Genomic DNA, 72,089 nt, shown 5'->3' on the forward strand with positions numbered 1-72,089 from the left:
AGGCCGTCAAAGGTTAAACATATATAGCCCAACAACAATAAAAATAAATTATGACTTGAAAAGTTTTCCCCATTGCTGCTTCTTTTACCATTATGCAATTATCTAACAAAAAATTATAAGTTTTGATCTCTCGTAAAATGTATATGTTGAATTTGCTGAATTTCCGTTGCAGATTTAATTCATTCGCCTTCAAAATATTTCTCAGTACACAATTACTCAATACACCCTTATACTCTTGAGTGGAAGCAGAAATATATGCATTTAGCAATTAATTTAAAACGCATTTTGAATAGAATAGAACATATTATGGAGCTGCCTTGGTGTGCAAAATTTAATTTGAGTCCATTCCAAGCCACTACCACCCCATATTGTAAAGTACTAGTATGCCTCATAACACTAACTCACCTGAATAAATTGTTGCTTGTCCAAGCACTTAGCGGCCCAGCAAGCAAGCACAATGAACAGTCGTGGAAGAATCACGAATCTCTTCTGAATCAAGTCGAGCCCACCATGGCGCACTTAGGTTCGGGATAACTAGAGGATGCCATAAAATGGTCATTATCAATCCCAGATGGTTCAAAAATAAGATAGTTACCGCGCCCGAGGAATCCTAAAATTAGTAAATATCTACATTAATTTAATTTAAATCATTTGTGCTGACACTGGTTCCCCTCTTTCTTCGTATGGGTGTACAGCGATTGTCTCCTGGTGTGGGTTTTTTATTGTCATTTTGCCAATGTACATGTTTATTCTAACATATGTAAAATATTGAGAGTACTACCTAAAACACTAACACAAATGATATCGGATGTCCATAACGCGTTTGTCACTCCATGAGAAATTTTGCATCATGCGAGTGTAAAAGTGATCAAAGAAGTGCAATCTAATGCCAGTAGCAAGTTCCTGCACTGCCTCACTACCCGCTCCAGCGACACCACCACAAACATTTTCAAAGGAGAATCTATATTTGAACAATATGTTTTCATCTTGATATGTATCTGAAGATATCTAGTACAAATGGTGTTGAGTTACGTTACAAACTCACAAACACATTGTACATTTTCAAACCAGTCGTTTTTTTTTTTCTTTTCATTATAGCTGATCAATTAAATTTTGATGAATATCAGGGAACTGTGTGCAGGAAAAGACTGTTGTGTTATTTATACACAAACAAGCAAACCTAACAACTTGCTTACTTACTACAGCAGAACAACTCGATAACTGTCTGCGTTCTTTGCTCGACAAACATGCCCCAGCTACCAAGTGCAGTGTATCAATTAAAAAGTGTTCTCCATGGTATAGCAGTGTTAGGGACCAGCTTAGCACTGCTAAATGAGACCACCGTAAAGCTGAAAGGCGTTGGCTTTCGATCAGACTCACGATTCATAAGCAAATCTATGAAGCCGCTAAGAAGAACGTCATAAACATAGTCCATGCAGCAAAATCAGCCCACTACACTACTAAGATCATGGAAAGTTCAAGCTGCAAAAAGCTCTTCGAGATTACTAACAAGCTAATGTCAAGGAACAAATCAACACCACTTCCAACTACCTTCTCTCCAGTCGACCTTCCGGACATGTTTGCAAATTTTTTCCGTGACAAAGTACAAACCATTAGAGATAAGCTTGACACCGAAATTTCAATTGATTCGTCACCATACAGTTGGGATACAGAATTTGAGCGGCAACCATTAGCAGCATTTGAACCTGTCTCTATGGATTTCGTGCGTACAATAGTGATGAAGAGTGCACCAAAGTCATGTGAATTTGATCCAATTCCAACATCACTGCTGCTTGAGTGCTTAGATCCAGTATTGCCTTCACGAAGGAATGAAGAGAACAGGTTCAAGAACAGACCCCTGTGGAACACCACAACATAGATCAACTGGGCTGGAGTGTATTCCATTTGCAGATACAATTTGTGTCCTGTTGACCAAGTAGGACTTGAACCACAGTAAGGCTCTATCATGAATGCCAAATACACGCTGGAGACGGTGAAGTAATATATCATGGTCTATTGTGTCAAATGCTGCAGACAAATCAAGGAGGGTGAGGACTGTAATCTTCCCACTATCCAAAGCAGAGAGAATGACGTTAACTACATTTAGAAGAGTAGTTTCAGTACTGTGGCAAGGGCGATATGCGGATTGTACATTGCTAAAAGACTGTTTGAATTCAGATGGGATAGAACAACCTTTTCTAAGATATTTTATATCAATGAGAGATTAGAAACTGGGCGGTAGTTCTTTACATCGTTATGGTCTAGTGTTGGTTTCTTCAGCAGAGGCTTTACAATGGTAGTTTTGAAAAATGATGGGAATTCCCCGGATGAGAGTGATGTATTAATAACAAGTTACAGGATCTAGGCACTCAAGCATCAAGTCAACGAGCTGAGAGAACTGTAGCCAAATCCATTTCTATGTAACCTCGATCGATTTAAGAAATACCTCAACTGTATCATTGCCATGATACAATATTGGTGTCCCAGTTTGTTCGTCACACGTAATTACTGTTTAACAAAATACGCATGGTTGTTGTACGCGTTCGTGTATATCACTGAAACGTTGAGACATTCAAAGTCCGTATACATGAAATAAGAGACTTTCATTTTTCGTCCCTCAAAGTGTATTTGAGAATGTCTACACAGAGGTGCTTCTCCAACGTCTTTAGAATCGTATTCAATGCCTTTGTTAATTTTCTCATTAGTTGCCGTGGTGTCGCTGCTGTTCAAGATTGTACGAGCACGTTGAGTCCACGATGCAATATAATCATCCTTGTTATTTTTTAACCGGCATAACCGAGTTGCTAAAGTTTTGTAACTACGATGTGATTCCATGAATTATATTTGTTAATAGTTTTCAAGCGCCTTTACCTGGTTTTGTATGTGCGTGACACAATTGCTACGTGATGTTCTAACTCACTCGTATGCGTATGAAGTATAAATTCAGGCACATGTGATACCGTGTTCGGTCACGATTACACTGAGTAGATGCAGGACATTTTTCTTTCCTAATACGACGACGGTTTTTTTCATCCTCATTACGGCGACGGTTCTCTCTCTCTCTCTCTCTCTCTCTCTCTCTCTCTCTCTCTCTCTCTATATATATATATATATATATATATATATATATATATATATATATATATATATATATATATATATGACTTTTATAGAACTTATCACGATTATTTTGGATTCATTTCAAATACTGTAATTTCTTCTCATATTTTCATTTATAACATTGATAGTTAAATTATTTCTTAGTTTCACAAAACTTGTTGGTGTTGCTTCTTTCTGTTACTTAGTTTATGACCATAGAGTCGTAACAATGCAAAGAATAATTTCTAATGATACATGCCTAAATTGACCCTCACATGTACACGATTAGTTTCATAGGTACATATTATAATGAGGGGCCCCGAGTGGCCGAGTGGTCTAAAGCGCTCTCCGTTACGGATCACTGCCATCTCACCTCTGTCTGCGTGGGTTCGAGTCTAGGATTCGACCAATGTGGGTGTGTGAGAAAGCTTGCCAGTAGCTTCTCGTGGGTCGGTGGTTCTTCCCGGGTTCTTCCTCCACCATTAATACTGGCCGCCATACATAGCCTATCGTTTGCTGAAAAATGGCGTTAAACCCCACAACAACATATTATAATAGCTAAATGAAAAATGATGACAAGAAATAAACAAAATGTAGAGAAGAAAAGAAGCATGTCCTATATCATCGATACAGGGAAAGAAGCATAGTACTGGTTACAATGAACTGATTTTGTAGCTTTTATTTTTCAACTGACAAACCTAAAGTTTGATTTTCCTCCTTCATTGCTTTGCGACCTCCTCTTAATAATAATTTTATATCACCATGTCAAACGTATTAGAAACTATTAGTTTTCGGAACCAGTGATCGTTTTTTAACTCCCTAAGTGACGTAATCTGACGTATGTCATCCGAAAGATTATTCCAGAAATGAAAGTGGTTGGCATAAATGATTTCCTGTAAGGAACAGAAGCCTCGGGAGGCCGAGTGGTCGAAACCGCTAGCTTTTACAGATTTATATCTCACCTCTGTCCGCATGATTTCGAGTCTGGGCTCGACCAACGTGGAGACGTGAGAAAGCGTACCAGTAGCTTCCCGTGGGTATGTGGTTTTTCCCGATTTCTTCCTGTCATCTTCTTGCACGAGACTGACTATTCGACATGTATGGCCTATCACTTGCTGAAAAATGGCGTTAAACCCCACAATGCCAAAACCAATAAACAGCATACTTGCATGAGACTAAAACAATGTCAGATTTATTAGGGAATGAATATTGGCTTATCTTTGTCACAAAAGGGAGCATCAGCATTAGTAATCCTATAGAAGTTGCAAGTTTTAGACTGGCTATAATATTACTCAAAGGAATAAACTTGTTTCTAATATCAAGGTAATCCAGTGATAATGCGGGAATCGAAATTTCCAAATTGCAACTGTCCCAAACTACACTAACATATTCCAATAATGACCATATATAAATCTGATACAATCTGGAAAGAGGTGATTGGGAAAGCATAAACTTTAATGCTCTCATCCATGCTATTTTGATGTCATATTTTGACTATGTCTTTATTATTTTTGTTCCAATCAAATTCTTATTGAATCGTCAAACCAATGTGTGGGTGAGAATTAACAAACTGTAGCCTTTGCCATCTACGAGCAGCTCAGGTACGTTTATATTAGACCTTTTCCAGAACAAAAATAGTTTTGTTTTTCGTAATATTTTATGTCAAAGGCAACTCATTCGCAATTTTGGCTAATCTCGTTCTATATCAGCAATGCCAGGAGATGAATAACGCAATGATGAATCATTTACAAAAAATAAAAAAAAATAAAAACGTGTAAGAGAATTGATCGATTCAGCAATACTGTTTATGTAAACCAGTAGTAATCAGATACTGGTACTGCACCCTGGGGTACTCATGCATTTATTTATTTATTTTCCTGCCTCCAGATAATGAATCTTTAATAATAACTCTCTGTTCACGATTGAAGATACAGCTATCGATCAACAACGTAGATCATTATTTATTCCACGCTCCATAAGTCTGAATACAAGTCCTGTCCAATGCGTTCGATTGGACACAGAGTATCGCATACTAGTTTCATTTATTTCTCTATCTTGGTATAGAGTATGGTAATTCTCAGTCAACTGAAACGCTTTAAAGTTGGACAGTAAGAAGCCAGATTTGTCCTCACAGAAACGATTATTTGCATGTAAGAAATTACAAATAAATGTATACATAATCCTTTCTAAAAGGTTTACCACGGCAGTTTATGGGTGGACACCTGACTTTAATCACCATTTTTAAAGACTGATACAACCTTGGCTAATTTTCATGAACTAGAAAAGGTTGTTCATTTGGAGAATTATTGAACAGGAAACATGGGATTCAAGAAAAGAGTTTCTTCATCTAAAACTTAACGTCGTCGGGACAGCTTGCTTATAATTAATGACTTCTCCTTATGTATGGCATCTAAGACGTACTGTTCAGTAATCTTGATAATTGATAATTCATGTAACTCCCAAGGGTAAGCTATTCCCAACGGTAAGCTATAAAAAGGTTTAGCTTTAATCGACGATATTAATACAACATAAGGATTTCAGAGTTCAACTTTTTCTGTGTCTTCATATGCAAATAAAATCGGACTGACGACCAATTGAGGAAGTCAGAAATAATATTAGTTCCTACGTTTCCATTCTGTCATGAACTGTTAAGTGATTCCCAAACTTTCTGGGATTATCTATACTAGGTAATTTTAGGTTTGCATTCAAGTTAAACTTAGACGTTCATAATCATACTTTTTTTAGTATTATTATTATTTCATGCATTTCTTTTTTACTTTTTCCAATCGGTTAAGTTGCTGCAACGATTAGCGTTCTATGCCCTTTTCTACTTATCGTCCTGATAGCTGAATCACACCATATTGTATCACTTGGTTTTATCAAAGCCATTTTATTTGGAATGCACTCTTTGATGACAATTAATACGGTGGTGTTTTAACTGTTAATACAGTCAATAACAACCGAGCAGCGAAGAAATAATTTTCTGATCGTTAAGTGTATTAAAGTCCGTATTCTTATAATTCCAAAATCATTTTGTTAGAAACATCGATTTAATTTCACTGTTCAATCAATAGAGCTGTTATATGATCGCTTACACTATGGTCGACGGCGAGTCCAACAAAGTTGAGGAGCTGTCTGTCACTCAGTGATGACACTGAAAAAAAAAAATTTTTTAGGTTCCCGCTCTCTGATTTTCAGGAAGAAAGTTTTCACTAAAATCTTACAATAATATTAGCTCTAATGCTGACTTCATAGCAGTATAGATCGCACTATCAAACATTGACCCAAAAGGCTGTTACTAAGAGATTATTTGGATATATGGAGGGAAGGCTGACAAGCAAACTAATTTTTCTCGAAATTAGTTAAATTCGAAAACTTTGTTCTGTTGCACATAGAGGCATCTAACTGACAGGAACATTTCCGTTACACATATAATTACTACTCCGTCCATATTTGTTCTCTCAAACCGGAGGGTGAAAGCCAGCCAGCTGAAGACCATGACTTGCAGCCGTATCTTCAAACTTCCTCTCAGTTTAACATAATACATTGATTTTGTCCGCAACTGCTTTAAGAAATGACATTTCGTTTCTCAAACTTCCAACATTTAAGATTAAACAATTAAATTACTTTCTTCTCGGTGAAGTTTTTTGGTCCCGTATTTTGTTTTCAATAGTCCTCACCTGCGTGTATAGATGGCACGGTATCAACATAATTACAATGTTGTTTCTGGGATTTAGAGAGTGTAGGCATACTAGACACAGAAGTACATTTTTACAGGACAATACCCAAATTACTCGCATCGAATGAAGGTTTGACAGTCTCAACTATTTTTGAACATGTGTAAACAAACCAAGCAGACCTACAGCCGCTTGATCCATTTGCTTTACCAATCGATGTATAGATGACTTTTTGGACCATACGTGCATGTCGGAGTAGTGGCTAATATGTTTTTCATGGGATATTCCTCAAAGATAACACACAGGGTTTATATTTAAGGATTTAAAAACAACACACAAATATAAGTTCTTTATTACCAAAATATAAATTAATTGGCAGTTTAGTGAGGCTCGTAATTTAGTTGAAAATTAACAAAAATTGATGGAAGACTTTCAAAAACAAACAATTTATGGGACAAAAAGAAATACTACTAAAAACCAAGCGACAGTGGGCTTGGGAGCAACTCTCTAATATTTATAATGCAAAGAAACGACGAGTTCATGGACACTAAGTGCAGATTGTTATATCGTGGTCTTGAGTTCCAAACATCGCAAAGAAAGCATGCCTTTTGTCAAAACATTTATCTGCAAATTTAGGATTCTGTCGCACCGTAAAAGAAATCGCGGGATGGAAAAAGCACACTGCCGAAATATAGCATGTTCGGTGTTTTTAAAGTATAATTAATGATTTTAAATGACTTTAAATCACAAGGAAGAAAATTTTTCTAGGCTTATAGGTAAATATTGAAATTATGATTAAAAAACTTCCGTGAAGATTTTCTTACATAACAATACTGACAATAATGTTAGTACATTTTAGAGGTATAGCAATGCGATTCGGTTTATCAACGTAATGGTGATTTTTAAGAAAATATGAATGATTACATATTCCTTTTTTCTGAGCTAATTATGTTTCCTTCTCAATCAATATTGTAATTAAATTCGTTTATACCAAATGTCACTATTCAGAAAATGTAGGTCTTTATGAGATTAAATAGGTCAATATATACAGATAGGAGATTGTTGACTGGTTGATTTAATTAATCATTCATTTTCCAGTAATAGCAATGCGTGTACTACCATAATAAAGGGCAGACGTTAAGCGAGTTTAGGATTGTTTGTCAGCTTAGAGTATTCACTTAAAACCCTGAAAATACTGTAGAGCAGGGGTGGGCAAACTACGGCTCGCCAAGGGCTTTCATGCAGCCTAGGAACAAGTCATCATTCGCACTGACTCTATGTTCTCTGTTTATCAAATAAATGTGCTTCTTTTTAAGTTTAAGTTTTCAAATATTAACAACATATTAACAACTGAAAATTAATTAGATGTTATTTAGAAAAACCTTTTGTTTTTGCTATTTCAAATATTATTTATTTTACTTAATGAACTATACGGCCCGCGACAAGGTGTAAATTGTGTATGCGGCACTTGCACTGGAAAGTTTGCCAGTCTCTGCTGTGGAGAGAACTTAATTATTTACGGATGCACTGTAAACTCACGTTTCAATTAATATCAAAACTGGTTAGATTGGAAAAACATATTAACTATTTAAAAGTTTTGAAAGTTTTCGACTCCATACCAGATAATAAATTATCTATTTCGTTTGCTATTACACCGGGAAAGTGATCTTCCCAGAAATGTTCAACAGACAATATTTGTAAACGTTACAATCAAGATGATCAATATTCTGTCTGGTGCGTCTGGCCATAGCAGGTACCCGCTCATACTCTCGTGACTTTTCACTTAAGCAATTTTATTAAATTCTCTGAATACTTTGTATCTTTCTATCATAAGATCATAAGGCTGAAATTAATCGAAGATATATATATATATATATATATATATATATATATATATATATATATATATATATATATATATATATATATATATATATATATATATACTGATGAACAAAAAAGAGTATTTTTCAATGACGTACAATGCTATTCAATAAAGCAGATAAACATGTAGGAATCTGAGTTGTTTTTTTAAAGAGGGTTATTCGTTCTCTAAAATTACACCGAAGTCTAAACATAGAGTATTATTGTACTATGGAAATCATGTTGATTACTTATTTTTTTTATTCCGATTCAATAAGGAATAAGTAACCACGCCAGTTATCAAATCAATAAAGAATGTATATATATATATATATATATATATATATATATATATATATATATATATATATATATATATATATATATATATATATATGTGTGTGTGTGTGTGTGTGTGTGTGTGTGTTTAGCTTTAATCATATCGCTACGATGTATGCATTGTGGCAGCATATAGGGATGTCCAGCACTAGGGAATCATGCCACAGACATGTTGCATCATGTCCCACTGTCACATTATCCTGACACCAGGCCGACCAGTCCTAAAACTAACCTCTTAATGCTGAGAGACAAACGAGGCAGCTGCAAGTACCTTTTTCTATAAGTCTTTGGTATGACTCGGCAGGGGTTCGAAACCGCGACCTCTCGCATCCGATGCGGACGCTCAAACCACTTATGCCACCGTTGCGGTAATAAGGAATAAGTAATAAGTTACTTATTCCGGATTCAAACATTTTGTCGTCGAAATAATAAATAAAAAATCTTCAAGCCGATTCGAGAAATTGGTTCTAAATAAATTGGGGATACAACATATGCCGTAACAGCATTAACGTTTACGTATACATATGGGCCCTAACATCCCATCTTTAATGCGTTTTTGACATGGAGAATTCTTAGAGATTTTATCTCTAAAGAATAGTTTCAATCCACGAAAACGTTTTGACGAATTTCGTCGAGAGGAAGCAGCGAAATAAGCATAAGCTTTTGAATACCGGGTATGAATAATACCTACAATGTGGATCGATTCAATCAAGTACATTGTACTAACTGAAAACCCTACTTAGAAGATTTTGGAGAGTTTCTAGAGAGGGGTCTGTTTCAAAGATTAGGAAACAGTTAAAGAAAATTCGTTTTAGCCGCTTTCGATAAATAGGAAGCTAAATATATGGTAGTTGTAACAAACCCCACAGACAAATTGCTCATAATTTTTATATGGACCCTATGGTCCACCCCTTAAAAAGATTTTTACATGGATCATTCCTTCATATTTTGCATGTCTTTTACCCCCAAAGATGTATTGAGGAAGTTTGTTAAGAACAATCAGAGAAATACGAGAGACTTTATGGATATCGCCAATAACAAATTGGTATGTTGTGTGAACCCAGACTTTGCAGTGCGTGAACACGACTTCGAGGATTCTGATTTGAACACGCGTTTCACGGTTCCTAATCAGGGATTTTTTATGACATTAGCAAATGTTGTAAAATAATTCATCGAGCCAATTTCGAGAAATAGGGAGCTAAACGTACTGGTGGTATAACACAGACTGTAAGGAAATTAAATGTTACGTGGTGGTATAACACAGACTGTAAGGAAATTAAATGTTACGTGGTGGTATAACACAGACTGTAAGGAAATTAAATGTTAGTGGTGGTATAACACAGACTGTAAGGAAATTAAATGTTACGTGGTGGTATAACACAGACTGTAAGGAAATTAAATGTTACGTGGTGGTATAACACAGACTGTAAGGAAACTAAATGTTAGTGGTGGTATAACACAGACTGTAAGGAAATTAAATGTTACGTGGTGGTATAACACAGACTGTAAGGAAATTAAATGTTACGCAGACATATGGGCTCTCGCATCCCCTACTTAGAGAACTCAGACACGGACCCTACTTTGAGATTTTATATCTAGCGGCATTTTTGACCCCCTAAAAAGCGTCTTAACGAGATTCGTCCACAGGAATCAGCGAAATAAGTGAGATTGTACGCGTACCGGGTGTATACCGTAGGTACGAAGTGGATCGCCTCTAAACAATTTGTGCTCACCCTAGTTAGAGGGCTTAGATTTCAATTCTTCTTTGCGAGTTGTTGGATAGTGATATGCTGCAGGAGTAGGAAAGTTAGATGAATATTTGTCGAGCCGATTTCGAGAAATCAGGCCTAAATGCTGGGTGTATGATGGGGGTGGGGATGGATATAACACAGGCCTTAAATGGATTAAAGCTTACATATGTACATGAGCCATAGTGTTCCCTCTTTAAAGAATTTTTACACTGAACTTTCACCGAGATTTTACCTCTAGGGATATTTCGTCCCACAAAACAGATCTGGACGAATTTCGTCGAGAGCAATGAGCAAAAATAAAGGGCAACTTGCGGATACCAAATATGAATTACAAGTATAAGACGGGTCAATTATATCAACATTTTGTACTATCTTAACCCCTACTTAGATGATCTTTATTTATTAAACTTTTTTGGCAATTACTAACAGGGATCTAGTCTAAAATTGGAAAAGTTTAAAGAAAGTTCGTGGAGTCCATTTCGAGAAAAAGGAGCTTCATATATGGTTACCTATAACAAAGCACACCAGAAGATTATCCCTTAATTCCATATATGGACCCTACAGTGCACCCCTAAAATGAGTTTGAGATGGATCGTACTTTGATATGTTGTACCTCAATTTATGTTTTCCCCTTTCAAAAGTATTGAGAAATTTCGCTTAAATCAATCAGAGAAATAGGAAAGACCCGAAGGATACAAGCAATATTTAGCTGGAGTCGTGTTCACCGATTCTATCCAAATTTACAATGCGCGAACCCCTACTTAGAGAATCTTGATTACAAATTGAACCCGTGCTTGACGTACCCTAGTCAATGGTCTTTTTTAAGACAAGCAAAAGTTAGATGTTAAAAAAACTCGTCTAGCCGATTTTAACAAACAGGGGCCTTGATATATGGGTGGCATAACACAAGATGTAAAGTAATTTAATCTTAGGCATACATATGCGCGTTAACATCCCCTCCTTAGATAACTTTGACATAGAGCCTTCTTTGAGATTTATCTCTTGGGATATGCTTGACCCACAAAAGAAGTCTTGACAAATTTCATGAGATGAATCACCGAAATATGGGGTAACATGTTTCAAAAATGCGTACAATGTGGATCGAGTCTATCAACAATCTGTAGCATCTGAACCCCTATTGTATTTTTATTTCAACGGGCATTTGGCAATCCCTAATTAGGGATGTGTTCCAACAGTCTGACAAGTTCAAGAAGATTCGTCGAGCCGATTTTGGAGGAACAGGAAACCAAACATATGGTTATGTATGAAAAAGCCCACCAGACGATTATCCAAGTCCATATAGACCCTACCCGGCGCCCGTAAACATGATTTTGACACAAGTCACTCTTTGAGAGTTTGCACCTGGAGATATGTTTGATTCCCTAAAGAAGAATTGAGGAAGTTCGTTGAGGGCAGTCAGAGAAAAAGGAGCGTCCTTATGGATACAAGCAGCTTCATACTGGTAATTTGTTGACCACTTATATCCAAATTTTGTTATCGTGAACCCCTTCTGAGAGTTTGTATTTGAACCATTGCTTGACAATTGCTAGTCAATGATCTTTTCAAACAGAAGCCAAAGTTGGAAAATAAAAAATTTCCTGCCGATTCGAAAGCTTGGGTCAAAATATAATGGAGGTATCTCCACATGTCCTAAGGAGAGGATATGTTACGTGTATATGAACATCCCCTCCTTAAAATATTTTTATCATGGATCCTTGTTTGAGAGTTTCCATATTGGGACATTTTCGAGCCCCCCAAAAATGGAGCTCCTTAAACTAGTGAATATCTCCATCTTTGGTAGAATGATGGTGAACCTTAGGAAGCTGATCCTTTCGGACTTAGTTTGTCTCGAGGACTAGGAGGACATGCTCTGGCGCCCAGAGCTCCTAACCAGAAAATTCTTTGATGATATCCCCAACAAGCTAAACTGCCCTATCTACACCAGAAGTCGGTTCTCGACTTATCAAATCTGCTGATGTACGACTTTTACTACAACCATGTAATGGCGTTCTACTAGAAAAACGTCGGACTCCTGTACACCAAACACCAACAGACTGTTGATATTCTTTGAAACGGAGGACCTGTACCAGAATATGGCAAATGATGCCACTCTGTAGTACACAAGCGATTACCCAGCTAGACACACGGTCCGCAGCGACGACAACAAGGTCTTAGCAAAGTTAAAAGGCACCCGAATAGGCGAGTTCGAGGGGCTGCGCACTAATAGGTACTCGATCCTTTGGATAGACAGCACTAATACCAAGAAAGCCAAAGTTGTAGCTGGGGCCACGCTTGAGGTGGACCACCAAAACGGCATATACCTCGAGTGTATGTAGAAGAAATGACCCCAGGCATATCATGGCACTCATACGTAGCGACCACCACAGGATAGGAGTGTTCTGTCTCAGCAAGGGAAGCATCTTCCCTTTGGACACGACACACGCGTCCGACCACTTCTGGAGCTGTACGGTCTACTTGATAAGTACCCCAATGAGCTTAGAACAACCACAGTATCAGGCCGTATAACTTACAGCTCCTCAAGAACGATGTTTTCAAAGATGGTATACAGAGGGCTGACCGGATATGTCGATCTGGTCGGCCAGGCTGTGTCTCAGCGACCACACGGGGTTGTTCACATCCTCCATCTCCCCGAGCACGTTAATATATCGTACCAGTTTTAGGTGAGCCCTTGGTGACTACCCAAAGACAGGCTGTAGACGACACGCGTTAGGCACCAATGACGCCATCCGGCATTGTGCCTGCGAGACATATAATCTCAGAATAGCCATCACGACCGGCAGCCAAACCCACTCGACCCTGCGCTAGCAACTCCGTTATTGGCCAGCAGGAAAGCAAAAGCTCCTGTGAGATCTAGTGCCCAAAACAACCCCTTCGTCTTGGAACGATTAAACCTTACCGCAATGCATTGCGTTCGTCGGACTCAGGCCTCGAAACGACACCAGCGAACGTCACACATGACCAGGAGCGCATAAACTCACGACCGAGACCTGCCTCCATCAGCTTAGCCATCAAAGCGGCTCCCAATTATAAATTCTGTCAGCAAGTCGACAAGCCCGAAAAACTCCTTGATAACAAGGGCTCGGCCACTTTGTAACGGCTGTCGGAGTGCACGACAGTAAGGGTGGATTTGTACATGTACCGCCAAACCTTATCTTGTGGCAGAAAAAAAGACATAGGCCTAGTTCGCCTCGTTGGGGACCGAGGCTTTTTTTGTTGTTCTGGGGTTTAACGCCATTTTCAGCACAAGATAGGCCATATATGACGGCCAGAATAACTGGTGGAGGCAGAACCCTGGAAAACCCAGGAAAGAACCAACGACCCACGAGAAGCTACTGGCAGGCTTTCCCACGTACCCACGCTAGCCGAGCCTTGGACTCGAAGATACGCAGACAGAGGTGAGATGGCAGTGATCCGGAACGGTGAGCGCTTTAGACCACTCGGCCACTCGGGGACCGAGGCTCTATAATTCGGAGAGGCGATGCGTCGAGGCGGCGGCAGGTTTATCTGCCACGCAGCCTATTCCTTAACCATTCATTCGCCTATGGGCGACCCCTGGATGGAGTTCACATCATTGAACAGGTCCAAGTCGACTTCGTACGGTCGAGGAGGTCTTAGATGCATGAATATACCAGGTCGTTCGGGTATCATGTGGTGTCAAGGGAGTTGGTATAGGCCTCGTCCGGCTAGTGGCGACCGGATTTGTCTATCCGGATTCGAGCCTGCGACTAGTAGTTGTTGTTAGATAGTTGTTTTCCCCTTGGATATTTGCCCAAATGCATTTCCACCAGCTTCCCAAGTCTATCCGCGATGTCGCTTCGGCACTTCTTCACCAGTGAGCCTCCCAATCCAACCCCGAGCCCAAACATATAATCGTGGGCTTGTTTGCTCCGCAGATCGTGAAGGCTAATGGAGCTAGAACCTGCGCTAGCGAGGAGTACCTTAATGTCAGCGACTGTTTTGGTCTTTCGCTTGCAGATCAGACAAAACGTGTTCATTTCGGAGGTACCCTGATGCGTCAAATAGCATCAACGTTGCCGATTTTGTGGCCATAAGACGGCCAAGAAAGCTTCGTATATGAATACTGCTAATCGTCCCGTCCGGAAGCGGGAACACATAGCTGCTATCAAACCTCTGGACGCATTGGATGAAATGGAACAAGCCTTAAGTAGTTACCTCAGTGCCGGCGACACAAATGATATGACGTCTTATCGGAAATCATCAATATATGCGTTCAAGAAAAGGTTTCTCAGGTGGCTGCAGATGTCGCTGTCAAAACCCCGACGTCTTTTATCTCTATCGTCAATGCAGGCCCGACAACCTGGACTGTGGCAAAGAAAACAAACACCATTGTTCACGACGCCCTGGTGAAGGATGGACAAAAAAACCCACCATCCTCTGCATCTGCAGAAGGAACATAAAATGCTGATGTGCTATATCTATCCCAACTATAAGCCCACAGGTGATTCGCACCAACGCCAACATGGTGGTCCTCTTTTGTAGAACCGAAAACCACGGCCCAAGTAATGTGCAAGCCACATGGTGCGCCTCCGGGAGCGACTGACGCGAGTTCCACCGCTTTTTCGATGAGGCGACGACGACCCACCCACCTGCATACAGATTCGTCAGAATAGATCAGACCAGCACATATCAGGCACAATTTTGAATAGTCTTCCAGCCACGCCGTCTGTGAACATGACAAGCGCTGAGAACAAAATACTTCTGCCAGGGGAGCAAGCTGAACGCGCATAGCTCTATGCTTCATAGACCGCAGTCAGAAGGTTGGCACTATCCTTATAATCTGCCAAAGAGATTTCACTGGCGTTTGCCCGATCTACCACGTCAGCTTAGAACACCTCGACTTGGTCAAGCAGTCGGTAGTGGACATGTTCTTAAAGTCATGTGTCGCGTGCGGTACAATCGCCAACTATAGGGCTGTAGCCGTCATCCTCTCGTTTTAAACGCTGCATCACGTTCTCGACTCATGCATCAGCCATTAAGGCAGCTTAGCTGCTCAAAAGATCATCAGCCCCAGACGTGGCGGCAAGGTCCTGACGATAAAAGGCAAGGGCATCCGCCTGTCGTGGCAGTGAGAGCCATCTCCAACTTTGACCAGGTGCGAAGTGCTTCTCTGTTGTCTACATGCGCGACGATCTAACGGGGCTGCAAACAATTTCTTTTTACATGTCAGCTATTAATGCACCAATTTCGCGTATCAGCTATTGTATGAGAGACAAGTAAACCGTGGCAAAAGAGTAATAATCTCACTTTTGATACTTATCGAAACACTGCTAAGGCGATTTAAACATCCTCAGCCATCTACCGATTTATGAGTCCTACAACGGCCTATACCGCTTTAACCATTTTGAGCTTTCGCAATTCGAGCTTGCATAACCCCAACAAAAACGTAGCAGAGCGACCTTGCAGCTGTGACGACGATGTACAGCCACAGCTAGCAAAAATAGGTGCCGACATTGCCAAAGGGTTTAAACTGCTTATGCAAGGGTAGCTTCTGCTCCACACGGCCAGCGCGTGACAGTTCCGATTGAGAAGGGACGAGGCCACAGTCCCGATAAACATCAAGCACTGGGGTCACCCTGACCACCTGAAGCTTATGTGCGGCCAGTCGAGGATAATCGCGCTTTCGCTGCAACAAACGTCATATTGGAGAAAGTAATTATCACTATCACAGCACGGTGTTTGGCGACGAGCCAGGACCATTTCCCCCGCCATTGTGTTACGAAAATCCTATGCTCACCCATGTTAAAAGTTGGAAAGGGTGCACTGATCTGTGTCATAGTCCATGGCCGTAAACACCCATAATTGCTAAGGCTACAGATGGATGGTTCCATGCCTTTAACCCTGAATTTGCCTGCCAGCATCTTTCATTGATCATGTCACTGTAGGCAGGGTAACCGTCAAGAAAAGCAATAACATCTGCTTTTACCTCATTGCTGCTGCCAGTGATTAGATGGAGGTGAGTGCCTGCATAATCTGCAAAAATCCCCAATCTTGCTGAACAAGTCAAGATCAACCATAACATGCTCACTGAAGAGCTGTAACTGTATGGTTGTGACTCTATGGTCTGAAACTAGCAGAAGAAAAGGAACACAGGCAAGTTTTGTAATATTCAAAAATAATTTATTTTTCTAGAATACAAAGTGAAAGTTTAAAAAGAACAAGTATTGTGAATTAAATCCCAAATAGTCCAAAAAGTTCTATCACAAGTCCGAAAGTGTAGAATATTCAGACTGAATTTCAGCCGTGTTCTGAATGGATTCCAAGCTTGAATGGACTGATGTACCAATAACCTGGAATGTGATGATGTGTTAAAATTCTTGATGTACCACATTGATATAAGCTAAAATGTCCCTGAACAAATTCACAATACTATAATCCAAAAATAGTGATTTAGTCCAAAAAGTAGTGAGCACGTAGTTATTTCAGTGAATAATTTAAATAAACAAATCCTCTCAAATATTAACTGAAACACAACTCAGACTGATTCCTCTAAGATGTATGTTATGATATGGAATGAAATTCATTTTCAGACTATTTTAAGTTGTAAAGAAAGTCTGGTCTTTTACTAAAAAAATTGTAAAGAACATGTAAAACAGCAGGTACACCAGGAATTCCCATGGGGAATACAAGGTCCTAAATTTAAACTCAGGCAAACATGTTTACCTCTGGTAATAATGATACGATTTATTCGGGTGGGTGGGAATAATCAAATTATTTTGGAACAATTTATCACTCACAGCAAGTTTTACTAAAGAAATGTTTCAGCACAAAAATGACATTCCTAGTCTTCAAATCTCACCATTTGTACATCTTACAAAATTTGTCATATTTTTAACTTGACAGAAATATGATATACGGAAGTATTGAAACAAGTTTAATTAAAAGAGATGTGTTTTACTATTTGATTTAAATTTTTTGTAATTCTTGTGTCTTTGGAATATTTTCGAACGTTTAGAATATTTTTTGTTTGGGAAAAGAAAATAAAAAATTGTTTCAGGAAATGTTCACTAGTGAATGTGGGTTTAAATTCTTTCATCCTTGCCACTGTATGATATTTTAGAAATTTAATTATGTTGGTTGGTATTTGTGTCAGTCTGATCAAAATGATTTTCTTAAGTATGGTTATAAAGGTACCAATTCTAACGAGTCAATATTTTGGTAATGTGCAAAAAATGTAGTTATAACCCTTCAAAAAAAAATTCAAATTTGTTCTAAACAAAATCGAAATTATGTTTGTCTTCACTAAAAATGTCTATGTATCAGGGAGAAAAGCGAGTTAAAAATAGGTAAATGATAGAAAAATTAAAAAGAACTTTTAGTCATTATGTTGTTGTAGGGTTTAACGCCATTTTTCAGCACATGATAGGCTATACATGGCGGCCAGTATTAATGGTGGAGGAAGAACCCGGGAAATCCACGGAAAGAACCACCGACCCTCGAGAAGCTACTGGCAAGCTTTCTCACATACCCACATTGGCAGAATCCAAGACTCGAACCTACGCAGACAGAGGTGAGATGGCAGTGATCCGTAACGGGAAGCGCTTTAGACCAATTGGCCACTCGGGGTCCCTTAGCCATTATATAAAATTCGAAATACGATTTATTGACTGTTGTTCCTTTCCCCACTCAGACCCTCTGACTTAAAACTTCCTGAATCCCTATTAGGGAAACTGGGCCTAATTGACCAGTAGTTATGCTTTTTTGGGCTCCATTGTACGAATTAGTAGGTGGGCACCATCATACCAAATGGAGGTAACTCTGTGCGAAGTCTTACACTTTACTGACGCTTTGTGTTTAGGTCAATCCCACCCCCCATGTTGTTAGTCTCAAGGTCCTTTAATTTGGTATATAGAAGTATCATGGTGGGTACAATGCTACTGTACTAAAACCAGGGAACTATCACCTAAATTTTGACACAAGGACTTCAGTTTTGTAGGGTTAGGTCAATTTCTTATTCAGCGCAGTAGAGTACACCAAGTCATGCAATTTGATATGTATATGAATCTCAGAAAGTACATGTAAAATAACATCTTACCAACAAGTGTTTAATAATCCTCTATGTAGACACCTATAGGGTTAAGTCTGGACATTATAGACCAATGCTGTCCTGTATAATCTTTTTTCTTTGAGTCACAATGACACTGACCTTATGGCCTCTTACATACCTTAAATGGACAGAAAGAGTAGCAATAACATTTTCTAGGTCCCTGCTGTGGTGGTCACAATGGATATCACATTGGCCACATTTTTGTTTAGGACCAACCAGACATCATAATAATAACATCTGCATTATTCCAAGATGTTTCTGTATGACATTACTAACTGATACACCACAAACTACTTTTAAGAACTTTGCATTACTCCATGACATTTCTATGCAAATTAAATGAACCAAGTGTTACAACAGTGTGGCAACAATATCTGAAGAGCTCTGCAATGCTCCATAGCATTTATATGCAAAATTACTGTGTTACATCAGTGTGGCAACCAAATTAAAAGAACTTTGCATTACTCCATGACATTTGTGTGATTTTGCCAAGTGTTATACCACAGTGGCAAATGACTATTAAGAAGATGGATCACATTAAATTGGTTTTTATTATTGTTCTTTAATTTACAGGTGTCTGTGTTTTGGAGAACAAGAGTCAATTATTATCTGGTTGTATGTCATTAACTATACAATGTTTGAGTCTGTATGGACAGATGATGAGTCTTGTTTGAATGCAAGTCTCTATAATGATTTCTAATAAAGTAATGCATTGGTGCTCAGTGCTTGTTTCTTGAGTGTGACTCCTAATAACTGTTATAAACAGGAAGGACTATGTTTGAATTGAATAAAAACTCAGACACAAAAAATAATATTGCATACAAAAGTTTTCTAAATATGCCAATGACTACAGATGTCAAGAACAAAAATGAAAAATAGTTTTCATGAACAACTAAACAAACAACTGGCAATAAGTGATGTTTCATATACAAATTTGTGACCTATTTCATTATTTGAACACTTAATTAATTCTAAATTAAAAGTAAATAAATTTATATAATTTTATCATGACCAATATCTAGCATGTGGACACAGTTCAAGGTCACTCAAAGAACTCTAAAATATTTACAACAGATACATGTATATTGGAACAACATTCCTTTAATTCTTGTATTTAATATTTTTATACATAAAAGTCAAGTCCAACTGCAAAAACAAACAGACCTTGATCAGCTATTGCATGATGTACCAACAGAGCAGTCCAATGTAATTTGTTCAACTTATTACTCCTAGCAAACAGCAAAGACCCATTTCTGGCAGCACATTATGCAACAGCAGACGTGTGTAGGTACAGTAACATGACTTATAGTTGCTATGTGTACTGAGAAGCTTTCTCACATTAGTAGAGATGAGACTAGAACTCAGGCGGACAGAGGTGAGATGGCTGTGATAGGTAAAGGCAACTGCTTTAGACCACTCAGACTTTCAAAGCGCTCCAAACATGACTTAAAAGTGAGTTTATGTTGTATTTGTCAATGTAGTATGCACATCTAACTGTAAACAGAGAAGCCCCTGATCCAACATTACATACTGTCACAGTACATGTACATCAAGGTCTGCACCATTAAACTGATATAATCTCATTTTGAATGTTGTTTTTGAGATTTTACTTCAAATACACAGCCCCAATTTTCAGAGATGTTATTTTCTTTCAAGAAGCACTATTTTACATGCACAGTACAATTACCTCAATGACGTACTAAGGCACACTTGAAAGCACTGTGTACACATTAAGTTTCACTGCAGATGAATAGCATTCAAACTACATTTCAGTCATATAATCCCATATGAATCTTCATATGATGAATAGCATCCAAACTACATTTAAGTCATGATCCCATATGAATCTTTATATGTTAAATGGCATGTTGATACGATATTCAGGCAGGGTTCATACTGAACTATGAATGATAAATTCAAAGACTTTTCCCAAACTTTCAAAGACCACAAACAGAGATTTCCAAGACCTATTTTTGCTAACATTGTGTATACAGGTTATATGAGAAAACAACGAATGCCAAATACTACAATATTGTTTACTGATTAAAGTCAAACTATAATTAATTTCCTAAAATAGCATTATAATAATCTGGAAGACAGGTTAACATTTGTTATTTTTTCAGAAATATGTAACATATGTGTCAGATTTAATACAAAATAAATTGTTCTCTTAACAGACACCAGCACTGCTTTAAATGCATTATTATATTTGCTTTTTTTCTCTTCAATCATTTTGGAAAGAGATGCCACCACTGTCATCTTTTCCTCTGATTTTCTAAGAGCATTTGACTCTGTGACAAGCACAATGAGTCCTTTTAACTCTGCCTCTTCTGCTTTCTGTACAGAGGAAGCATGTAGGCTGGCAATGTCAGCTTCAAGACGCAGCTTTTGGCTTTAAGTTCTTCTACTTCATCCGAGGCTAACTCCTGTTTCTTTCCTTTTTGTTTTTTCTTCTCATCCTTCTCCTCTGCTTTCTTCTTATCCAGATAGGCATGATACTTATGTCTTGCAGAGGAGGCATGTCATCATTTCATTGCTAATGACGATTTCCAAAGGTCCACCTGCTTTTCTCATTGTGTCAATGATTAGCCTGTGAGCTCTGAGGCTTTCTCTGCTGAGGTTCTCAACAGATACCTGTTTGTTGACAGAAAATCCTCTCTCCACTGTTGCCTGCCCATGTGACAACAACAACATTTTCTGGAGAACATTCCAAAGTTCAACATATTCCTTTCTTTTAGAAATGACAGAATAAAACACTTCATCAAGGCTGTCATCTGTTCTATTGAAGCATTTCAAGGGATGATTGTCCGATTGGATAACTTTATCCACACTATTTAGACACAAATTACCATTTAAAAAATGGCTTCTGAAAAAGTGAAATAAAATATAGGGGTACAAACAAACGGGGATGTACAGTCAGACTATAGATACACAAATCAATTTCGGCACTGTGATTTAAAAAAATTTTTTTTTTTATACCACTGGGGAAAAAGGTCGAGGGTCGGCAATAGAAACGGGGACATTCCGTCAACTGGAAACACATTTTTTCATTCCTTTTTTTTATTTGCCTAATCAAATGACTTGACTTCCTACAGTTAAAGCTTCACAGCACACGTTATTGCCATTTTTTTTTTTTGTTTTTTACTCGCATTTCAAGAACAACAACTCTTGCTTAACTATAATATAGTGTACGCATGCGCACTTTCAAACTGTTTATCTGTGAATTGAATTTATTACAATGGATGTTTCTATATTAAACCAAGGAACATTATTATGTAGAACAAAATTTTCGAAAATGATTTTTGTCCCTCAAACGTGTTAAATAAACCGACGGTATAAGTAAAATTTAAACGGGCCCTCTTTTGCCATATCTCCCAAATCATCAAACTAAACAATATCTTATTTTATACCCGAAAAGTAATGAGTTACCATGACTTTGCCCAAAACTTCCAATAGCTTATACTTCTGCATCTTTGTTCCACTAAATGAACAGTATGTAGTTACTAATTTGCAACTTACCTTTGGCATGACTTGTAGGACTCCTCCCATTGAAGCCAAGTTGATCGTCTTTTTACACAATGTACAAAACGCCTTTCGTTTACATAATTTATCCTTTTGCAGCCATTCCTTGTATTTCTCTTGTTCAAGCCAGATATCGTTGAAAGAGCAAAGACCTGGCATTTTTAAACACTGAAGATGTAAATTGACTGAACAAATTTTGAATCCTCGAGCGTAATACTTTCGCGCACTTTCTTCGTAGAGTGAATTAGTGTAATGAACATTTTGATTGGCCAAAGCTGATGGACTCGTCCAATCAAATTGAATGATTCGTCAAAAGAACGAAGCCAGGAAAACCAGTTACATCCGAAGCTAAAGACCTTAGGCAATTTTATTTGTGACTTCCTTTGATAAAGTGTGGAGCCGTCTTGCTTTGATGAAGAGTGCATGTGTTATTGAAGTCGCCACCGAGGCCAACTTTGGATGGCCAAACAAAGCCTCTTTTGTTATTGCGGCGGCACTGAAACTGAACGGGTCATCAAAAGAACAAAACCAGGATAACTAGATTACATCCGAATCTAACAACCTCGGATAATTTTATTTGTAATTCTGGAAAGAAATTACAATTTTTTTTGGTTTATTTCAATTTTCAAAGACTTTTAAAGACCTCAGGGTAATATACTCGATTTTCCCAAACTTTCAAGGCCTTGAAAATGCTACCTCATTTTTCCCAAACTCTCAAAGACCTTCAAAGACCGTACGAACCCTGTCAGGAGGAATAGTAATAACAAGACCTCAAAGATGACTGATGTCAAGACCATGCTGGATGCTCCAGTGGTCTAAGTGGTTAGAGTATCCACCTCGGATGCAGGTTTGAACCCCAGCTGAGTCATAACAAAGACTTATAAAAATTGGTACCATCAGCTACCTCGCTTGGCACTCAGCATTAAGAGGTTAGTGTTAGGACTGATTGGCAACTGGGCTGGGTGGGACATGATGCCATATGTCTTTGGCATGATGCCTCAGTGCTAGACAAAACTATAAACTGCTACTGCAGACATCAAAGTGATATGCCTGAAATATTGTTAAAGCTATGTTAAAAATACAAAACACACACACACAATTTTCATTTAGGACCAACCAGACCTTGGAATGAACATGTGTAAAGTTTCATAGTAATCCTCAAGGTATTTTATGGGAAGCAATGACAAAATTGTGCTAATGAATGGGGAGATGACATAAGATGGACTTGCTACCTGCATGTGAACCCTTGGCAGCCATACAATGAGCAAATTCCTTGACTGAAACTTGGTCACCTGATTTAGTATATTGATATTGTCATGTATATTTAATTGTATTGTATGCTGGCTTTAAATCTGTCCATTATATGTTATGTACATTTCATTTGTATTGTGTGATTGACCTTTGTCCACAACTGATGGTTTGAGTTTGAGCTACCTGACTAATGTCTTATTTTTAAACAACATATTACACAGCTTATTTTTGTCAATGATTGCCGATTATATATTCAGATTATTATTATTTGTGAGTAAACATGATTACTAGGTTTTGAGTTCTAGATACAGCCATGATTCTGACCCTAGAAGATTCCCAAAATGAATTTTGTTTACAGTCAAGATGACCCTCATCCCAGTCCTCTTATCATAAAAGGTTTCTATATTAGGGTTGTTTATATTATAATTACGCATTCCTATCATAACAACCAAAGTAGAATCAGTCTTTCATTTGTGTTCAGTTTTTATCTGAGAGGATGTACTTATTTAAATTATTTCACTAAAATACAATGTGCTCAATAATACTTGCAGACTAAATCACTATTAAGGGTATATTGTGAATATATTTAGAGACATTCTGGATTAAATCACTGTGATACATCAACACCATCCTAGGCTATTGGTACATCAGCACTTTCAAGATTGGAATTCATTTGGAACCCCATTGGAATGCATTCACAATCCTCTACAGTTTGGGACATGTGATAGGACTTATAGGACTATTTCAGATTTAATTCACAATACTGGAAGTTCTTTTTGAAGTTTCACTTTGCATTTAAAGAAATACAATTTTTGCTAAATTTATCAAAAATTTGTTGGTTTTTACTCTTTTCTCCCACTTAGTTTAAGACCAAAGAGTCATAACAATACATACTGCTTTGTGATACATTCATAAGTCACCAGTCCTATGAACCATCAATTATGCTGTTTTATTTTTAATAACCAGTGGAAAAAGATGACATTTTTTGAATAGATGCAAGAAATAATTAAGTAAACTTGACTGCTAGATTAAAAGGTATAATTCTAAATTAGAGCAACTACAGTGTCTTGCCTCAAGCTACAGTGCCCAAACCTACACCTGATGTACAGCAACTGGTGATTTATTGCAACCAACCAATATATTATGCATCAAGACAGTGGCTATTGACCAAGGTCCAGTGGTAGGCCTGACATAGGTCAAATATATTCAGTTTTGAGAACTATTGTTTACATTTGTCTAAACCTGCAGTTAAAAGAAGTGTCCTTTCACATATCAAGGGTCTGTCACATTTTCAAGTAGACATTTGTAACCCATGAAAATAACTGTCAGTTGCCAGTAAATGTTATGATATTATGATTACTTGTGCCAGTAACTGTTTGCTGTACAAGACTTCTTTCCAGACCTTAACTTCAAAGTCATAACCTGTAATGCATCACATATATTATTATATGTCCTCATGCTATTGCAGCATACATAAAGTTCTGTAAGAAAAATATCGTCATCAAACCTCACTAAAATTTAAAGATTTCATAACATTTTGATGTTGATGGTTCCTACATGGACAACTAAAACATTCAAGTTTGAATAGAATTACTTTCAACACTTTTAGATCAGATGAGTAATGGGCAGACTGATGGATAAAATGAGGTATTCACAATATCCACATTGCTTTTTAAAACCCATTAGGATAATTAATTTGAAATTGTTCCCATCATACATTCTGAACTATCAATAAGCATATGCTATCAGGGGTCCTGGACCCTCAGTCTTCAGCAATTTAAGTAAGCCACCAGGAATCCTGCACTCTCAATCTTCAGCAACTTGAGGGTGGTCACCAGGGGTCCTAGACCCTCAGTCTTCAACAAATTTGAGGGAGTCCAGTTGGTAAGCTAACAAAATTCATATTCATAAGTAAAACTGTAGACCTGACAATAATCAGCATCAAGTTTGGTTTCAGTTTTTGTTTTAAAAGGAAAACTTGTGCAAAGTCATTTTGACCTGTATTGCAAGAAAATAGAGCACTCTGTTGATAAAATGGCACCAACAATAATCAAACTATGATCTCACTAATAAAAGATAATTAGATAACTGAAGTTTTGTATCCAGATTTCGCAAAATAAGGGAAGTCCCACCACACACCCTTTCTAAAAATGGGGTAAGCAGTTAACATTTAAGATTGATACACTGTCCTAAATACAAAATTAATGTATCAAAACATTATGTTTCTGTGACAAAAGTTAATTCCAATTTTTGCCATTACCTGAACTCCTGCAATGTAGTCAGTAATCAAAAATCCAACACATGAATATATACCGACACAATATGGATCATGATTTCTCAAACAGACTATACTGAGATCACAATTATTGAACCCCAGATGACAAAACCTCAAGTGCACACATACCATGATGCTTCAGTATTATTTTCACTTTTCATGAAATGAAATTACAGCAGTGAATTTGCTGAATATAGCTAGTTATTCCTTAATGTATACTTTTGCAGAAGCTAATTATAGAAATACATAAATTATTTCAGTTTAGATGCAATACTCTGTCAGCTAAAACAAAGATATCTGAACTTCATAATTTGCTTTATAGATAATTATTGCTTCTGTTACAAATTACAGATGTTCATTTATATATCTGTTATGGCTGAATTATAACCATGCATAAAATTATAAATAGAAATACAGTAAAATTTAAATAACTCAAACATCGCCATTTAAATAATTGGCATGACTAAAAAAACTCATCCAATCCAGTATAAAGCAGTCTCTTCTCTGCATCATAGAGATATGACTAAAAAATTTTTAAAGCTACATTAAAAATCCAAATCACACAAGCTTTTGTCAACTCTGAACTAAACTGACTGGAGAGAAATTATTTAGCCCAAAATATTTGAGTCCAGAATGAACCCTGAGTGAATTTTCACTGTAATAAATATAAGTAAATGAATTTAAAAAAAACTATTTTGTCATGTATAAATTGCCATCAAATTGTTCAACCTTAACTTTCATCGTTTCTGCACTATCTTCAATGACAGTGCTGTTTTGATCATTCACCATACTCTCATTGGAATCTTCCAAAGAATCACCTACATCTGTATTGGAATCTTCCATGGTGTCCTCCATACCATGTTTCTGACCTTTCTCAGAGTCTTCTACCTTCCCCTTTTCAGTTTCATATGAAAATCCAATAGGAAATTCAATCCCTTCTTTGGAATTTCCATGATGATTTTGAACATGCCTCTTTAAAGCAATCTTTTCAACATATGCATTGTTACACAATTCACATTTATAAGGCCTGTCACCAGTGTGCAGTCTTTTGTGTCGCTGCAAATGAGATGATTCTCTGAACGCTTTAGAGCAGTCATCACACTTGTAAGGCCTTTCACCACTGTGTGTCCTAGAGTGACTTTTAAGGATGTTAGGTTGACTGAAGGATTTTCCACACACTTCACACCGGTAAGGTCTCTCTCCACTGTGAACTAAAAGATGCCGTTTCAAATGTGCTGACTGAGTAAAGAATTTTTCACAGTGTTCACACTTATATGGTCTGAGTTGTGCATGTGCATCTTTATGTCTCATAAGATGGCAGGCCTGTGTAAAAGCTTTTCCACATTCCTCACACTTAAAAGGGCGTTCACCACTGTGCGATCTAAAGTGCCTTTTCAGTCTGTTTGCATCAGTAAAGATCTTTTTACATACAGAACACTCCTGAAGAAACTTCTGATCTCTTAATGGCACTTTCATGGTCCATTGTTCACACTGCAAGAAGAAATCGCACAGCTTTGTAACATACTGATAATACCTTCACACATTCTATGGGAAAATTGTCACTGTATAATATGTCTTCTTGCTATTGCCACATATATAAAGTTTCTATAATATTTTCAAATAATCTGGGTACATATAACCCCTGAAATCCTCACAGGAACTCCAGATGCAACCAATAATACAGTTACTGAGCACCTTGTAATTCCAATGAATAATTCAAATAGATAAATAAAATCCTCAACTAAACATAAAAAAGGACTCCAATAAGACTGATGTTTAAGATAGGAATAATTAATTTGGTTACTCACCATCTTATATAAAAAAAACTAGGATGCCATTTCAGAACCAGAACGAGGGTCAAATAATCATTTCCAAATATTCTACTTGCAAATAAGATTAGCTCCTTTGGCAGCTAACCAATCAGAAATTAGGTCACCTCATTGCAGATGATCACCATAGGGCAACACTAAAGCTACTTCCATGACTCACAATAGCAAACCCTTCAGCTTACATAACGCGTTTATCTTTTCTTGTTTTAATTGAGGTGGTGTGGTGGCCAAGTGATTAGCATGCTGGACTTGCAAACGAAAGGGTGCAGGTTCACATCTTACCATCAGATCAGACTGGATCAGCCAGAATGGTGTGTATTTGGACAAGGCACTTTACTCCAATTGCTATGACACTATATGACTTGTGCTGCTGTGCTGTAAAGCACCAAATCAATCATTGTTTTAACTGATCAATAAAGTAATTACACAGCAGACTTAACAACATTGATATATTCAATATAGCTGATTTTTTGGGGGGGAGGGGGAGAAGTAGTAATTACATGTTTGTTTCTTCAACCCAACCCCCTAGCCCATGACATTGGGACTGTAACCCAAAACATTATTTATCTTTTGTGTCCTCCTCATATGAATGACTGTGCAAAGTATGGTGAAAAAAGTGTTTTTGAATGCCACTTTAACTGTAATGTTGGTATATTCTGCATCTGATCCCCTCCCAGGAAGCCCAGGTGAAGTACCCAAAAATTACATCTCATTGAGAATGGCCACCACAAAGGAAACCTATTTATCTATTAAGTGTGGTGAATTGCAACCCAGTGATTTACACAAAGGGATACAGAGATATGGGCACACTGGCCAATAGTTGGATGGAAAGTATAAAAAAATATCTCCAATGTTTGTAAAAGATTGTGTGGGAAATTAATGATTTGAATAAATTGGTGGGGGATTATTAAAACAATGAAAAATAAATAACCAACAAAAGTACAGTGAATTGTACATTTTATGCCCACCATAATATCTAAGAAGGCCACTCGTAAGACATAGTTGACTTTGGAGATTACTAACCATATGGGTCTCAAAGGTATGTGGTCTTGAAACCAAATATTCTGTGCAGAATGCCCAGAAAGTTTGGTTCAATACCAAATACCTTTGCTTATTTGCTTATTAGACTCACCATAACACTGACCTTTGACCTTACACATAAAATTCCAAATGCTTATTTGTAAACAAGTACAAGCTCTCAAGAAAGTTTTGTACAAATTTGCAATGCAGAACGATGTAAAAAAAAAGTATGATTGTTAATTCAAAGTCATCTCCAAGTTTTAATCCAGGTCAGTGATACAGAACCATATTTCTTCTTTCAGTTATGGTGACCTTGACTTTTGACCTTTTTAAAACCCCAAACCTATAGTCATAAAACAGAACGTGACCAGTGACCATGATTTTTAGTAGAATATACATTATGATGCTGCTATTAATGACTGCAACACAAAAATATACATAAACACCAGTGACCTTATTTTAATCCTTTGTGAATATGATTGCTTTGGAGGGTCCACAGGCAAAGTGCCAACTGTTCAAAACAGCACTGCTGTGAATGGCTGTATCATAAAAAATACTACTGACCTTTAGTATTCCTTTGTAACTACAACTGCTTCAAAAATAATGACTGTTCTAAAGAAGAAAAATGAGAATGGCTATTGGCTTCCTAAATTGTACAGGTAAGGCAGGTAGTGCCATTTGTTATAGACTGTACACCAGACAAAAGTACACATCACTCAGTACCACTGCAGTGCCCAAGTCATGTGAATACCCACTGAGATTAACCATTCTTTCTTCAAAGGAAATGGCCAAGGATATACATAGTTAGTTCAAAGGTCTGAATTGTTCGTTTATCTTTTATGATAACCTGTACTGGTCATTTGTAAAGAAAGGATGGGGAATACTGGTTCATGTTCTACAATTATGATACTAATATGCTGGCACAGACACTGATTTGTTAGTAAATACATCTGCAGATCTAGGTCTACACTGTTTGCTTGCTAGATACACCTACACATTCATATGGAAGATCTAACCTTATCCATTTCTGCTTGTCCACCATGTGAAATGATTTTTCCCAACCTCTCAGCTGTTGACTGCATGTTTATCCAAGGTGAACCAGAGAAGGAAAGAAGGGCCTGATAAACAGGATCAGTTTCCATACCATACTGCCATTTTTGGTCATGAAAAACATCCATCTTAGTCTCACTGGAGTTCTTCCTCTAAAATGTAAAAAGTACTTTGTTACAGATCTCCTCCTTGGTAAAGTCATTGTTTATTGTGCAGCTCAAAAATGATATCATTATTACATTATGACATCACTTACTGCACAGCTCAAAATGATGCAATCAATACATGATATCATCAACATGACCACTTACTGTGCAGCTCAAAATGATGTGATCAACATGTTATGATATCATCAACATGACCACTTACTGAGCAGTTCAAAATGATGTAATCAACACGTTTTGATATCATCAACATGACCACTTACTGTGCAACTCAAAATGATGTAATCAACACATGATATCATCAACATGACCACTTACTGTGCAGTTCAAAATGATGTAATCAACACGTTTTGATATCATCAACATGACCACTTACTGTGCAACTCAAAATGATGTGATCATGTGATAATGCAGACTTTTCCATACTAATAAAATACTTTAGCTTTCTTTTTACTTACAATAATTAACACTCTATCTGTCCGACAGAACTCCACAGTAAGTGGTCAATGAGGCAGGTGACCGTATCATAATGACTTTTACTGAAGAAATGTCACAGGAGGAGAATGTCAATGGCTGTTAAGACCAGGTAACTGCTATATGATGGTGACCACTAGGGCAGGTTTGAATGTGATAATAATAATAATAATTACAATAGTGCTTTATTCAGAGGGTAGTGCAGTAGTATTCAGTGACTATTCTCCCATTAAGCCTTCTATGGTGAAAGAAAAGAAAAAGAGAATCTGAAAATGAGGAAGGTAAACTTTACTAATCCTGAATGTCTAGCAAGTTCTGGAACACCATCAATAGTGTGATTCTAAGGATTTATTCAAATTTTATACACCCATCAATGTTTCTGGTTTATTAGAATAGGCACAAGAGTAGTCTGTGTCTTGGGAATCATGGTGGATGAATGGTTAGCATGCCATGCTTGCAACTAAAAAGGTGTTTTCAAATTGGAACCTCCTATGTCTGTTGCCATGATGTCTTTTTTGGCAAGGCTCTTTATTCAAATCACATCAGAACTAAAAAACCTACTTATGTTGCATAAAACACCACATGAAACCAAAATCCAAACCTTCAACAGCCAGTGAAACTAAGAGAATTGCTCTTGAGACTGGCACTGTCACAAGAAAATACCATTCAAGTAATATTATTTATCATTTATGTGGAAGAGACCATTAACGTACCTCAGAAACTGTGCCTTGTCAAATGCCACTCCCATAGTGATTATTGCACTCACAGATTAGCACTTCAAAGAGCAAAGAACATGTATTTCAGATGTACTGCATCTCATTTCATCATCAACTGGTGTCAGTTTCATATATTAACATATTTTGAATACTGATGTGTCATAAACTGCATCAAAAACAACCAGATGAAAGCTAGAAAAGTCCTTTTCACAAAATGCCAAAGTTTTGGCTGTCATATGTGTCACTGACATCGTATCAGTTTTAAGTTTTACTTCACTGTTAACCATAAATTCTGGTGCTGCCTAAAGCATAGCTTTCCTGTCAAGACATTACCTTACATGGGACACCTGTAACATATACAATAAATTACTTATCAACGGGACTCACCTTTAGTGATGTATACTGATGATCTGATTCAGAATCTGATTCAGGCTCCACTTTTACCACAACTGATTCAGGCTCCACTTTTACCACAACTGATTCAGGCTCTGCTTTTACCACAACTGGATTGAAAGTCATAGTGTTGGGTGATGACACATGACTGCTTTCATGAACTCTTGGCACTCCATACACACTGGAAATTTTGCTAACAACCTGTGAACATTTATCATTGTTCTTTACTGCACCTTTATGAATGACATGCCTAGATATTTCATTGTGATGGTGGTGTTCAAGTTCCCCTTGATTCACCTTAAGCTCTCCTTCACCAAGTAACAATGCCCTGAACTCCATACAATATCTTATCAGAGAATTTAAATGCAAATGTCTGGCTAGTATTTCCACTTTGCAAACATTGTCAGTTCTCAAATGAATAACTCCATCATACAAATATTTAAGGACATATTCAACAGCCTCCATATCAAAGCCATCAGGAAAGTTAAACTCTGTATGTTTTGACTCCTCCTTGTGTTTCAGAACTGCTAACACCTCTGGACAAGCCGCAATCAGGACCAATTTGTGTACCTGAAATCAGACAAACATCATCCGGATACAGTACGTTATGTATAATATTAAACATGAAATACAAGGTTCTAGTTGAGATTTTGCATCTTGCTTATGATATTTCTAACAATACTATGACTTTTGTGAGAGGTAGATATAACACAAGGAATGGAGAATAACTCTCTAGTATAACATTTGTACATCCAGAAGTATTGTGCACCTGGAAATCACCTAGTCTTTTAGTTTAAAATTGTACACCTGAAAGTCATATTATTTAAAATTGTACACCTTTAAGTATTGTACACTTGCAATCATTTAGCTCAAAATTGTACACCTGAAACTCTTATAATTTAAAATTGTACATCAGGAAATAATTTAGTTTAAAACAGTATACCTAGAAGTACTGTACACCTGGAAATCATTTAGTTTTAAATTGTACACCTAGAAGTATTGTACACCTGGAAATCATGTAATTAAAACTTGTGCACCTGAAAGTCCTTTTTTAACAACTGTCCACCTGGAAGTCTTATAGTTTAAAAGGACCACATGTTATACATGTATAAGAAAACAGGTTACACTAATTATGGTGCCCGTAATAATAGCAGAATAGCCACAATACAAAATTAATAATAATTTCAATAATAAGAACATAGATAAAAATGCTAATATGATTTGTAAAATTTTCATTACATCATATTTACAAGCCTCCCCAAATATTTTTAAAAAACAAATAAATTAAAATACATAATTTAATATTAAATAACAAGAGGCTGATCACCTAATGCTGCGATGTTTAGAAATTGTTTGATTTTAACACCAAACACATACAATTTAAGTTTCGATACAATTTTGTAGTTACATGTATGTTTGTACACCAAAACTGACACCTTTTTAAAAAAAAGTGAGATGTGAGTTTAGTCTCTGGTCTTGGACTCTCTACTTTCAAAGCAGAGTCTTCCATTTTTTCCCCCTCATATTCTGACTTTTAAGATTTTGGACATGTGATATTACAGAATTACATTTTGAAAAATCCAGATCAAGTTCTAAGTAACATTAAAAAAAACTATAGTTAAATGTGTCTGTTGATACTAATCAATAACAATCCAAATTACATTTTTTTCAAAAGACATATAATCATGTAACATGAACAAAACCGTATATGGTACAGAAACTTGCACATTACAGTAGTTTATTGTATGAATACTATTATTTTAACTGGATTAATGTAGCCATGTCATAACTTTAATAACAACCTCAAAATGTCAGGCAAAGGAAAGGCATAACAACCAAAGCACTAATGTATTTTTAAGTCATTTCACTAGACTATTCTGTATTTTAGTCAAATAAAATCACTATTTTTCCTCATGCAATAAACAGAATCTAACACCTGTGCTCATTTCAAATGAAATTCATGAAACATGTCAAATAATTTCAATCTTCCTCACCAACTCATTTCATAAATTTCATTTGAAATGTGCACTCGTAAATAATTCTCTATTTAAGCACCTATATCCTTCATCCCTTTATAACTTGATACCTTGGTGAGGACTAAATGACGATGCCTTATTGAATAGCATCAGGGTCTTCTAATTAATTTTGTCTGAAATAGCTATTCAACGCTGTACTTAAATCCAATGTTCATCTGATGTTTATCAGTATTTTCCTTGCAGAATACAGAAAGATAGTTTGTGTTGTCTGAAGTTTACCATATCAAGCAAATGGTTTTCAAAGTAATACCAGCACAGAAATGAGATAAATCTAAATTTAATCTTATTTATAATTACTAGTCATTCAAGGACAGTACCTTCACTAAGCCACTTTGATTTGTTTCTACCTTGAACATGTCCTCTCCCTTGCATTACTTACATTTATTTAGTTACAAATTATCTTGTTCTCAAAGCTGATGTGGGGTTCTTTTCTGGATCTAACAATTTACTACATGACAGAAAATGTTTCCTTACTCATGTGAACAACATGTACACACAAAGGAGGTAGCTCTATATTACAAGTCACTTACTATTGTGTGTTTGTGTATGTGTGTGTATGTGTGATTTGTTATGTTTTAGGCTCTTTAAAACAATAACAAGAGTGAAGACAACAAGCTTTGTACAATTTAAAAAATAATTTATTTCCAGAGAAAAACAAGGTAAAAATGAAAAAAATAGAACTTATGGTTTTATGAATCAAATCCAAAAATAATCCAAGAATTAAAAAATAGAAGTCTTAAATGAATCTGAGTTGGAGTCCTGATGAAAAAATCAAAAGAAGGAGGAGGATGACATATACAATAGTCAGTATTGTCCTGATGTGTCAATAGTTTCTTATTGTACCACAGAAAATAATATTCCAGTTTTAAATTCTGAATGAAATTGCAATAAATGACTGTGTCCAAGAATTCTGTATGTATTAATGATTCCATAAAAAGAATTTCAACTCAAACTGGTCACAACAAAACACCTTGAAGTGTCAATGGTTTATAGCCCGACTAACTAAATTCTCTAAAGAAAAAGGTTATACAATAATTTAAGATGTAAAACCGATTTCCCATATGAGGGTCACATGATGTTTCTAGAACAACATAAAAGCTTTTCACATGTCTAACATCACATACTCCCAGTATGGCCCCGACAAAAACCAATGATTTTTACTCTGGGAAAGATTTTTTTTTTTTTTTTTTAAACAAGTTGTTTACTTCAACTCACTGATTTCTAAACCAAGGTCAGGAACTAGGTCAGCATTAGATAAAGTTTATAAACTAATTTCTAGAAAATGCCAAATCCAGCAAATAAAGTTACATTACAATAGCATGTAATGGAATAATATAACAAAATTAAAACTAACAGACAAACAATTAAATTAAATCAAATACATATAACAGATTTTAATTTTTAACATAGTTTTAACAATTTTTTTAGTTATATCACAACGATGTCTGCAGTGAGGCAGTTTATAGTGATGATGTCCCACCCAGTCAAATTATCCTGACACCAGGCCAACCAGTTCTAACATTAACCTCTTCATGCTGAGCGCCAAGCAAGGCACCTGTTATTACCATTTTTATGTCTGACTTGGCCTGGGTTCAAATCTGTGACCTCACGCATCCGAGGTGGATGCTCTAACCACTAGGCCACCAAAGCAGTCAACTTACTGTTGCTAAATCCTCAAAAGTCAATCATACACAATCACAAGTATGTAATTCAATTTACTACATGAAATTTGGAAATAAAATATTGTTCACACCAACTAGTTAACAATCTCTGCATATAGTACCCACTGTGGAAGGGAGTTCCATGAACCAGTAACTTTATTTTCTTTAAGCCTTTAAAAAATTTCCACATACAAATAGTCCAAAGTTATTCTAATACCACCCACAATTATATGTGCATTGTTTCACAGTTTAGTATCTGCTTGTGGACTTAAGTCTTCCTCTCCTTGGTCTTCTTGCCACTGTCTTCTATCTTTACTAATTTTACACTCACAGTGGGGACTGCTGCTTCCAATAAGCATTACTTTACACTCTCCTACACTGAATCTTAAAAACCATGTCAGAGATCGTGCTGGGCTGCACCAATGTCGCAAATTGCAATTTTTTTTTCTTACTGGCAACAAATTATACCATCTGCTGACTTTTTGGTGACATCATTTTAAACTTGTATATACATGTACAATCTTGGGTTTGGAGTGGAGAAATTCAAAGGCACCATGAAAGGAAGCTGCAAACTTGGATATAAAATGCACTGGAATCTACATATATTGTTACAGAAACAAATCCTTTGTTCATCTTGACAAAGCATCTTAACAGTGCATTCATTATCATAATCTGCTTATGCTGACATCTGGTCTGAGTGCTGTATTCTGTGATACACTCAAATAGTCATGGTACCAGACTATAATTGACATCTGACCGGAGTACTGTATGCTGTGATACACTCACATAGTCATGGTACCAGACTATAATTGACCTGAGTATTGTATATTGTGATACACTCAAACAGTCATGGTACCAGATTAGAACTGACATCTGAACTGAGTACTGTATTCTGTGATACACTCAAATAGCCATGCTACCAGACTATAATTCACCACCCACTGAAGGTAGTAACAGGAACAGGTAAAACTGACCATACGACAGCTCAGATTTATTTTAATTAAAGAAAGTACTGGAAAAAATAGCTTCCTGAAACTTCAAAGATAACTGATTACAGTGTACCTTTGAATCACTGATCGTTGTGTATATAAACAAAGCAAATGAAATAAAAAGCTGCAATAACAAATAGGTATTAGTTTGGTCCTTCAAAGTTGGCCTTAGTAGTGACTTCAATTACATGAGCACCCTTCGTCAAAGCAAGCTGACTACAATCATAAATTTAAATAAAAGCACCTTTTAACTTGAATAAAAGCAATGAAGCTGATCGATTGCTGCATTTTCCAAAGTGATCAGAACACATTTATTGTCCCATGAAAGTTTCCTTTTTGCAGGAAAAGGTTTTTGCTTATGAACGCTACACAAAGCAGCGTAAAATGTAAATTTCCAATCTTGAGAAATTATAGACATCAAGTTAACTGAAGCTGGGACATCTCACAAAGATGACTGTTAAACTGTTTAATTTTGTTCACATTTTCAATTCCCAATTAACTGCCTCATCCCTTTGGTAGCTTCGGCAAGATGTTAGCTGTCTATGGCTGACCAAAATCTAGGCCAATTTATGTGGAAGAACATGTAGCATGTATACAACAACTATAAGGTCATATACTATGACAACAATGAATATCGTAGTGAATTGTTCAGAGACATGTGTTTGTTGAAAATGTAATATGGATCAAAGAAGGACTACCATTTTTTGGAGATGTGTAATTTGTGTTTTCTAATGGGATGTGACTGAAACATGAATTTTCTAACAATGCGGCCATACCCGAATTCATGGATGTATGATATACATCTACAGTATTTAATGCATTATGGATTGTACTACATAGATGTAAGTTGTCAATATACAAGTGTATTTCAGCCTAATTTTGCCTTCATTTAATCAAAATTTCTATTGTTTATTTTCTCTCAGTGTAAATCGTACTCACAATGACAGGTCACCTCTTATAAATTTCATTTGTATGTGAAATATGATTTTTTTCAGTCCCCACCCCGCCCACACTCCAAACATTTATTTTAACATCCGCTTATGTTGAGAATATTACCTTGGTCCCAAGGATGTCAAGAGATAAACTGATAGTACTGTATATTGACAATGATGAAATAATTTAAAAATTGGGGACAAAATTAGTGAAAAGTGTTTTATCTACCCTTTCTATATTTCTGTTGTAAATTTTTTCCAACATAACAATATCTCTGACAAACAAGTTCTCAGTGTCACACTTTTATTCAATGACAGACTTCCCTTTGATAACCTTAGACTTAGTTCAGTCTGTCACCTTTGTGTATCATTACAAATAATGGTGTTCCTGAATTAAATTCCTAAACTAGTCTAAGTGATTTGGCTCACTTATACATTTAGGACAATCACAGCTTTATCTGGCATTGTCGAGATTGCTTCAGGTATTTTTCAAGAAAAAGATGGATTATCATTTTACAAACAAATTCAAGACCTTCAAGATATCATAATATTCTGGTGTAAAACCAACATTCATTATACTTTCAATTTATGAGTAGCAATAACATGAATTTCAAGATGACTGCCATGGTTGCCATATTGGATGTCAGATCAACATCATTTTAATTTAGTACCAACTAGAGATAATAAGTCTTCTGGCAAAAATCCAATGTGGAAATGACTTCTCATCAAGGATGAGTAGCCACAATATTTTCCAGATGGCCGCTGTGGTGGCTATACCGAATATCTGATTCACAAATTTTTTAGTTAAGTCCATATAAATACTATAAGAAGACTTCCAAAGAAAATTCCATACTGATATAGCTTTTCATTAGGAGGAGATGCATTAACTTGATTTTCAAGATGCCTGCTGTAGAGACTATATTGGATCTAAGATAGGCACCATTTTTATATAGGGGTAACTAGGACAGTAAAAACCCCACTATTGAAAAGGAGTAGCATCATTTTCCTTTCGGGCCATGCAGGTCTTGGGATGACTGTATTTGTACAGTTTCAAAGCAATCCTCCAAGTAGTTTAGTAATAACAAATTTAGTGACAGTCACGTCAAAAAGTTTTTTTTTAAATATTTATTTTTATTGTGGTAATGATAAGAATGAGATCGAGGCTATATTGAGTGCGTGACCCTAGGCTTGTAAATAGTTTTTAGTGAAGTAAACAACATTTTTCTCAGAGTAAAATGATTGGTTGTTGTCGGGCCATGCTGAGAGTATGTGATGTAAACATAATCACATGACTTATCTGGGTATCTGTTTTGTGCGATATTCAAGTTTTAAACCACTGCTTAGAGAAAGAGATCTCAGTTGGGCTTCGAAATACTGAGATGTAAAGGTCAGAGGTCTTGCTAGGATTTTAAAACTAGGAGTACCATCAAAAGTTGCAGTCCCTTCTTTCCTACAGAATCAACACAAACGTGAGTGCAACTATTTTTAGATTGAGAGATTTTCGTAATCACTCACTTTAATATAGCTTCATTACAACAGTCCACTGAAAGGATTGCAAATTTATGGTTTATTTATTTGTCTACGTCCTTGTAGTAATTTTAGGCTATGGTTAAATAGTATCTGATTTGCTGTTTTTCCCCGTGTTTTTGCAAATACGTGTCAAGTCGGAAAACAGTTAAGACCGTAATGCGCATCTCGCGAATTCCAGAACATAGCATTGTCCATATGTTTCTGACCTACATAATTTCCATTTTAAAGTTAAATCTTTAATAAAATAATACCTTGGCTTTGCTTTCAATGATTTGTTTATTTTTTCTAAAAATATTTGCCCAATGATTTACGAAAACAGACAATCTAATAAACTGGTACATCCCAGACTTAGTGAAGTCCACTATTATTTCCCGTTAGGCCTACTGGTTCACTTACAGTTTCAAACTAATTTTATGATGAAATAGTGTACAAGAGGCAGTTAATATATATCCAGATCACCGATTCTAATTTTAAAACACATGTTTGTTTGTTTTATCATCAAAGGATCTAATGCAGGATATTGATAGTTGCTACCTTACTCGGAAAAGGGTTAATAGTTAATCAGCTATCAAAACATATGCTTGTGAATGGGCAAGAGTTTTTCAGTGTAATTTTATCAAAACTAGGCCTAGCTACTGATGTCTTAATGACTAAATTTTGCTACAACACTAGAACTAACCATGCTAAGGCGACGGGCATTTAACAAAAAGTATGGTCAATCAATGTACCTCTTAAATAGCTCTTTTTCATCCATCAGAGTGATACTGAATTTTGTCAATCCAAGTAAGGACTTATTCCAAACACTAAGTTAGGCATCAAACACTTTCTTTCACTTAGCTACTGTCCTATCCGAACTATAAATTCTAGCAGCTGTAGCACTCTTCTGAATCTCATTAGAATCTTCGTAAGTTTGCTGATTAACCCCAAAATACTTATCCAAATTTACGAACGCATTTTGTCTAAGTCTCAACATGTCTTGATTCTGAGGTCTCATGCACTACTTATTCTGATACATTTGGAAATGAACACAATAACAAAAGCTAAAGTTGTTTATTTGATGTACTTTTATAAATGACCACATGTACATCTCTGGGTCTTTCTGGCTCTGAATTCAATCACTGTAAATATAAGTACATTTCCCCACCCGGTCGCCAGTCAAAACCTTTGAACTAGCCACCCAGCTACTGCATCATGTTCTTTTCTATGTACTCTTACAATATCAACATGTATGTACATAAAGGGGTCTTTCAGTCACTGAATTCTGTCATTGTAAATATAAGCACAGCTAATTGATCAACACATTTTCCCACAAAGCAGGTGGCTGAAGCAGGACTGGCAAGTCTTTGAATTTTGCCGCACACCTATTGCATGCGTACGGAGGACTCTCGCTTCAGTGATTTTTTGCGTCCCAGATCAAAAATTGGCATCCACATATGTGTAATTAAGCGTTTCTGAGATCTCTGAAGGAGTTTCTTTTGTTGTGTCATTTTGTTGATTACATTTTAATATTTTTTTGAATAACTTGGATTCTAAAAGAATAATTCGTTTCTCTGGAAATATTTTGAGTGCTCATGCAGAATTCTTAAACAAAGAAATTTCATTAATTCAACCACTGGATTATTTTTTACATTTCTACAAGGAACTGTAGACTCCAACACAGTACAGGATACAGCATACGTCATTGCCTTCCATCTTAAATTCTTCATCGGGACTCGAACTTGAATTCATCTGAACACTTCAATATTAGGACTTCTAAAATTTTATTTGTGAATTATTCTTGGATTATTTTTTGGGATTTGATTCTTAAAACTGTATGTTCTTGTTTTTTTTTATTTTTACAGTATTTTTCTAGGGAAATAAATAATTTGTTAAATTTTTCAAATCTTATTGTTTTTAGTCTTTCTTGTGTTACTGTTTATTCAAGACTAAACATGTAACAAGGGTCTTCTTCAGCTAAATATATTGGTCACTGTCTACAGCCTATTAAGTGCTGAAAAATGCATGTCAAACCACACCAAAAAAAACTTCACCTTCATCATTATGATATCATTATCAATCTGTCTACTTTTATTCTCAGAAAAAGTTTTGAAACCCTTTTGGACATGAGCATAAGAGACTTAAAATTCCAAGTCAAATTTTTTTCTGCGATTTTCTGCCACTGCATCATGCTTTTCAGATTCTGTAAATCCTCAACAAAACCTTGCATCAAATCAATGTGATGGTTTTTGACCTAACAATTCTGAAAAATGACAAGTTGTTATCTGTAAATCTCAAATGAAGAGAAAATGATGAGCAAATACATGAAATTCTTGACTATGTTGCTTCATCTTTTGTGACTTTAAGGCACTCACCTAAACATATTCCTTACACAACTCACCTCTGTCCATGCGACTTCTAGTCTCAGCTCTACCAAGTTAGGTATGTGAAAAAGCCTGTCAGTAGCTTCCTTAGGGTAAGAGGTTACTCCCTGGTTTTACTCTTTACTATTGTGCTGAAAAATGGCTTACAAAATCAAACTAAGATTCTGTTTTGTACTGTATTCAGTTGCAGGTCAAAAACTGAGAGTGCAAAGTGAATTATTGACTTGTCCATCTTCAAATAATGACCATAACATGTTAAACGTCTTGCAGCAATCCACTTAAAACTGTGAGACTAGCTGTGTTCACAACACTATTTAACACACTACATCCGGCACCTCCTAAAAAGACTGTTAGATCATTGGTCATTTACACTTATAGAGGTAAATTGTAAACAAAGTAGCTGACAGCTTTATTTTTTTGTTGTTAATATTTTCTTGATTGTTTAATGCATTTTCACAAGTTAGCATTGTCTACTCTGGCAACATTGATTAACCATATCTTAATAACTGCTGGACTATTTCAAATTCATTTCTTGAGCACTTGGCTGTAGCCATTTTGATCAGTTGTCTACTGAATGAAGCATGCTGTTTCCCTAATAGCACAGATAAAGAAATTTCAGTCACAGTACATGAAAGTAACACAGTGGTATGTCAACATCCTCTCCACTGTACTTTTTGCAAACATGCATTACTTCACCTTATACCAGTTGCAGCTTCATAAGTACATAATAACTGTAAAGAAGCACCCGAACTAGTTGAATTCAGAAGATTCCATCATACAATGCATTCAGATGCAAGTCAAAAAGGGCAATAACTCCATCCAACAAAACCAATGTACCAATAGCGCCAACAAGACTGTCAAATACTGCATCTTCAGGTGATTACCATAATAATTGCCAAATTTTTGGGCAATTCATCAAAAACTTGCAAAGATGGATGGATGGATGGATTACTATGTATCCCAACATCTGTACAGAAGCGTGAGCATAATACAAAAAATAAACAACATCCAAATCATATTTTCAAGTTCACTTCAAAAGATTTGTTCAATGCACAATGTTAAATGTGCTTTCTCTTTTGAATTGTTTCAAGAACTAAAACAATCAATACTGGCATAATGGGATTTAAAGTACATTTGTAATGCTACTGTCTCTACTTTTGTTCCATATTACAACTCAAAGTTTGGTTATGGCTTTGAGGGTTTCAACACCATTAATCAGCATATGATAGGCTATACTTGGTGGCCAGTACATCTGGTGAAGGAAGAACCTGATATGGTACTGTGGGGTTTAATTCCAATTTTTAGCACATGATATACATGGTGGCCAGTATCTTTGGTGGCAGAGGAGCATGACAAGACATTGTGAAGAGCCATCAACTCAATGGAAGCTACTGGCAAGCTTTCTTACATACCAACATTAGTCAGGCAGAGACTTAAACTCATGTGAACAAAAGTGAGATGCATGAGTAATCTGTAAAGACAAGCAACTTAGGCCACCCATCTGGAGCCACTTACAGATCAAACTCTGAAAAGAAAGAATAACCTAAACAGGCTGCCATATGTACTGACTTATAAGTTGAATACAACTGCAAAAAAACAATGTGCCAGCACATCAGGACATACATTGTTTTTTTCTGCAGATTATAATTACTCCTAACAAACAGCACAGATCCAGATATGGTGGTGAATTATGCAAAGGCAGATCTAGGTCTGTGCAATTTGCTATTAAAAGCTAGTGTATATGGTATGCTTGTGTTCTTTAGTATTAAAAACTTGTGTAACCTTGAATGTTCTCTCCCTCAGATGCAGGAAAGCATCACAAAACTTGTCCTCCCTCCAGAGTTCAGCCATCTTTACCAGCAGCTCACTGGAGTGGTCTTGATTCACGTATACCTTCTCCATCTTCTCCAGATCACCTGAAAATGATAAATAATCAAGGTACTGGCATTTTTTTCCTTATAAACTATGATCATATGCTTTTTAATTACCAACATAAATGACACAGCAGAGACCATGCTAGAAGGCAACTCAGGTGAAACAGTTACCCTCCAGTCTATCATTTTATTACAACATGCCCAAAAAGCAAAGTTCACTTTACCTTGCTTGACTTTGTATGCCATTATATTGAAAAGAAAGGAAGTGGGGGATGAATCAACATATAATGAATATAGGGGACCTATTTTTTGCCTTTTGTTAACATTAGTCAATTTCATTAGAACTCATTCTTACGATTCAAGGCACTAAGCACTAATTGTGCCTTAGTACAAATAACACATAATTAATAATGGCATATCAATGATCTGAAAATATTTTTCAAATCAAACTCTGAGAAAGTTTTGATTACTTTCATGACTTATACTTGTGCCATCACCAATTTAATTAAACCAACATTGCACAACAAATGGCATCATTTATTTGCTGAACAATTGCAAGTTCTTACATATACACTCAATAGAATGGTGTCATTGTTTCTTGCACAACAAAATAAGAATCTTTTTTCATAAACTTTGGACATTTTGTAAAACAAATGTCAACATTGATTCTCATTTTTTTCAAAAATTGTTTTGTTAGTAAAATAATGATGCAGTGATTTGATTGCAAGTAACAGTGAAACTTCTGAGTGCCAATTCAGGAATTTTAAGTCCACAACAAACATTAGAACTGTCTTCTACAGATGAACTGTATCTATAAAACAAAGCTTTTCATTAACTGAGAACTCCTTGGTTGCTTTGCTATCCTGGATCACATCTGTGAATGAATAGGATAATTTAAAGTTCTTTAACTAAGTTACTTACTTAATAATATTTATAACAGTGTTTAATTGGCTGCTTGAAATGAGCTGGCCTGACTCGTGACCATGACTGCTACCTCTTATGCAGGAAGCACTGACATGGCTTTTAACTTTTTCTTTAACTCCCTTTATTTGATTTGATAAAACAATACATAATTAATGTGATAACAGAAAAGCAGGTCTGCTTTTAAATGTGTAACAATACAATAAGTATATCTGCAAGGCGACACTTAATTAGGTTCTCACAGAAATGCTCATATTCATAGCTGTGATGGTAGACCGACATTTTTCATGTCATTTTTCATGTTTGAATACAAAAGGGCATATCACAGTTATGACGACCGCACAGAAACTGAATTAAAACAGAAATAAAACACCAATTTTATAACAAAACTTATTTCACTAGCTTTTATTTTTCAATGTATTGCCAATATTAGGCATCTGTAATATAATTGCTTGAAATTTCATCAAATGCTGTGCTTTACAGTGATACAAGCATTTGTTTTGGAAAGAAAATGTAGTAAACTATAAGACTGCTTAAAAGTTGAGAATTTCATGATGTTGATCAATAGCTAAATACTAAACTTAATTACACAGGCATGATGCCAGTGTCACTAATTAAACGTTAATGTTTATCATTGCAATTATCTTGTGAAAAGGACTGTTCCTCTGATATAATTTACAGGAATCATGTTCTACTGAGTTTGTACGTAGGACTCAGCACCAGCAATTGATTAGCAAATAAATGATATTGTATATTTGTTGTAATGATGTTTAAATTAACTGGCATGAATAAACATCATGAATGTTAGACATGATCTGGGTTGTCCATAAAAAAGCTAAAAATTTTAATGGAGGTTTCGGGGGTCCAGGCCAAAAATGCATTTTACACTCATAAAAAACTGCTCCTGGAGCAATATAGGAGCATAAAATAAACCAAAATAATCATCTGAAAAACTAATAAACTCCCCAAAATGTTCAACTTTACTTCAATAATTTCACAAGATTTAGTCACATGAATTTGTTCTCTAATACTATTGATGCAAACGTTATTTCATGTGCATGTCAGTTTTCAAATCATAATTTAGTCACAATAATTTGTTAATTTTTGCAGCAAATATATTATACTTCTCTCTTTTCATAACAAATCTGTAAAATAAACACCCAAGTCATCAAGTATATACAAATAATCCCATACATTCACATGTCTTTTTCTCCAACGGACGCAACCTTTTGATATGCCAGATGAGCTCTTTTTGCAGCTTTGGCAAAGATATCTTTAGCCTTTCTTTTTGTCACCACTGACTTTTTGGGCTCAATGTGCAATTGTTTCTTTTCCTTCTCAGTGAGAGCCTTTTTCCTTTCAAGCTGGTGCTTGTATTGGCGACATGCAGTGCACATATTCTGACAGAGGGCTACATTTGTTCTCTCATGCAAGAATCCTTTCTTCTTAGAGTGATTAACTGCACTTTTTCCAGATGCCTTCTGAGCTTCGATTTTTCCATATGCAGCTTCTACTGTAGGTGCTGTTCCAAACTCTTCCAACTGTGATTATCATATTTCAGATCTTTCTTGCTCAGGTCACAAAATGCCAGTCCTCTAGCGTTCAGTTTTCTTATAAACTGACAACTAAATTTCCATAAACTTTTCGCTTGAGCCATTACCATATGTTTTTTAAACCTTTATCTAAACTTATTGTGTGTCATGCTCTCTCTCTCAACAACTCAGGATGTCATGTTTTGCAAACATGCTTCTTCTTTCCCTTGCCATCAGTTTCCATTACATGAAGATTCCTTGGATGAATTTAAACTTTTGACTAATCAGAATACTCTTTATGAGAGTCATGTGCTAACTATTATATGGAATGAATAATTTACATGTGCATGCGTTATTCATTTTTCTTTCTATCCTTCTAAAATGGATAAGAATTCAAACCTGATTTTATTTAAATGTCGAGCATGCATTATTCATTTTTCTTTCTATCTTTCTGAAAGTAAAGTGCTCCAAAAATTATGACACTAACCCTCAGATATAAGTTGGTGATTCTTGAGTTCCATGAGTGAAATGCCCAGGACTCCTCAGTCTGAAATTCTGTAAAGCACTCTGGTTAACTATAATTAGTGCTCACTTGACTTTAACATACATGTGATTCTACTGAAGGTAGGACAAAATAATATTTTGGATACTTATGTGTTTTACATAACCCAATTAGAACCAGTCTATTGGGTACAATACAAGAACTGTTCCAGCAGTTGTTGCAACTGGTGCAAAGATGCATGGCCAGGTAATGGGATGAAGGTTATGGTAGTCTATATATGCAACAAGCTGTTAATTGGTTACTTTATTTGTGTAATCTGGAGAGATTAGACCAAATGCAGGATCTTTTGGAAGTATTATAAGTAATAAAGGGATCAAAAATGGTCTATGATGGCTTTTGAGTCTTTTATTAAAACTTGGCAGTCCTCTGGTCAAGGTGAGATAAAAAGGAAAGACAACCTAAAAATGATTTCAGCTGAAACACTTAAGTATTTTGATTCTTTTTTATACTCTTGTTTCATTGCAGATATGCTGTTCAAGATGTTTTAAGTTAAATTTTAATGAATGCTAATTGAGCAGCCCCTTTCTCATGCTTACATTAATGCAACATGAACATATTAAGCAGCACCTATGATCAACAACAAAAAGTATAAAGATAAACTGTATAAAGCAAAAAACACTTCAGATGCTAATGAACATAAAAATGGCTGATCCACGGAGTATGGACGACAACTGATAGACCAATTAGACAATGGTTGACCTAGGAGCTGGAGGAAAACATTGCTTTATGTGAAATAATTTGAGATCTGAATGTGCTTACTCAAGTCAATTTAATGACATTGTTTTTATTTTTCATAGGTGTACTACACCAACCGAAATGTTGTGACAAATAATATTTTTTTTTTTTAAATACAGCAGCTTTATGCATTAAGAAAATGCAGTCAGTATTTGTTCTTGTTTTTTTTAAATCACCAGCCCTGGGCCCAGGTCTAATTTCTTTTTCCTTTCAGTACTGCCTAATACTTATCATTTTATTGACAAATATTAAAATTGAAGATCTGTACAATTCATTTATAAACCAGAATCCTGGTTTTCAATAACAACGAGAAGCTTAAAAAGAGAACCTGGATAACAAGCATTCTGCCGCAGAGTGCCGTACCACGAAAATAGGTGACACCGTGATGATCAAGGCAAGTCTCTTGTAATTACTGTTTATGATATATTGTGAACATTTGCCCATCATTATTTCTCATTTGATTTTATAATTATGGTTCGATGGCAAAAGGTAAAGATTTTAAATATGCATGTACTGTAAATCTATCATGCCCACATACAACCACAGGCGTTCGTTACAAAGAAAAATTTGAGCAATCCGTCCATGAATCAAGGGATGGGGGGTTCTAACCTGTAACAATTGTTACAGGTTAGAATCCCCATTCCTTGATTCATGGACGGATGCTCACAATTTTCTTTGTAACGAACCGCTGTGCAGGTTAGAACCACCATTCCTTGATTCATAGGCGAATACAACTCAAAATGTTCTTTGTAACGAACCCATGTGCATACAACAAAATTGTCTCACCGTAGAATATTTTTTATCTGGGTCAATCTGGCATCTGCATCGCTTGAACGTGTTTTTTAATGTTTTTGGCGAGAGAAATTGATTATATACACAGAAAAATGCAAATACTTGTGTATTTCTTTGTGTATTTCGGTTTTTGAGTGTATTTTTGTGTTTCTAGTAACTCCTGCAAAAGTCGCTGACAGTGCCTCATATTCATTTCCGGTCAAATAATAGACAAATGAAGTGAACGAGATATTATTTCGAACCGAATTCCTTACAACGGTATAAATCTGCATCGGATGTAAAGTTGGGTGTAATTTTGCATTACCACATACATTAAAAATAGCATGGCATTTAAAGTGTTGGCATAAAGCAAATTAATATGCCAATACTTTTGGTACATCAAATTGTGATCCGTCCATGGCGCAATAATACGAATGTAAACATTCTTTCATCTGCAGGCCTATAGATCAATACACTCACTTTCCTTGGTCTCTAGCTACAGTGTTGATAATATAAATGATACATAGTTGCAATAGCCTGTTTAACTATAAGTTAAATTTGTCGGTTACGAGGCACATATACTGTAATGTATTTAATGTTTTGTTGTTATTGTTGTTGTTGTTTCTTAAGCCTATTATAATGTTCTAAAATTCGAAATTATAATGTTTTAAAAATAGATTATTATTATTATTATTATTATTATTTAAAATGTCCAAACAGAGCCCCCCCCCCCATCTCTCTCTCTCTCTCTCTCTCTCTCAGCAGCAGAGAGGGTGAACAGACCATAGAATTCCGACAAAACAAATAAAACAAACAAATAAAATCATCTCGTAGAAAGGTCAAGATTTTACAAATGAACTTTTCCTTGAGATGTTTTATTTCTGTAATGACCGATTGTACTAATAAAACCTCAGTTCGAAATAGTAGCTGAAAAAATAAAGTACTCTACGTGTTTATTTATTTCTTGTTTATTTTTTTGACGACCAACGTTGGTAGGTACCCTCTCTGCTGCTATTAATTTACCACCATACCAAGTTTGATGAATATTTTTCAACGCGTTCTCGCTGTCCTTTCTCCTCATCTGTTTCATCTTCATCTGAATCTTCGGAATTTGTTCTATGTTTCAAGTAATATTCAAGTTCTGACGGTGGTTTTTCTATTTTTGGATTTATGTTCTTTCTTTTTCTGTAATAGTTCATCAAACTTCGATATCGATCTCCACCGCAATTTTTGCAAATCTGATATAATCCTCTAACGCCGTTGTTACATCCAACACAACTTCGTGGACCAGCATGAAGGTTTTTCTTTATAAGATAATTATGTTTCTTGCAATATTCTCCACGGCATTTTTTATTACAATTGTTAGTGGTTCCTTGACGCAGCCACGCACAGTTGTTCATTATATTAATGATATCTATTTAATTCAATTTAATTTTATCATCACCCCTGTTACCCAAATATTTTATCAAGACCCACACGATATCTTGTTCTTGGATCATGTAAATTTATTGTTATAAATCCATGCGGAGTAGCTTGCGCTCGTGAGAAGAAATTTTTGAATTTAATTATGTCCATGTCACCACCACACCAAGTTTGATGAATATTTCGCAACGTGTGTGTGTCTACGCCATTAAACACAACTAAAATGTTGCAGTTGTCTCTGATCACCTTCGGAATTTGTGTATATCGTTGAGTAACATAGATCACGTCTGTATTTTTATGTCTACCTCGGGAAAATATTCTGGCTGGATTTGATTGTTTATCTAGCATCACATCGTCGTATACAACTAAATTATTAATAAATCCGTCTATGGAATCTACGGATGGTGCTTCATCAATATCGGTTATAAACTCTATAACATCATTATCTTCATCCAGTAATCGCGCGTTTTCATTGAAATCTTTAAGTACATCATAACATCGTTGATCATCAACGGATGGTGCTACTAAATATAATTTATCCCATTTCAACCATCTCATTATCAGATTAAGTAATAATTGCGTCTTACCCGATCCAGATGGTCCTATGATAATCATTCTGATGGAATTCGGTAGCGCAGGATGGTGTTTAACTGGCTCTCGTTGCCGAGTTGCTGAGAAATCAATTATATCCATATATGTTATAACATGAATCTATATTGTTTACGCTGTAAAGTTAAAACTCCAACCACTGATTTAGCTACGGTTACAACAAAAAATAAAAAAATAGCGTACGGTGGAAAATGTTCTGTATGCGGTAGAAAGAAATTTTCGTTTTTACCTAATAAGCGCGGTGGTGATATTGCTAATTTGATGTCAAAGTTTCCAGGTGCTCCATGGGCTAAATACAGTGGAGAAAAACATCTACCGGGATATAATTATTGCGGTCCTGGTACTCGACTCGATATCAGGCTCGATAATCAGGATCAACCAAAACCAGGCGAGGAACCAATAAATGCTATTGATCGAGCTTGTCATGTTCATGATGTAGCTTATAAGAGTAAAAATCTACAAGATAGGCATATTGCAGATGTGAAATTAATTCATGCATTAAATTCTGTAAAAAATAAAAATATTAGAGAATCATTAGCTAGTTGGTTAGTAAGATCCTCGATGAAAGGTAAATTAGCGCTTGGAGCTGGTAATTAATAATGGAATTAATTTATTATTCACCAGTTGGATACTGGAGAGGCAAAGCAGCAATTGGTAAACTCGCTGATGCAGCAGCGGTTAAACATTCTACTGCTAAAGCGTGGTTGTCCAGGCAGGCAATATGGCAAATTTATCTACCACGTCCTAAACGAATTCAGTACGCGTATTTCGATGTCAGTGTTCCTAATGAAGTTCATCAAGCTGATATTCTGTTTTTACCGCATGATACTGTGCGTAGAAAAACGTACAAGTACGCGCTAACCGTAGTTGATGTTGCAAGTAGATATAAAGAAGCAGAGCCGCTATCAGCGAAAACATCATCTGAAGTAGCCGATGCGTTTGAACGAATTTATCAACGAGGACTCGGACCACAAGGTGGTCTGCGATGGCCACAGCTACTACAGGTTGATCCTGGTAAGGAATTTCTTGGTCCAGTATCATCGTTGATGAAACAACATAATACCAAAATACGACGAGGTCATACTGCAATTCACCGTGATCAAGCAATTGTTGAGCGATTTAATCGAACACTTGCCGAGCGGTTATTTGGATATCAATACGCGAGGGAATTTATTCAGGATAAAAGATCTCGCGAATGGGTGGCAAGATTACCAGGCGTGATAGCTGCATTAAATAATGAGATCACACGAACAACCAACATGAAACCCATTAATGCAATTACAAAAATAAATACACCAACACAACGAAAAGATGTTGGAAAACAAAAAATATTAGGTGATGTCACAGTCAGATATTTATATGAGCCTGGTGAACTTGAAGGTGGTAAAGCGAGAGCGACTGATCCTATTTGGAGTGTTACCACACACAAAATATCTACCGTGACAAGATCCACTGGGAGAAACGCAGGCGTTTCCAGACCTGCAATCTACAGATTAGATTCGGCCGCTCCTCAACGTGGATTTACACGTGAACAACTACAAATAATTACCGCGGATACACAACTACCACCGCGATCACTTCAGTGATTTCGATCACTTAACTAGCACTAGAGCCTCTACGTCGATTACACTCAAGACAGGTTAACATGGTATTTTCTCGTGTGTGACCGCGACTATTATCTTTTCTATCTACGGTGAATTGTCTTGAATCATTACTCGAATATCGCCATAACATTATACAATTACAACTTGCGCAATGATTGTTCTGCTGATGTTTTAACTCAATAATAAATTCAACATCAAGATCAAAGTCGTGTTTATTTTTTTTATCAGATTGTTTGTATCCGATTAATTTTTTTCTTATTATATCATCATCGATGATGTTAAATTTATCAACGATTTCAGGAATTATAATTCTACGTAATTGAGATATATTTCTGACCCTCGATACCGCTAAATAAACTAAATTTGACCACTCGATGCGATCGTCTACAATCCAAACTCGTGTATCAGAAATAGTTAATCCCTGAGACGAGTGGATCGTCATGGCGTATCCCAACACCCATGGAGATTTGTCAGCGTGTATTGCATCTTCGACCACACTGATATCAACGGCGACAATATCATTTAATACGAGATTTTGATTCTCAATCTGTCCTGGAATATCAACATTAATATTCTGTTTTCGTGTATCTGATGGTCTATAACACAACGGTACGGGTAATTCTGAATATTTTTCTTTATGCAGCTGAAATAACTGTTGTTGTAAAGCGTCTCTGATTATTTTTCTACTTGCTACGATCAAATCGGTGGGTCTCCATAAATTCAAAAAATCACTCATTGATGTCTCTGAGATCACTCCACGTATTATTTCACACTGAATTTTGTTTGATTGTAATCTGATTAATTTTTTAAACTCCCTCAAATTTGCATCAAGAGCTCTATGATCATCATCTATTTCTTCGTAATAATCAACGAAATTTTTTAACCAATCATGTGGAGATGGTCCAACAAAAGGCGGCGGTTGACCATGATCGCCACACATTATTATGGCGGTATTTTTCGTCAACAACCAATCAAGAAACATTTTTAATGTATCTAATGACACCGTGCATATCTCATCCCAAATAATTATTTTAGGTATATATTTTTCTCCCATCCGTTCAGGAGTCCATGTATCTCCGCGCCATCGAAAGAAACTATGATACGTACACGATTGTACTTGCCGCTGTTTCATCTCACGTGCAAGTCTATGTGTGGGTGTCAGCACGATTATATCTGAATTTCTAAAAACATTAATCGTTCGAGTTGTTTTGCCGCATCCACCAGGTCCATTGAGATATACTGTCTTATATCTGGTTATTGGATCACTCAACGATGGTGCTTTCGATATTTCTGATATTTTATTACCCCTACGATAAAAATCTCTCATTGGAACATCTGCTGATTCTGTATAATTGTGTAATAGTTCCTTTTTTATTCTCCACGAACCCCATCGTTCATCATTACTTGTAAATTTCATAACAGGTTCTAAATATTTACTTGAAATATAAAACGAATCGGTTGCGACTCTGACTGCGGTCTCAGGAAATCTATTAATCATCGATAATAAATTTATAGAAACATAAGCCAACATGGAAGATCTTAGATGAGTATATTGCGGGGATACGTCATTTATGTAACTAACGATCGTACCCAATTTTGTTCCGTCGGATAAATAAACACTTTCTCGATTTACAAATATATTTTTCGCCGTTGTGTCAGCGATTATAAAATCGTACTCGGCATCATCTAGAATTAATCGTGCGTGATGTCTTTTATAATCATATGCACCACCTTGAGTAAATTTACCTATAATTTTTCTACCGAGATCTTTTGCGGTTTTGAGTTTATTAGGAATATCATCTTCGGAAACATCAGGATATTTTTCCTTAAACTCGCTGATAACTTCAGAATCTGACATGGGCAACCAAACTTTGGTCTGTGCATGATATGATATAATTGCCTCACTGACCACCAACGATGTCAGTATCATACAATCTAGCATATATCGTAACAAAACTATAGGTGCCCAACGTTTTTCACAAAAATGTCTACCAAACCAAACATAACAAATCTTGTGAAGATTTTCGTTAAACTCGAATGATTCAATACAGGCGAATCCAGTCAGATCAAAATCAGGTAATGGTCCATTAATTGCCACTCGCGTCATCTCGTTTGTTGGGTGACCAAATCTTTCAAAGTACACAGAACAATCTCCGTATCCCAGAAAACTTCCTGGATAACATGCAACCATATCAACCGAAATAACATCATTGTAATTATATTTGGTATTCCATAATCCGCCATGTCCATATTCGACGCAACTTGCGCGTACGTCCTCGAGTAAATCAAATCGTGTTGGTTTCCATGAATTTCGTTCTCTGGCGAAATGAGCCGCAACAGATGGAACGGTAAAACAATTAGTTAGTAATTTGTCAGTATTTTCCGCGTGCTTGCACTGTAAAAACGTCGCGAGATTTTTCATCTCGTCATGGAGGGATTCTGTGCGATATATTTCACCGTTTGGTTTGACAAACTGATCAAATTCACCTTCTTCATTACTTTTAAATAACCATACCGATACAGGATCGGTTTTACTTATTTCTTTAATAAAATTAAACATGCCTCCATCAGAATTATCTGGGGAGTAAAATCTAACAGTTCGATCACGTGGAAATATTGTTACTGCGTTAGTCCATGCGTGCGCGTTATGATCGATAATATTTATTGGAGCTCCCTTCGATTTATATTTCGATTGGTACAGTACTTCTCCCGTTATTGTTGCTACGGTTATTGGAAATTTTAATATTTTTCCTAACTCAGCAACATCTTTTATTGTAGCACCGGTATCCTTAACTGAATCAGCCCACGAGTTTATTTTTTCACGCCTTAAATCAGTTAATCCATTTCCACGCATCGCGTTTGTAAAGTGTTCTATTACTCTTTCGGCTACACAATTTAACCTTGAAAATTTCATCGGCGCTAGTTTATCAACGGTGGGTTTTTTATTTATCTCATAGATTCCATAAATAACCGCTGTTACAGGATACGCTCGCTCATAATACGGTTTGTCAATACCCGTCAGTAGACCCGGTCTGGAATTTTTACTTAATATGACAGTTTTATTATTACCAAGGACAGGATCATATTTGCCACGGATAATCCAACTACCTGTTTCTGTTAATACAATAAATTTTACTCTGAAGAAATATTTTTGATTGCCCTCGTATTCAGCGATGTAGTTAATGATAGTTGCCGCTCGCTTGTCGTTCATTGTGGCGTCCGTGACTTTGTCAGCTTTCTTGACTCCATCAAGGCGTATGATCTTGAACGTTGACCATGTATGAGATGCACCATCCGTGTAAAATTCTTTCTTGGCGTCGTGAATTTTCGAGATCAAACTTTTATTTTTCGGATCAACCAAATCTCGTACTGGCAAGTCAGAAGATAATCTGTCAAGGTTGAATTTATATTTAACAGGCCTAGTTTGGGATAATCTCTCAAACTCGTTCATATAATTAAAACAAATATTTAAATAAAGAAAATTATATATATATATATATATATATATATATATATATATATATATATATATATATATATATATATATATATATTATATATTATATATATATATATATATATATATATATATATATATATATATATATATATATATATATATATATATATATATATATATATACAATGTCTCAATGCAGATGGTTGATGATCGGCTCAGTAAATCGATGCAACAAATCCTGCAGAAAGGAATTTTGTTGGATGCACTCACAAAACATACGACGAGGAAGTCTAGGACCAATATCATGTCTGCGGTGTGGTATTGGAGTGCGAGGAAAAACAGAATTATGTGGAAAGTGCGGCGGTAAACGGTTCAGAGAACTTAAAAGATATTACGACAAAAAAAATAATAGCGGTGAAAACGCTATAAAATCCGTGGGGGATTATATATCAAGATTTCAGACAAACAATGATTTAAACAAATAATAATATTATAATGGAGCAAAATATATTTATCCCACATCCTGTCATAACAAACTATGAATCAAATATTAATGGTATCATCAGACACTGTAGGTTAAAAAAACCAGTTGGTTGTATTAATAATCATGGTTATCTTAGATTTACATACGAGGTGGGAAAGAAACATTATTTCTGTCATAGATTTGTGTATGAGTGTCATAATGGGATGATCAATGACGGTCTAGTGGTCGATCATATTGACGGGGATACTCAAAATAACTCCCTACACAACCTTCGAGTTGTCACTCGAAGCGTGAACTCTGCATGTGGTAATACAGGAAGATGTAAGACAATCGGAAAGAGGGCGGTAATTTCCACAAACATAGAAACTGGCGAAAAAGTTATATTTCGTTCAATGTGTTCAGCTGCTAAATATTTTGATATTAATCCGTCTTCAGTGCAAAAGGTGGCAGAAAATATATATAAAACCGCCTTCTCGAAAAAATATAAACAGAAAATTACCTTTCAGTATCAATAATTATCATCACCACATTATTAACTATCATCACCACATTGAATTAATTTTTTTAATTTATGTCACAGTATGTCCTCCATACACTACTGAATTTTTGATTATATAAAAGGGAGATTACTTTGTAATATATAGTTTTCTTCGTAGATTTTTGATTTTTTATGATCGTAATTAGTCAGTTTAACTAATTACAACGTAATTAATTACTCGTAGAAGTATTATTTATGGTTTTTAAATATTTCCCATCATACAACATTACGAGAAATCATGATAATGTTATTGATCCGCAAGGAAGCTGTGTAGGTACAGAACAGAAACCGTTGTCATGGTAATCGATCTGCAGGTGTGTTCATGCCACTGTTATTATTGATTCGCAGTCTGCTTAGGAAAAACGCTGTTTTATATTCAGAAACTGTTATTATTCAGAAACCGCTGTTTTATATTCAGAAACTGTTATTATTCAGAAACCGCTGTTTTAGTGTAAATATTGGTTCCTTAGCTATATAGCTTAACTATATATTAACTTCCGAAATATATGTTCGTAACAAGGTTTGATAGCTCAATCAGTATGGTATTGGACTGTGACGCTCGCGGTCCAGGATCGAACCCCCATGGCTGACAATTTGTCGGTGGTGTGCGCATAATTGCGATTTTTATAATAGTGGGGGAACCGCAAAACCCCCCGCTCAGCAAAATTCAAACACAATATTGACTTGTGGTTGATACATATTTTCGTATCACCCACTGGATTAATTATTGTGGGTGGGATTTTTGCTGAGCGTACATGTTTGTACTGTCCTTAGTTAAGTTATATGTTTGTGCCGTCCATGCATAATCTGAGCTCGCTAATACACTCGATAGGGGCTCTTCATTCATAATCTGAGCTCGCTAATACACTCGATAGGGGCTCTTCATTCATTGTATATAACCATTTCATTGTATATATGTTATGTGTATATCCTCTAAACTTGGTAGATTGCGGTGGCAAGCTACGAGTTTAATGAGGATTGTGCTGTCCTTGTGCCGTCCTTAGTTAGTTATATGTTATGTGTATATCCTCTAAACTTGGTAGATTGCGGTGGCAAGCTACGAGTTTAATGAGGATTGTGCCGTCCTCCCTCTTGGGCCTTCTAGACCGTTGTTTGGCGGGTTAGGGGCTCTCGTAGAGGGAATATTTGCCTAATGAGCTTGGTAGATTGCTGTGGCAAGCTACGAGTTCTTGGTTGTGCTGTCCTTGAAACATCCCGACGAACTCGCTAAACACTCGATAGGGGTTCTAGGGATATTTTTTTTTATTTTAAAGATTTATATATTATATAATGAACCATGAAAATATCAATGATGTAATTGTTGCTATTAAAAAATTGAAAAAAGATGGAATTAATATATCTGATGAACTTAATCCTGAATAAATAGTTTCTGACTTTGAGATTTTACAAGAACGTAAAACCCAGGGGACACACACACTATCATCTGAATACAGGCTCATGAAGCGGATTCAGGCGGCAATGTTTCAGTCGCTAGCTACCGTAGAAGATGATCATGTGAAGGAGTTCGTTCCTCTCTCTGCCGCCGTAGAAAGAATTAAATCGTTATTATCCCACGAGTACGAGGAAAAGAAAACGATTAGTACCCGTATAAGACTATTAAGAAAAATTATGTTAGATCGTGAAACGATCCAAAGTAACTTCGTTACTGGTGAAACGATCCAGAGTAGTAATTCCGATGAAGATGGCTGAGATCTTTGATCAGAAATATTATTCTGAATTTGATGGGTTAGTTGGTACTTAGAATCGAAGATTCTTATTCATGCAATTTGCAATTTTGATGGGTGAGTTGGTACTTAGAATCGAAGATTCTTATTTATTATTTATTTCTGAATTAATTTATTTATTTACTGAATTAATTTGTTTTTTTACTGAAATTTAACAAAATTGTACAAATTTCTTAATTTTGACTACCATTTACCCCATCAAATTTACAAAATTGTACAAATTTCTTAATTTGAGTACCATTTACCCCATCAAAAACATAAAATTGTACAAATTTCTTAATTTTGACTACCATTTATACCCCATCAAAAACATAAAATTGTACAAATTTCTTAATTTTACAAATTATTTATTCACTGAATTAATTTATTTATTTCTGAATTAATTTATTTATTTACTGAATTAATTTGGGTTTTTTTACTGAAATTTAACAAAATTGTACAAATTTCTTAATTTTGACTACCATTTACCCCATCAAAAACATAAAATTGTACAAATTTCTTAATTTGAGTACCATTTACCCCATCAAAAACATAAAATTGTACAAATTTCTTAATTTTACAAATTATTTATTTCTGAATTATTATTTTATTTCTGAATTATTATTTATGTATAACTCTGATGGGTGAGTTGGTACTTAGAATCGAAGATTCTTATTTATGTGAAAATGATCAAATTTTCAGAAAAAAAATAAAACATTTTAAAAATGATGAATTACCTCATCAGATATATTTATTCGACTTTGATGCAGGAGTGCGCCGGAGTTCATCTAACTGTTCTTGTGTTAATAAGAAATCCTTGTTTCCGTGTTCATCAATGACTAAATTGTGAAAACGCGCGTTTTCAAGTGTATAAAAACCCTCATGTGCTGGTACATTACTGGATCTTTAAAATCAAAGATCTACGATAAAGTCTTACGACTTTACATACAGATTTTTCACAAGTTCTTCTCCACGTATGTCAATTAAGCGATTAAGGTGGTCTGTGAGTTTAAAATTGATTCGTGTTAACATATTATTGTGACACCGCAGATACACAGGATTAGTTGGTTCTTGCACGATTAAACTTCCAGGGGGAACTTGTGGTGTGAACGTGTACAGGATGTATCCTTGTTGAGCTTGATTTGATCTTCCGAGATCTATTTGATAGCTGCCATCGATTACGTCACAAACCAGATTGACCGCGACCGTCGGTGTTATATTAACGATTCCCGGAGATACGTGTCTTCCGCCGCCATGTGGATCATTATCATATCTAAGAACAGTTGGATATGGTGCTAGTTTTCTCCATGCATGGAGTATTTTAGGAAAAAACTCATCAATGACATCATTGACAGATTTTCTTAACTCGGTTACACTATACCCGGGAAATTTAAAATTTGGTACATCTGCTTCTGTTAATTTATATTTTTCTAACCATTTATATGCATCAAAATATATAAATGATTTTAAACTAACCATCGCCTGAACTATTCGGTTATTAAAATATTCCATATCTGATATAAGCTGATTTAATATTTCCACACGCGTGATGATTTTTTCACGTGATGACGCTGATATGTCAAAAATATGTTCGTTAAAATATTGATTTAGTTGATCTAGTTGTTTTTTACATTCTTGATTGATTTCCTGAAAATATTCAATAATATCACCTCGATGAAGACCAAAAACAATTCCTGTTTCCCCCTGATTTATAAAAATCCATGCCTCAATATCATCGTGAAAGATAAAATGGCTAAACATTGATTTACTTTTTAAAATACGTAGTTTTTCCCCGTATGATGGATTAATTTCATGATATGATTGCCTATCCGTGACATAATCAGACTTTTTCGGTTCTGGTGGTCCTTCATACACCCGGGGAATTTCAGGCCAACCTAGTACGGATCTTATCGTGGATTGATAAATATCAACGGCATAATCAAGCGAGTTTATTTCAATCGTCGAGGACAGGGTGGGTTCATGAACATTAATTGATATTTTTGATTCTTTTCCTGTTATTGATTTTATTCTACGTTGAAATTCCTCACTGATCTCTTCAATCTCATAACTGCCAGTTGGTATTCCAACAACAACCCAGTCAGGTGTTCCATCGGGTTTGTTGTTGTTAGCAAATATAAGCGAATTATTTGCTGGTGTACCATTAAATGATTTTGATCTGATATTTGGCCAGCTGTAATATACTCGTAATTGTGCTAGTGCTATTTCTTTTACTGAAATTGCAGTGGGAAAATTAACACTAAATTCAGGATTAATTGAACTTACCGAGATCATCGTTATCTTTGGCGGAGTTGTGTTGGTCACGATCTGCTGGAGTAATTCTGTCATTATTGATACTTGTATCTTTAATACCGATACCTTCGTCGTATATTTTGGTTATCATTGAAAATTCGAAATCAGATATAATTCCATCACTGAGACTTGCTGATAACAACGAGGATAATTTCGAGTATGCTACCGTCGCTGTATGTAATTTTATTTTGTAATCGGATAATTTTTCGTTCGTACAAGTACATATTTTTTTTGTGATGATATTAAGCACACCTGCAATAGTTGTTGCTGCTGAAATACAAATAGTCACAGCTACTGGTGCCATCGTTGTCAACGCTGATAATATGACACCGGTTCCAGCAACAACAGCGGATACTGAATAAACAATCACATCAACGATAACCAATCGTCGTCGATATTTTTTTTACTTTTACTGTATATTGATCAACTTGATCTTTTAGCGCCGCCTGCCATTCACGTGCTTGATTGTATCTGTATTGTGCACCGTCCATATATATTTTTATGCAGTAACCAATTGAGGTGTTTCAGCTACAAATTCCAAACACCACCAGAAGGATGTTGCGGTTAATGTCTTATCAGCTGCTTCCAGAATAAATATTTCCTCGTTTGCGCTATTTAATACAACAGATACAACCCCGGAAAACCTGTCGGTGGAATGACGCCATGGAAACGTTGTAAATATTTCAAATTTTGCAGCACTAAACACAGACAGCCTGTACACGCCAGTGACTGTTGCGGTATATTTGATGGTATTATTTTGCTGTGACCATGTTGCAAATCCCGATGATACCGTGCATACGATGTTTGTGATGTGCCCGGGAGTTATTCCAGCTGGAATTTTAATCAAATTGGTTTTATTGATAATCTCAGGAATTCCCGCTACGATGTCTAGCTGTGTTCGTTTGATCGTGTCTAGGTTACTTTTGATATCAGAAAGTTTTATATCGATGACGGAAGGAGTTCCAAAGAACTTATTTATGGCATCATCGGTTTTTTGAAAATTTCTTCGAAGCCTTGTAAACGCGCCCGTGTGAACGTCATACTCGGCCCGCAGCGTGGATAGTTTTCCATCCACGTCGTCGACGTATAGTTTGTTTGCGACGTCGTTGTCAGATTTTGGAGCTGTTACAGCTACTATTTTGTTCCCGTTCATGCTAAGTTCACCTGTCATTGTGTCACCGGTGTTTCTCACGCGATTAGCAACACTTTTTGCAATTTCATCTCTGATGGTTTTAAGTGACATACTTGAATCTCTGATTCTACCACCGTCAGTAAACACGGGAATATTATCCGTAACTGCACCAAGTACTCGTCGAACTATATCATTCCATTTGATATTGCTAGTTTTTAGTTTACCATATCGATCTTGAAAAATAACAACTTCATCTGGGTCAACTCCAGCCAGGTTCATGATATCAGCAAGGTCATCCTTAGTCGCATACTTCGACAGATCAACGTCGCCGGGCTTTTTCTTAACGCGTGAAGATCTTCCGTAAATGTCAACCATTATAATAAGGCCCGTTGTTTAAAATGCTTTACGCGCAACAAATCGGTTGCTTGTATAATCGTGCACGACTTTATGTGGCGGCCTGGATGATTTTGATATAGCGTCGAGTACATTAATTACTTCACGACCGCATATTGGCGGATCTGTCATTGTTTGTGTGGGTAGCGTTGAATACCAAACTCTGGAACCTCTGGTTGTTGCGTGAAGTGGTGCGACATACTTGATAAATTCAACAGGTGGAGCTAACCCGTATGAATCAAAATAAACGATTCCACGTGGATCAACCGCGTATGATACCCAATGAGTACCAGGTCCAGAACGTTCGTCGAGATTAATAATACCTGTTTCTAGTTTGTTTGGTTGTTTCGGTAATTGATCTCGCATAAAAACACCTCTAAAGGCAGATATTTTTAATTTTTTAGCAGCATCAAGTAAATCAAAATTTGATGCTGGAACGTCTAACGAAATGATCCTGGAAGCCTTAGGCCTCTCCCCCAACGAGATCCTGGCAATCTTAGACCGCGTCCCTTTTTTTTGCTATATCGTCCACCAGTAATTTTATCAAAAATTTTTTTACCCGCCGCTCCAGCAGCACCTAACGCGGCCGCTTTTGCTACGGCTGGAGCAGCTGCAGCTATTAATGCCGGAATGGCCGCAAGAAGTGGAAATATACCACCCGTTTTAACCATGTCTTTGATGGCGCTCGGGGAGAGATGGAATTGAACTCCAGTTTTTGATTCCAGAGCTTTATTGAAATGTTTAATCTGATTATTTGTCAACGATAATTTGTTTGGACCACCACTAATCTGATCTCGTTTTAGTGATATTTTAGTTCCGCATTTGTTGGCGGTTTTTGATTGAAGCTTTTTTACCTGACCGGGAGTCAGAGTAACATTAACATGACCATACGACATTTTTATATAAAATATATTTTTCTAAATAATTAAAGATTTTCCACTGGTGCATCAACGACCCTCATTCGACCACTACCACCTTCAAGTAACATGGCTTTATCGCTAAGTATGACCGCGATCGCTCTGTAATCAACACCACCGGTATTTAATGTTGCTTTGAGATGTATATCAACGACAGATTGTTTTGATAGATCAAGATGTTCTAATGAAAAATAATAAATCGGGTACAAGTTTTTAAAATCTAGTTGTGATATTTGCAACCCAGTATCAACATTTTGATCACGTCCCATAAATGACATCAAACGATGATATGCACGTCCTATATGATTTTGTGCATAATTTAGTTGTATATTCTCTGTTGGTTCCTGTTGTCCGTTTATCCGTAAGGAAATATTTGTGAGACCTAGTTGGTCAAATATCATATGAGAGTGAGTTTGTGAGTTTAAACGATTAGTTCTCTGAAAAGCAATAAAAATATGTCGTGGTGCAGAAACACCCTGTTGTGATGCTATATGCCATGTAAACTGACCGTTAACGTTAGTTTGCATGCTATCCGTGCTTGTTGTTAACCATGACAACAAGGATTTACCACCTGCATCCATGAAAGAAATCAGTTTTTGTTCTTCTGCGATCGTTGGAGTCATTACCGGCATCCACAGTGAAAGTTTCGATAATATTACTTTATCCACAGAGCATCATTATCATCGTTCTTTCTTACAAGAACAACCGTGTGTCTAGCTCCAAAAATAACCTTTTTAACATTCCTGCAAAATCCAAAAATATGCGATAGTGGAATTGTACATGAAAAACCTCTATTGCCTCCTAGCAACATATTTCTACGTGCTGCAAATCCCAAGTTGAAATTTTCGCTAGAACCATGAACCACTGGCCACACATCAGCATCAGCGTTATCGGCAAAATTTCTTGGTCGTCTTATATTATACGGATCACTTTCAGGGTTATTGGAGTTATCTTTCACAAACATCATTGTGGGACCTGCTGATCTTGTATAATCATCAGAATATCTTGCTAATCCTATTATTGTTGTAGCAACGTCGACATCATTCTGAATTGATTCAATATTTTTTCCATCAATCATATATGTGGCGCCACTAAATAATGCCATGATCCCGTTGTTGACAAAACCAATTTTTACTGGATCTAAGTAATTAGCATCATCCGTTTTTATAATTGTACCTTCTACCTCAAGAAAGGCATCAGCGGGTAAAAAGTATCTACTTGTGTCATGAACTTGTAGTTCAATTCTTCCACGTTGATCTGGTTGTTTTGCGTCATAGGAATAAAATTGATAATCACGTACCGATTCATCCTTAAGGACGGGTGCTTCCATGTCAAATGCTGTGTCGGATACACGCTTGAACATTTTATTATAATTATTTTTCGTCTAACACGTTGATTACCGCGTTCGGGAAATTCCACCTCGGAAAGTTCCACTTCCGGATATCAAACTTGAGATATTATTTCCAGATTCACCGAGTCCTTGATCTGCTAACGCCGCTAGTTTTTGATTTGCAGCTTGATTTATTATTTTACTGACATCTGCAGGCATCACCTCAGTACTTGCCAGTTTCACCGGTGGTTGTTGTTTTCGTCGCAATAATCGTGCTAGTCTTTCTTTGATCGCCGAGAACGCCTTACCAGCAACATTGACAATTGCACCAGGAGCTTTATCACGAACAATATCAATAGCCTTCATCGATAATTGTTTTGCTACAGGTGCTACTTTTGGAGCTATCCTTGTAAATAATCCCTGAATGACATCACCAAGTCCATTTCCGTAAATAACACTATAGATTGGTAATCGTGAGTTTACCGCTCTAACCTGTGTGGGTTTACGATGATTATCATGCACAATCATCTTATTTTATTTATCATTTATCTAATCGCGGTGACTAATCATCAACGAGCTCATCAATAAGTTCTCGGTAAACGCCAATATCCATGATACCACCTTGAAATAGTCGCCGACAAATATCAGCTGCTTCATTGGTTATTTCTGGTGAATTATTTCCAGCTCGTTTTCCTCCTATGAGAACTTCTAACCGTGACACGTCATTGATGATATTATCAGGACATAAACCAGATCCTGTTTTAGGTTCATCTTGGGGTGTTTTAAATACTGGTGGTTGCATTACCGGAGTAAGTACTTCAGTGGTGACCGGGGGTGAGTCACCTTCTCGAAATCCATGTGGTGAATCTATCGGTGCAAATGTTATATCCGGTGCAGAAATTTTACGTAAAGGTGAAGGAAGTTTCCGCTGGGGTGATTTAAGTGACTCTTTAGCCCTTTTAATTTCCGACTTCAACCTTTGCTGCGGCGAAGAAGATTGCTGTTGTTCTATTTGTTGCAGAGGTGGAGGAAGCTGATACTAGGAGGACTCTCCTTGTCCTAGTTGTTCCCGTCTCCCTCTAAGTCTATTTACTTCTTCATTAAATCTTTTAAATTCTTGACCTCTAGCTTGTTTTTTATTGTAATATACGCGATATATCCATTTAATGAAATCATCATCATTTGTTTTTCCATAAAAGGGTTTTAAAAAATTAGATTTATCAGATATATTATCTAATATCATCTTAGGTAATTTCTCTCTTTCAGTTTTTCTAATTTCCTCAACAACTCCTTCGTTAAATCTTGCAATTAATTTTAAGCTCTCTCCTGCTGATTTGGATTTAGATGCAAGTTTTTTTCTCACATCGGCGACTTCAGTACGAAGTTCTCCAATACCTTCAAGTATTTCCTCACCAACAGGTGGAGGCTGAGCTGCAGCTATGTCAGTTGGAAGGTCTCGTAAAATCTTCTTTGCCTGTTTAGTTCTTCTTGCTATTTTTTCTGATACCGGAAGAAGATCTTCTTTGATGACAGTTGTAACTTTCTCAGTAGCTGCAGTGACGGGTTTAAATAGTTTTTTAGTTTCTTCTTCATACTCAACTTGTGCTTCTTGCTGCGCTTGTAGATTTTTTCTAAATGAGTCTCTGACAGGAAGAAATTTTTTAATTGTTTCTAATCGTTCTCGTGCTGTTCTTGCAGTATGAGATTTTGGATGTATCATTTTATTATAACATAATAATTTAATTAATATCAGCAGAAGAGGAGCAGCAGAGAGGGTACCTACCAACGTTGGTCGTCAAAAAAATAAACAAGAAATAAATAAACACGTAGAGTACTTTATTTTTTCAGATACTATTTCGAACTGGGGTTTTATTAATACAATCGGTCATTACAGAAATAAAACATCTCAAGGAAAAGTTTATTTGTAAAATCTTGACCTTCTACGAGATGATTTTATTTGTTTGTTTTATTTGTTTTGTCGGAATTCTATGGTCTGTTCACCCTCTCTGCTGCTCTCTCTCTCTCTCTCTCTCTCTCTCTCTCTCTCTCTCTCTCTCTCTCTCTCTCTCTGAACCGTCGTAGCAAGGCACTAGCGAAAATCCATGAAAATACGAGCGTTGGGAATTTCGCTTGTGTCATATGACGATGTCTCTGGGTCTATGAATGATAGTCAAGCAGCAGAAAGGGTGAGCCCACCTCATTTTAGAAGCGTTATTCTGGTAAACTAAGACTTTTACAAAAAAGAAAAAAAAATACGCTGATAACGTGAAACCGAGGCTTCTAACTTTCCGAGAGTCTCTCTAGAGTTTGGCTTTTTTTTTTGTTACTTTTTTTTCTCGTCGTCGTTTTCGAAAAAACATATACGTGAGTTTTACTACGTTGACGCTTCATCGTGGTCGCACCCTCTCTGTTGCTATCAATTAAAAAAATGCATCAAAAAATGACAAATCTCGGAGAATCTTATACAGCTAGATTAACTCTAGAGCGACTAGAAGCAATTAAAAAATTTCTCCCCGTGAGAGATTCTTTCAGGAAGAAAAACTACAAGAACGGCAAGAATCTCAAGTTGAATACGCAGAAGGTACAGAACAGTTATTTAAACCTGTCACGGAGGGTCTTCTTCCATCAGTCAAATAAACCGCTGAGCAAACCGCAAAAATATTAAAGGGAACTAAGAAAACAAAAATAATTTTAAAAAGACTTCCAATTGATATAGCTGCCCAGCAACCAGTCTACCTGCTGGTGAAGAAGTACTTGAGGGTATCAGTGAAATAAAAGAGAAACTCACGCCTAAAGTAAAATTAAGGGAAGAAGCGGAACCGGAAGAGCAGAGTAAACTGCTTGATAAATTTACCAATAACGCTATTAAGCAAATAAATATGCTCGATGATATTTCCAAACTAGCAGTGTTTGCAGCTTCAAGATATAATTATAGAGATAGATATTTAAAACCCGAATATGATAAACCCGTAGGTAGGGAGATTTGGCATAAATGGATATTTGGTATAAAATTTAAAAAGGATCGAATCTCAAGTAGTGATTTAACATGTCAAGCGTATTCAGATGAAATAGATAAATATCTTCTAGGTTCTCAATTTCAACAACAACCCGTTCAGTGAAAACCTCAACCCAAACCACAACCCAAACCTCAACCATATATCGTGGCAGCACCACCATCACCTTCGCCACCGCAACAACAAATACCCCCTGCTAAAATGTTTACTAATTATGCTCATCAGCGATTTGCTGTTAAAGATCCAAAAACTACAGCTAGTATTGCTGCGTTTGGGTATAACGACAGAAGAAGAAATATATTTAAAACCCGAATTTGATAAACCGGAGATATTAAAACAAGGAAACTGGATCCCTTTAGTTTTTCAGCTGCTGAAAACCTAACAGAGATTGACATAAATCAGCCAAAATACAGCAGTTTTGCACAAGAAGTAAGTAGACAACGACAAGAGCAGAAGAAAGAAATGGAGCACACAAAAAACGCTCTCAACAACAGCAGATTTCGTCACAACCACAATTGTAACTTCATCCACCCCTGCAGTAGATAGAACAGCAACAGCGACAACAACAAACGAAAGATGAAGATTTTACTGAACTGATTGCAGAACCTCCAAAATCGGGAAGTATTCTTATTCCCTGTCCTAACAATACTTTCTCCGACGTAGAACGACTAGAAGTTCTCATAGGAGGAAAACGAGCTGGTAATAATTGTCCGGAAATAATCAATGAAGCAGCTTATATTTGTCGGCGATTATTCACAGCTGATATCATGGATATTTGCGTTTACCGGGAACTTATCGATGAACTCGTTGACGACCTTGACTAAGTGACTAATTGTCACAATGATTAGATAAATGACAGGTTAAATAAGATGATCGTACATAATAGTCAGCGTGGACCTGTAATGGTCAGAGTAATAAACTCAAGATTACCAACCTACAGAGCGATTTACGGAGATGGACTGGGTGATGTTGTTCACGGATTATTCAGAAGGTTAGCTCCAAAGGTAGCACCATGTTACAAAACAATTATCCATGAAAGCTATTGACGTTGTTCGTGAAAAAGCTCCTGGTGCAGTCGCCAACGTTGCTGGTAAGGCATTCTCGGCAATCAAAGAAAGACTAGCACGATTAATAATATAATAATAATAATAATAATAATAATTAATTATTAATTTCACAACCAGTGAAATTACCAAGCACTGAAGTCATGCCTGCAAATATCAGTAAAATAATAAATCAAGCAGCAAATCAGAAACTGGCAACGCTAATAGATAAAGGACCCAGTGAAGCAGAGATGGATATTGTTTCAAGTTTGATATCTGGAAGCGGAGTTTCCCGAAGGCGGTAAACCTCGTGTTAGACGAAAATACTTATAATAAAAATGTTTAAAAGTATATCCGACACAGCATTTGATATGGAAGCACCAGTCCTTAAAGATGATTCTGTACGTGATTATCGATTTCATTCTTATGACGCACGACTACCAAATCAGCGTGGAAGAATTGAATTACAAGTCCATGATACAAGTACTTAGATACCTTTTACCCGCTGTGGCTTTTATTGAGGTAGAAGGTGAAATTATAAAAATGATGATACTGCATATGCAGTCGGGGATAAAATTGGTTTTGTTAACAACGGCATTATGGCATTGTTTGATAGCGCCACTTACATTATTGATGAAAAAAAAAAAACATCGAGGTAATTCAGAAGGACGTTGACGTTGCCACAATTATAATAGGTTTAGCAAGATACTCTGATGACCTTACAAAATCAACCGGTCCCACAATGATGTTTACAAAAGATACTACTAACACCCCTGAAAGCGATCAGTATAATGTAAGACGACCAAGAAAACACATTGCCGCTGATGATCATGTAGACGTAGAAGCTGTGGTTCATAGTGTTAATCCAAATTTCATCCTAGGATTTGCAACACGCCGATCAATGTTGGAGGTAGGCCGTTATGCTTTTTCGTGTGCAATTCCACTGTCACATATCTTTGGATTTTGTAGAAATGTTAGCAAAGTTATCTTTGGAACTAAACATACAGTTGCTCTTGTGAGAAAGGCTACCGACGACGACGCTATCTGGAGACTTGCTGGTGATGCTGGTAAAGTAATATTGAAAAACTCTCGTTGTGGATGCCGGTAATGACCCCAACGATCGCAGAAGAAGAGCGACTAATATCTTTAATGGGCACATGTGGCAAATCACTACTGTCATGGTTAACAACAACCACAGATAGTATACAAACTGATATTAATGGGGTATTTACGTGGCATATAGCATCACATCAAGGCGTTTCTGCACCAAGACGTATATTTGTTGCTTTTTAGAATTATAATCGATTAAACTCACAAGAACGTAGTCATATGATATTTGACGGAATTGGTATTACGGAAGTTTCTTTACGAGAGAACCGACAGAAAACATACTACTAAACAAAATCGTATAGTACGTGTATACCATCGGTTAATGACGTTTAATGGGCGCGATCAAAACGTAGATACCGGTTTACAAATCTCACAGTTGGATTTTAAAAGTCGATATCCGATCTATTACTTTTCGCTGGAGCATCTTGACCTATCCAGACAATCTGTCGTTGATATAGACTTCAGAGCCAGCGTGAATACAGGTGGTGGTGTTAATTACAGAGTAATCGCTGTCATACTTAGCGATAAAGCAATGTTACTTTAAGGTGGTGGTGGAAAAATGCAAGTCGTTGATGCACCAGTGGAAAATCTTAATGTCTTACCTTAATCCATGTGATTTAGAAATACGAGTATTATCATAAAATGCCATCATATCATCATGTTAGTGTCAGTCTGACTCCTGGTCAGATTAAGAAACTACAAATTGCATCAGTAAAAAAAAAATCGGAACCGCAATGACGCTAAAGACCAGTCAGATCACAGGTGGTCAAAATAAAATATCGTTGACAGAACGTCAATATAAACATTTTAATAAAGCCAAAATATCCCGAACTGGAATACGACTTGAACTTTCCGCCAGTGCCATCCAAGATACTGCTAAGACAGGTGGCATATTTCCACTTCTCGCGGCAATACCAGCATTGATAGCCGCTGAAGCTCCAGCTGTTGCAAAAGAGGCCGCGTTAGGTTTGTTGGAACCGCTGTTGGAATGGCATTAAAAAAAAGCAAAGGAACAGGGCTTAAGACTTGCAGGAACTCATCGAGGAAAAGGTCTGCGACTTCCAGAAGCACTGTGTTGAAAATCAGGGGTTTTGCACCTATGTCAAATTTTGATTTATTTGATGCCGATAAAATAATTTTTTAGAGGTGTTTTTATGCAAGACCAATCACCACAACGACCAGACAATATTGAAACTGGTATTATTAATCTCGATAACAGCACTGGACCTGGAACTCACTGAGTACCATATGCAATTAATCCACGTGGAATTATTTATTTTGACTCATATGGATTAGCTCCACCACAGGGGGGCCCCGAGTGGCCGAGTGGTCTAAAGCGATTTCCGTTACGGATCACTGCCATCTCACCTCTATCTGAATGAGTTCGAGTCTCGGATTCGGCTAATGTGGGTATGTGAGAAAGCTTGCCAGTAGCTTCTCGTGGGTCGGTGGTTCTTTCCGGGATTTTCCCGGGTTCTTCCTCCACCATTAATACTGGCCGCCGTGTATAGCCTATCGTGTGCTAAAAAATGACGTTAAACCCTACAACAACAACAATAAGTTCCACCGCCTGAATTTATCAAGTATGTCACGCCATTACAAGTAAAGGTTTGTTATTCAACACTACCAACAAAAATATTAACCGATCCACCATTATGCGGCCGTGAAGCAATTGCTGTACTTGACGCTGTATCAAAAACACCATCGTTGCCACCTCACAAAGTCGTATCTAATTATACAAGTCAAAACTTTGAGAAATTATTGATTTAGATCAAGAACAAAGAAAATAATGGTAAATATTTACGGAAGATTCCGCGATGATACTACTGCGAGTAAAAAAAAATATCCGACATGGATCTGTCAAATTATGCGACAAAGGATGAACTAGCTGATATTATGAACCTCTCTGGAGTTGACCTAGATGAAGTTATTTTTCAGGATAAATACGGTGTTTTAAAAATGAGCAGAATCAAATGGAATGATATAGTTCGTAGAGTAATTGGTGCTACTACGGATAACATTCCAATATTTACTTACGGGGGTAGAATTGGGGATTAAATATATCATTTACAACCATCAGAGATGAAATTGCAAGAAGAATACCGGTGACACAATGACAGACGAACTCAGCATGAACGAAAATAAAATAGTCTTGCTAAGAGATCCAACATCCGACGAAGATGCCGCGACGAAAAAATACGTAGATAATGTAGATGGTAAATTATCCACGTTGCGGGTCGAGTATGACGTTCATGTGAATATGTTTACGAATCTTCGTAGAAATTTTATAAAAATTAATGAAACCGCAGAGGAATTCATCACGTTGACTGCTGACGTGAAACTCTCTGATATCAAGACGAGCATTGAAACGAATAAAAACAACACTAGAAGATGTCATAAGAGGAATTCCTAATATCGTTCACAAAATTAATCTGATTAAAATTCCCCACAAACAGATCACCAATATAGAATACAGAGTGTCATCGGGATTCTCAACATGGTCACAGTAAAATAATACTACCAAACATACCGCAAAAGTCACTGGTGTGTACAGACTGTCTGTGTTCAGCAGTCCAAAATTTAGTATATACACTACATATCCCTGGAGTCATTCAACCAATAAGTTTTCCGGAGTTGTGTCTATTGTGTTAAATAGCGGAGACGAAGAAACGTTTATACTGGAACCAGCTGATAAGAAGTTAACCGCACTATCTTACTGGTGGTGTCTGGAATTTGTTGCTGAAACGCCTCAATTGGTTACTGTGAAAAATATAATGGAAGTTCAAAAATTTAGATATGATCAAGTACGTGAATGGCAAACAACGCTAAAAACCATCGTTGGCAAGTATACAAGGAAAGTAAAAAGATACTGACGACGTGCAGTTCTCGTCGATGTAGTTGTATAATCGGTATCTACACTCGCTGGGTCCACCGGCGTAGTGTTATCAGCGCTAACACCATTAACAGTAGCAGTAGCAATGATATGCGTTTCATTAGCAGCAACAATTGCTGATGTATTTAATGTTATCGCGTAAAAGATATTCAATGCACGTGCACAAAATTGCACAATTATGCTGTAAAAGTACCCACGGCAACAAACGCATATTCTAAATTGTCTACGCTGATATCATCTAGCCTTGACGATACGACGATATCAGATTCTGAATTTTACATAATGATTAAGACATAAAATGAAGTAATTGATTTAGAAAACCACGATTTAAATCATACGGATTTAAATAATGACAGAACTACTTCAGCAGATAGTCGCAGATACAAGTCCGTTGAAAACCACGATGATATCAGTAAGCTCAACCAACCCTGAAATCAGTATTAATTTTCCAACCGCGATTCCAGTAAAAGAAATCGTCGTTGCGCAGTTGCGAATATACTACAGTTGGCCAAATATCAGGTCAAGGTCGTTTGGTGGACTACAATCAAATAATTCGCTGGTATTTGAAAATAAAAATAAACCGGATGGAACACCCGATTGGCAAATTGTTGGAATACCGACCGGAAGTTATCAGATCGAACAAATCAATGATGAATTCCAGCGCAGAATTAAATATGTTACGGGCCGGGAATCC

General features: G+C 36.4%; 1 protein-coding gene across 1 annotated transcript; it reads right to left on the minus strand.

Annotated features, from left to right (window-relative positions):
- Positions 1–24,518: 24,518 nt before the first annotated feature.
- LOC149785253 (uncharacterized) lies at positions 24,519–47,612 on the minus strand. Its single transcript, XM_089979100.1, has 5 exons — positions 47,428–47,612; positions 42,800–42,933; positions 31,504–32,079; positions 29,729–29,914; positions 24,519–27,354 (listed from the first exon to the last, which is right to left on the minus strand). Exons 2-5 carry the CDS (start codon positions 42,917–42,919, stop codon positions 26,554–26,556), a joined length of 1,683 nt encoding a protein of 560 aa, XP_089835226.1. The 5' UTR covers positions 42,920–42,933; positions 47,428–47,612; the 3' UTR covers positions 24,519–26,553.
- Between the last annotated feature and the right edge of the window lie 24,477 nt (positions 47,613–72,089).

This window comes from Sinohyriopsis cumingii, chromosome 13 (genome assembly GCF_028554795.1).
Source record: "Sinohyriopsis cumingii isolate HCF-2022 chromosome 13, ASM2855479v2, whole genome shotgun sequence".
Taxonomy (NCBI): Eukaryota; Metazoa; Mollusca; class Bivalvia; order Unionida; family Unionidae; genus Sinohyriopsis; species Sinohyriopsis cumingii.

Coding starts and splice junctions, on each gene's coding strand:
- LOC149785253 (XM_089979100.1), bottom strand. CDS start 42,919: ATGGAGAAGGTATACGTGAATCAAGACCACTCCAGTGAGCTGCTGGTA. Junction 29,915..31,503: donor ATCAGTATACATCACTAAAG/GTGAGTCCCGTT, acceptor TTTACATTTTAG/AGGAAGAACTCCAGTGAGAC. Junction 27,355..29,728: donor GACAAGCAGAAATGGATAAG/GTTAGATCTTCC, acceptor TTCTTCTTGCAG/TGTGAACAATGGACCATGAA.